Source organism: Vulpes vulpes, chromosome 13 (assembly GCF_048418805.1).
Source record: "Vulpes vulpes isolate BD-2025 chromosome 13, VulVul3, whole genome shotgun sequence".
In the NCBI taxonomy this organism is placed as follows: domain Eukaryota; kingdom Metazoa; phylum Chordata; class Mammalia; order Carnivora; family Canidae; genus Vulpes; species Vulpes vulpes.
The window spans coordinates 77,816,071-77,888,159 of record NC_132792.1 but is presented as its reverse complement, the minus strand read 5'-3'; the positions used below and the strand labels follow the sequence as shown (position 1 = coordinate 77,888,159).

The following is a 72,089-nucleotide window of genomic DNA, read 5'->3' as shown; positions in this document are numbered from 1 at the left end:
AATATGTTTTGGTGTGGGTATGTTTTTCTTGATTTTGGTGGGATATCTCTGTGCCTCCTGGATCTGGATATCTGTTTCCTTCCCAGATGAAGAAAGTTTTCAGTTAATATTTCTTAAAATAAATTTTTAGCCCCCTTTCCTCTCTTCTTCTTCTGGGACTCCTATACTATGAATGTCATTATGTTTAATGGAGTTACTGAATTCCCTAAGTCTATTTTTGTTTTGTGTAATTCTTTTTCTCTTTTTTGTTCAGCTTGATTACTTTTCATTACTCTGGCCTCTGGAGCCCTTTTTCTTTACTATGTTATTCCTTACTTCTGTGTTAATGGTCTCACTCATGTCTTTCATTCTTTTCTCAAGTCCAGTGGATATCCTCATGATCAATGCTTTAAATTCTCTATCAAGCATGGTACTTCTATCTGTTTCACTTAGATCTCTGGATGTGGCCGTGTCCTGTTCTTTCATCTGGAATAAATTTCTCTCTCTCCTCATTTTGTCTGACTTTCTGTGTCTGCTTCTCTGTATTAAGAATGTTAGTTGTGTTTTACATGTTTGAAAGTAGTGACTTTATGAAGAGGGGGTCCTAGGGTGTTCTGCAGTGCAGTATCCTCTGTTCACCAGAACCTGGCACTTCAGGAGACTATCCTATGTGTGTTGCTTTTGCGCTGCCCTTATGTCTGAGTCAGTTTTCCTTTCAATGCAGTTGTCTGCACTGATTCTGCCTGTTGTGGACTGTGCGTGCTCTTGATCAGACCCTAGAGTATTTTAAAAATTAACCAACTCCCTTATTTTTTAAATAACTAGATTCCTTGCTTAAGTACTATAAGGGATGATGTGTACAAAGAAAGGAAGTCTAAAGAAGGTTAGAGAAGAAGGCAGCCTCTGGAAACAAGTGCCATCAACAAACCTAAGAATCTCTTTCAATATCACTTTTATTTCCCTTCCTTGCTGGTAAACTTTAATTTTTAAAAGAAAATTAAAATAACAAAATAAGTTATTAACTTATGATAATGGAGAGAGTAAAATGGAGTAAACATTGCTCAAGGAGGTATTTAGAATGGAGCCAGAAAGACATTGAAAGGGTAGGGCTTGAGCACCTTGTCTCCTGCTCAAATTCTCAGAATGCTGAACTTAAGTAAAAGCCAAAGCATCTGCTACAAATTAGAATAGACAGAAATGGACTTTCTGCCCAGCATTAGCCCTAGCAACCAATCATGTATAGATAGTATAACTATAGCTAACAGCACCAATCACATTTTGTTCAAAACAAATTATATAGATTCCTTTTTCCTCTTTTAAAGCTCTAGCATCCTTTGTCTTTCCTGAGCATGCTTTTGACTTCAGTTGACTCTATGTCTCCCAGACTGCAATATCTAAAACTCTAAATAGATGTACATATTTTATTTTGCCATTTGCAGTCTTGTCTTTTGTTGGTCTACACTCAGGTGAAGTTTATTGAAATACACTGAACTAGCACTGCACTGTTCTAAATTCATTCAAAGAGCCCAGTAAAATCTCATTCTGTAACTGAATACAGAGGAATGATTTATCACTGGGAAGTAAAATAAAATTGTTGGCAAAGTGATTTGGGATTAAAAACAACCAAAGGTAATTCAGCCTTGAATAACTCTTCATAAAGCTCATGGCTCTTAATGGACACTAAAGACAAAATACTGAAAAATAGCTTTTTAAAACTAAGATATCTTTACTCCATTAATCTAAACACTTGTATAGACAGGTGACTATTTTGGCTCAAGAATAGATATAAAGATAAAATTCCTCACCTCATGTTTCATGCATGGACAGCTGGAGTTGCTGGCCAGGTTAATCACTCATACGGAGAGTATTGAAATTCAGTGAAGTTCATGGTGATTAATACTCAAGAATATTCAGTGACCTATAACTAACACAACCTAAGTTGACTTCAGAAACTTTCTAGTTAAGTGACCCTGAACAAGTCACTTGTATTTATAGTTTAGTTTTATTGAGTTTAAAAGTTGCTGAATTTGAGCACTTCTATGTGACATGCGATTTGAGAGTTAATAAAAATAAAAATATCAGGAGATGGGGCAAGACAGCAGAGGAGTAGGATCCCCAAGTCACCTGTCCCCACCAACTAACCTAGATAACTTTCAAATCATCCTGAAAACCCATGAATTCGGCCTGGGATTTAAAGAGAGAACAGCAGGAATGCTACAGTGAGAAGAATTCACGCTTCTATCAGGTAGGGAGAGGGAAAAAAAATAAACAAAAAAGCATCCAAGGGGGAGCGGCTCTCCCGAGGAGCCAGGCTAAGGGGGATGGGGAGAGCCTCCAGGAGAGGAAAGCCCAGTTCCAGAGAAGCAGGAACTTTACCAATCTTCCCAGATGGAAAGGCGCTCTCAGGGAGCTCGGGCAGGATCCCAGGAGAGCGGGGGTTCCCCCTGGGCTTCCAGGGTCACTAACAGAGGAACTGTACTCTGGGGGACAGTGCACCACACACCACAGGTCGAGCTCCCTAAAGGGGTAGAGCATGCGCTTGGCGGGTCCGGGAGCAGCTCAGGCGGTAGCTCAGGTGGCGGCTTCTTGGAGGGGGCTGCGTGGCCCTGAGACCGGGATTCCAATGATGCAGGCCCCGGAGCACAGGCACCAGGGGACACAGCCCAAGATCCAGCGCTTCCCCCAGGACAGGCGGAGTCCGGGACACAGGGCAGCAAGGACGCTCCTGCAGCTCAGCGCCCCCGGGATGTGCAGATAACTGCCCCCCGCCCCCAGAGCATCCAGGACCCGGCAGACTGGGAGACTGCGGTAGTTACTGTGGGGGCTGTCTCCAGGGTTGGAGAGCTGGCTGCTGCCACTATTGTTGTTCCTCCTGGTGTCACTTTGTGCCTGGGACTGAGTGGGGCAGCCAGGGAGCAGGAGCTTCACAGGGTAAACAGCTCCCACTGAGTTGTGCACCTGGCAGGGAGCGGGACAGCTTCCCCAGGTGCACACACCTGAGAATCAGCACAGCAGGCCCCTCCCCCAGAAAACCAGCTGGAAGGACAGGGCAAGACCAAGTTATTGACCCAGCAGCCCTGGAAAGATCCAGGGGAAGTCTAGGAACTTACAGTATATAGAATCAGAGGAAACCGTCTTTGTTTTTTGTTTGTCCCTCCCCCCTTTTTTCCCTTTTTCTCCTTTTTCCAGTACAACTTGTTTTTAGCCAGTCTGCACTGAGCAAAATGACTAAAAGGAAAAACTCACCACAAAAGAAATAATCACAGAAACAATACTCTCTTACACAGAGTTACAAAACTTGGATTACAATTCAATATCAGAAAGCCAATTCAGAAGCACAGTATAAAACTACTAGTGGCTCTGGAAAAAAGCATAAGGATTCAAGAGACTTCATGACTGCAGAATTTAGATCTAATCAGGCCAAAATTAAAACTCAATTAAATGAGATGCAATCCAAACTGGAGGTCCTAACGATGAGGGTTAACAAGATAGAAGAACAAGTGAGTGACATAGAAGACAAGTTGATGGCAAAGAAGGAGGCTGAGGAAAACAGAGAAAAACAATTAAAATATCACGAGGATAGGTTAAGGGAAATAAATGAAAGCCTCAGAAGGAAAAATCTACGTTTAATTGGGGTTCCAGAGGATGCCAAAAGGGACAGAGGACCAGAAAGTGTATTTGAACAAATCATAGCTGAGAACTTCCCTAACTTGGGAAGGGAAACAGGAATTCAGATCCAGGAGATAGAGAGATTCCCCACCCCCCAACTAAAATCAGTAAAAACCATTCAACACCCCGACATTTAATAGTGAAACTTGCAAATTCCAAAGATAAAGAGAAGATCCTTAAAGCAGCAAGAGACAAGAGATCCCTGACTTTTATGGGGAGAAGTATTAGGTTAACAGCAGACCTCTCCACAGAGACCTGGCAGGCCAGAAAGGGCTGGCAGGATATATTCAGGGTCCTAAATGAGAAGAACATGCAGCCAAGAATACTTTTTTCCAGCAAGGCTCTCATTCAGAATAGAAGGAGAGATAAAGAGCTTCCAAGACAGGCAGAAACTGAAAGTGTATGTGACCACCAAACCAGCTCTGCAAGAAATATTAAGGGGGACTTCTGTAAAGAAAGAGGAAGTCCAAGGAAACAATCCACAGAAACAGGGACTGAATAGGATTCATATCTTTCAATAGTAACTCTGAACGTGAATGGGCTTAATGATCCCATCAAAAGGTGCAGGGTTTCTGACTGGATAAAAAAGCAAGACCCATCTATTTGCTGTCTACAAGAGACTCATTTTATTTTTTTGTTTTTTTGTTTTTTAATAAATTAATGTTTTATTGATGTTCAATTTACCAACATACAGAATAACACCCAGTGCTCATCCTGCCAAGTGTCCCCCTCAGTGCCTGTCACCCATTCACCCCCACTCCCCGCCCTCTTCCCCTTCCAAGAGACTCATTTTAAATGTAAGGACACGTACAGCCTGAAAATAAAAGGTTGGAGAACCACTTACCATTCAAATGGTCCTGAAAGAAAGCAGGGGTAGCCATCCTCATATCAGATAAATTAAAGTGTATCCCAAAGACTGTAATAAGAGGTGAAGAGGGACACTATATCATACTTAAAGGATCTATTCAACAGGAGGACCTAACAATCATGAATATTTATGCCCCGAATGTGGGAGCTGCCAAGTATATCAATCAGTTCATAACCAAAGTTAAGACATACTTAGATAATAATACACTTATACTTGGAGACTTGAACACAGTGCTTTCTACAATCGATAGATATTCTAAGCACAAAATCTCCAAGAAACAAGAGCTTTAAATGATACACTGGACCAGACGGATTTCACAGATATTTACAGAACTTCACATCCAAATACAACTGAATACACATTCTTCTCAAGTGCACATGGAACTTTCTCCAGAATAGACCACATACTGGGTCACAAATCAGGTCTTAAATGATACCAAAAGATTGGGATCGTCCCCTGCATATTTTCAGACCATAATGCTTTGAAACTAGAACTAAATACAAGAAGTTTGGAAGGATTTCAAACATGTGGAGGTTAAAGACCATCCTGCTAAAAGATGAAAGGGTCAAGCAGGAAATTAGAGAAGAATTAAAAAGATTCATGGAAACTAATGAGAATGAAGATACAACCATTCAAAGTCTTTGGGATACAGCAAAAGCAGTCCTGGGGGGGAAATACATTTCAATACAAGCATCCTTCCAAAAACTGGAAAGAACTCAAATACACAAGCTAACCTTGGACCTAAAGGAGCTGGAGAAGGAACAGCGAATAAAACCTTTACCCAGCAGAAGAAGACAGATAATAAAGACTCGAGCAAACTCAATGAAATAGAGACCAGAAGAACTCTGGAACAGATCAACAAAATCAAGAGTTGGGTTTTTTTGAAAGAATTAAGACAGTTAAACCATTACCCAGCCTTATTAAAAAGAAGAGAGAAAAGACTCAAATTAATAAAATCATGAATGAGAAAGGAGAGATCACCACCAATACCAAGGAAATACAAACGATTTTAAAACTTACTATGAGCAGCTATATGTCAATAATTAGGCAATCTAGAAGAAATGGACGCATTTCTGGAAAACCACAAACTACCAAAACTGGAACTGGAAGAAATAGAAAACCTGAACAGGCCAATAACCAGGGAGGAAATTGAAGCAGTCATCAAAAACCTCCCAAGACAAAAGTCCAGGGCCAGATGGCTTCCCAGGGGAATTCTATCAAACGTTTAAAGAAGGAACCATACCTACTCTACTAAAGCTGTTTGGAAAGATAGAAAGAGATGGAGTACTTCCAAATTCGTTCTATGAGGCCAGCATCACCTAATTCCAAAACCAGACAAAAACCCCACCAAAAAGGAGAATTACAGACCAATATCCCTGATGAACATGGATGCAAAAATTCTCAGCATAATACTAGCCAATAGGATCCAACAGTACATTAAGAATATTATTCACCATGGCCAAGTGGGGTTTATCCCCGGGATACAAGGCTGATTCAACACTCATAAAGCAATCAACGTGATAGATAATATCAGCAAGAGAAAAACCAAGAACCATATGATCCTCTCAATAGATGCAGAGAAAGCATTTGACAAAATACAGCATCCATTCCTGATCAAAACTCTTCAGAGTGTAGGGATAGAGGGAACATTCCTCGACATCTTAAAAGCCATCTATGAAAAGCCCACAGCAAATCTCATTCTCAATGGGGAAGCACTCGGAGCCTTTCCCCTAAGCTCAGGAACATGACAGGGATGTCCACTCTCACCACTGCTATTCAACATAGTACTGGAAGTCCTCGCCTCAGCAATCAGGCAACAAAAAGAAATAAAAGGCATTCAAATTGGCAAAGAAGAAGTCCAACTCTCTCTCTTCACAGATGACATGATATTGTACATAAAAAACCCAAAAGACTCCATCCCAAGATTGCTAGAGCTCGTACAGTGATTTGGTAGCGTGGCAGGACACAAAATCAATGCCCAGAAATCAGTGGCATTTCTATACAGTAACAATGAGACTGAAGAAAGAGAAATTAAGGAGTCAATCCCATTTAGAATTGTACCCCAAAGCATAAGATACTTAAGAACAAACTGAACCAAAGAGGTAAAAGATGTATACCCTAAGAACTACAGAACATTTCTGAAAGAAATTGAAGAAAACACAAAGAGATGGAGAAATATTCCATGCTCATGGATTAGAAGGATTAAAATTGTGAAAATGTCAATGCTACCCAGGGCAATTTACACATTTAATGCAATCCCTACCAAAATACCACGGATTTTCTTCACAGAGTTGGAATAAATCATCTTAAGATTTGTGTGGAATCAGAAAAGACCCTGAATAGCCAGGGGAATTTTAAAAAAGAAAACCATAGCTGGGGGCATCACAATGCCAGATTTCAGGTTGTACTACAAAGCTGTGGTCATCAAGACAGTGTGGTCCTGGCACAAAAACAGACACATAGATCAATGGAACAGAACAGAGAACCCAGAAGTGGACCCTCAACTTTATGGTCAACTAATATTCGACAAGGAGGAAAGACTATCCACTGGAAGAAAGATAGTCTCTTCAATAAATGGTGCTGGGAAAACTGGACATCCACATGCAGAAGAATGAAACTAGGCCACTCTCTTGCACCAGACACAAAGATAAACTCAAAATGGATGAAAGATCTAAATGTGAGACAAGATTCCATCAAAATCCTGGAGGAGAACACAGGCAACACCCTTTTTGAACTCGGCCACAGTAACTTCCTGCAAGATACATCCACGAAGGCAAAAGAAACAAAAGCAAAAATGAACTATTGGGACTTCATCAAGATAAGAAGCTTTTGCACAGCAAAGGATACAGTCAACAAAGCTAAAAGACAACCTACAGAATGGGAGAGGATATTTGCAAATGACCTATCAGATAAAGGGCTAGTTTCCAAGATCTATAAAGAACTTATTAAACTCAACAGCAAAGAAACAAACAATCCAATCATGAAATGGGCAAAAGACATGAAGAGAAATCTCACAGAGGAAGACATGGACATGGCCAACAGGCACATGAGAAAATGCTCTGCATCACTTGCCATCAGGGAAATACAAATCAAAACCACAATGAGATCCCACCTCACACCAGTGAGAATGGGGAACATTAGCAAGGCAGGAAACCACAAATGTTGGAGAGGATGCGGAGAAAGGGGAACCCTCTTGCACTGTTGGTGGGAATGTGAACTGGTGCAGCCACTCTGGAAAACTGTGTGGGAGTTTCTCAAAGAGTTAAAAATAGATCTTCCTTATACCCAGCAATTGTACTGCTGTGGATTTACCCCAAAGATACAGATGCAGTGAAACGCCGGGACACCTGCACCCCGATGTTTCTAGCAGCAATGTCCACAATAGCCAAACTGTGGAAGGAGCCTCGGTGTCCATCGAAAGATGATGGATAAAGAAGATGTGGTCTCTGTATACAATGGAATATTCCTCAGCCATTAGAAATGACAAATACCCACCATTTGCTTCAACGTGGATGGAACTGGAGGGTATTATGCTGAGTGAAGTAAGTCAATCGGAGAAGGACAAACATTATATGGTCTCATTCATTTGGGGAATATAAAAGTTAGTGAAAGGGAATAAAGGGAAAGGAGAGAAAATGAGTGAAAATATCAGTGAGGGTGACAAAACATGAGAGACCTTAATTCTGGGAAAGGTGAGGTGGTAGTGGAAGGGGAGGTGGGGGGGGTGGGGTTACTGTGTGATGGGCACTGAGGGGGGCATTTGGCGGGATGAGCACTTGGTGTTATGCTATGTTGGAAATTGAACTCCAACAAAAAATAAATAAAAATAAATAAAAATATCCATTATTTAAAAAATTACTTATCTAAAACTAAAAAAGCCAGAGTATCAGCAAGATACTAAAGCATTGGGTACCCTCTTGAAATTTTTTCATTCACTAAACTATTTTTTAAAAAATGAATGAAATTTGGAAAATTTACAAACAAATGTTTATAACAAACTGGTAAGGTATAAATAATAATGAATCAATGGTCATATGTCCACCATCTGTGCTCCATTTGTACAGGATTTTCTCTGTACCATTCTACCAAGTAACCATTAGGTGAAATTTTGCCTATTATTTTCTTGATGTTTTCTATGCAGTTTCAAAGGAATTTAGTATTTGTGTGCCTTTATATGTAAGGTGTTATGCTACTTTAAAGGTAGCAGTATTGGTTAAATTCATGAATAACACTTTTAGGCATATCCTCTCCCTTTTTTAAAGATTTTATTTATTTATTCATGAGAGACACAGAGAAAGACAGAGACATAGGCAGAGGGAGAACCAGGCTCCTTGTGGGGAGCCTGATGCAGAGCTCGATCCCAGGACCCCGGGATCACAACCTGAACCAAAGGCAGACGCTCAACCACGAGACACCCATGCACTCCTATGGCATGTTCTCTATACAGTACATTTTATCTCATAATGCAAATCTTTGAAGACTAGAACCATTTTTGTGGATCTTCCTCTACTTCATAACGAAAGCCTCTTTTCTGCCCTATATTCATTGATTCTTAAAATTGTTTCTAGGAAAATAACTCAGGACAGCTAAACCAATTCTGGCGTTTGATAAGAGGCTGGCTATTCTTTACTAGAATTTGTCTTTTTTTTTTCACCTATACTTTACAAAAACAATTTATTAAGGTGTGTGATGTTTTTTATAATAAGAAATATGTATTTGATCTCTGTCTAGTTTCTGGCACAGAGTTCATAAAACCCTTAAAATTTCCTGAGTGAGGTGAGGGATAAAAAGTGTCTTTTGTTATGTCGATGAGGGGACCTTTGGAAAATACCTAAGTATGGGAGCAGGTTGCCAAGGGATGACCTTGAGATTAGAGGGTGGAACCTTCAGAGAGAAATACCACCCAGCCCACCTTCAGAGAGAAAAGAAAGGATGGAGGTCGAAGCAAATAACAATGGCCAATTTTTAAATGAATCATGCCCATGTAATGAAGCTTCCATAAAAACCCAATAGGATGGGGTTGGAGAGTTTCCAGATAGTGAATATGTGGAAATTAAGGAGAGCGTAGCCTTCAGATAGCGTGGAAGCTCTGTGCCCCTTGCCACATACCTTTCCCTCTGCATCTCTTCCATCTGGCTGTTCCTGAGTTTTGCCCTTTTATAATAAGCTGGATAATCTGATAATTAAAATATTTCTCTGAGTTCTGTGAGGTGATTAAGCAAATTAATTAAACCCAAGAAGGAGGCTGTTGGAGTATGTCAGGAGCATGTGTGAAAACCCCGACCTGTGATTGACATCTACACTGGGCAATGGGGGAGGTTTGTAGGACTGAGCCCCTTAACCTGTGGAACCTAATGCTATCTCCAGGTAATTCCAGAATTTAGTTGAATCCTACGACACTAAACTGGTGTTTCATAATTACTTGGTGCATGGGGCAAAGCCACATATATGATTGTGTCAAAATTGTAGTTTGTGTCAGTGAAGTGGGATTTGCAAGAATGGCCCTGGCTTATAGAAACATGTGCTTTCAGAAGAGAAAGGATGAAAAGATCAAGGATGAGGAAACTTTGATTTCTGGATGGTTATGTAGTCACCAGTGATACGGCATGATACAGCCTCTGCATTTTGTTGGTTTAATTTGTTTTATGATGACTGAATACACCCATTACTGAAGTTAGGGTAAATGCATGATTAAGGCAGCCCCTTTTGCATGGATACCCCATGTAACTTACTGCTGCAAAATCTAACATTTCTAGAAGCCTTCCAAAATTTGTTATCTCAGATTTCTCACATAGGTCTTACTGATACTCAGAACATTAAGGCAATTAGCAAGAAAATAAGGAGAGATGAAGGGGAAAGTCAAGAGACTGAGGGTGGAATTCTTTAGATAGTTCTTGAGAAATGGGACGAATAAAGCAAACATCAGTGGAGCTGAAACAAAGTGTTGATATGGCACTATCAAATATTGGGAGGGCCAATGGGACCCCCTTTGGGTCCCCGGACATTAAAGAGTCCAGAGTAATTTTTGCTATTTACTTCAGTTTGGAGCAATTTATAAGTAGGACGGCAAGGATTCCAATATGAAACCTGAACAGAAATCAACTGGTGTGATGGTTAAGCCAATGAATCAAGATAAAGACCTATGTAGAGGCCTAAAGCCATGTGCACATGTGTGGATAGAATAGCTAGGGTGGGGAGAAGAGATTTTTCTAGAGCTCTTTCACGCAGAAGCCCGATGCACTGTGATTTTTGAAGTCTCAATGGGCAAAGGTTATACTGAGAATAAATAGAGATGCAATAGTTGATGGGATTAAGGTGAATATTTGGGTTAAAATTGGGATTTTTGAACAGATTTTGTGTGAGGTGGTCATATCTTTTTTTAGCAATAATATATTATTGAGGTGGAGATGATGCCTGTCTGGGTTGCTTCTCCTACCTAATATTGTAAAACAGAAGGCATGTGAGCCCACCCTCAGGTCAGTTTTAACTGGGCACGCTAAATGGAAAACTGCTCCGAAGCCCACATACGTGGTTAACTTGAAGAATTCTAGAATACCTGGTGGGCAAAAAGAAATTGACAATTAATGGTATATTAGAAGCTGAAAATAGTGGTCTCAATGAATCTGTTGTCTTGGGTGGCCTATGGTAAAGATGATGGTTCATGGAGACTAACAACAGACTATCAGGGCTGAAATGAAATTGTACCACCCACAGCTGCAACAGCTTCGGGTGTGGTCTCAACAGTACAGAAAACGTAACTGGCTAACAGAGGCTGGTACTTAGGGACTGACCACATAAGTGCTTCCTTCTCTATCTCAGCCTCAGGAAAGGGACAGCTACAGTTTACCTTCACATGGGAAAGACCGTAGTTTACTTTTACAGTAGTCGGCCTATATCCATGGTTTTGCTTTCCACAGTTTCAGGTACCTTAGATCAACTGAGATTCAGAAGCAGATGATCCTCTTTCTGACACATCGTCAGAAGGTCAATGGTAGCCTAATGCTACATCATATGCCTATACTTCACCTTATCTCATCACATAGGCCTTTTATCCTCTTACATCATCATAAGGTGAAGAGTGAGTACAGTATAATAAGTTATTTTGGGAGATGGAGGGAAGACCACAATCACTTAAGTTTCACTATATTATTATAATTGTTTTATTTTATTACTAGTTCTTGTTAATTTCTTACTGTGCCTAATTTATAAGTTAAACTTTATCATATATATGTATGTACAAGAAGAAACTAGTATATATATATGTGTATGTATATATATATATATATATATATATATATATATATATATATAGTGTTTGGTACTATGCATGGTTTCAGGGCTCTCTTGGAGGTCTAGGATTATAGCCCCCATAATAAGGGGACACTATTGTATTGTGTGCCATAGTGTTATCTCAACTCTTAGTTTACTGTCATAAATTGGTCAAAAGGGATTTGAGTTTCATGCAGGTCTCAAGTGCAATAATATGCCATATTGGTGATAGCATGACAGTACCAGAAACTGAAGAACAAACCAGGACTGATTTGAATACAATGATGATATGCATGGTCAACTGGAACTAAGTAGTTACTGCAACCAGCAAAGGTGCAAGGACCTACCCAAATGGCAACATTCTTAGGAATAACCTGGGCAGGAGCCACCCAGGATATTCCACAAGTGACAAAAAATAAACTGCTATTAACTAACCACCCCCAGGACCAAACAGGAAGCCCAGCATTTGTTTGTTGGATTTTGGAGAACACGTTTTCGACATTTGGGAATACAAATTAACAGAATGTTAGTTCCTATCTTTAAGATTACCTGAAAGAAAGTTGTATTTCAGTGGGGGGCCTATATTTCAGGCCATGTCTGAATTACAAAAAATGGTAGTTGTCTCAAGCCATCTTGACCCCCATTCAGATATGATTTTGGAATTGTCTGCTGCATTCTCATGCAGACTAGAGCTGCTTATGGTGAAAACCCCTGAATGCTTCCCAGCAGCAGCTGTTGGGTTTTGGATGAGAAAATTCCCAGGTGCTGCTGTGTATACATCATTTGAGAAACAATAACTGGATTTAATGGAGACTGCTTTGATGACTCATAAAATAATTGTGAGACCTGAGATAACTTTAATGTCTTGTTGGGAGATGCCAGAGAAACATTCTAATACAGAAGGCATTACTCAGAAGAATTCCATAATACAATGGAAACGGTTCATACAGAAGCATGCTGCCAGGGAAATGCAAGGAGGTATCCACCACATCCAAGAGCAGGCAGCTATTTTCCCTCTAGGACCAACATTAGAGCTACTTGAGGAATTGCCAGAATTGAATGTGCTGTGAATGGCTCTCAGTTGAACAACAACGAGGCGTTTGTATACTGAAGGCAGTTCCAAGGTGAATGAGCAGTATTCTGTTTGCATTAAGATCAGCGTATGTGTGTGGGGGGGAGCACCTGGGTGGCTCAGTCAATTAAGCTTCTGCCGGTGGCTCAGGTCATGATCCTGGGATCCTGGGATTGAGCCCCACATTGCGCTCCCTGCTCAGCGGAGAGTCTTCTTCTACTTCTGTCCCTGTCCCCCACTCATATGTGCTCTCTCTCTCTCTCTTTCTTTCTCTCTCAAATAAATAATTAAAATCTTTTTTAAAAGACCAGTGGATGGAAAGACTCTGATTAAAGAGGGTAAAACTAAATTAACTCCATAAGTTGAATTGCATGTTGTTTTCCTACTAGTGATGAAAGAATTGAACAATGATAAAACCCTTATGGTTAGGTTTTTACCAACTTATGGGCAGTAGCCAATGGCCAGGCTGTATGGTCAGGTAGACAAGTAGTAGAAACCTGAACTATTAAAGAGATGCCCGTAAGGGGCTTTTGCACTGTGTGACCATAGCCATGCCACTTTTCTGGGCCTCAGGATTCTCATCTGTAAATAAGAAATTAAGACAAGATGATGACTAAGATTTTTTCTAGATCCTTTGATCTGGATCCTGGAATCCAATTTAACATACAACTTTTCAGCCTGCGTTAGAATGGATCTAAAGGCACTAAGTGGCTAGTTGTTTAGACATCGTAATGACTGATTAAATAGTAGACAGTAAATTCTCATTATTTGAAGTAGTTATGTTCTAAACACATAGTTGTGTTCTAGTCATGTTCTAATTACCACAAACACTAATTTGGTGGAGACAAAGCATTGCTTTTAGGGGGAATGCAGGGTCAGGTTCCTGCAAGACTCTAGTCACAACATCTTATCAACTGGTTGATACATTAACTTGTTTTATATGTTCCCGTCTATTTTTTATTTTCTAATTTTTAAAATCTAAATTCAGTTAATTAGCTATAATGTATTGTTAGTTTCAGAGGTAGAGATCAGTGATTCAACAGTCTTATATAATATCCAGTGCTCATTACATCACATGCCTTCCTTAATGTCCATCACCTAGTTACCCCTTTCCCCAACCCTCCTCCCCTCCAGCAACCCTCAGTTTGTTTCCTATGATTACGAGCCTCTTATGGTTTGTCGGTTTGTCTCCCTCTCTGATTTCATCTTATTTTATTTTTTTCCCTCTTTTCCCCTATGATCTTCTGTTTTGTTTCTTAAATTCTATGTATGAGTGAGATCATATGATAAGTGTCTTTCCCTGATTGACTTATTTTGCTTACCATAATGCCCTCTAGTCCCAACCACATTGTTCCAAATAGCAAGATTTCATTTTTCTTTTCTGATGGTTGAGTAGTATTCCATTGTATACATAGACCACATCTTCTTGATCCATTCATCTTTCGATGGACACCGAGGCTCCTTCCATAGTTTGGCTATTGTGGACATTGCTGCTATAGACATTGTATATAGGTGCCCCTTCAGATCACCACATTTGTATTATTGGAGTAAATACCTAGCAGTGCATTTGCTAGGTCATAGGGTATCTATCTTCAACTCTTTGAGTAACCACCAGGGTGTTTTCCAGAGTGGCTGCACCAGTTTGCATTCCCCTCAACAGTGTGAAAGAGTTCCTTTTTCTCTACATCCTCACCAACATCTGTTGTTTCCTGTCCCATTAATTTTAGCCATTCTGACCACTGTGAGATGGTGTCTCATTGTAGTTTTGATTTGTATTTCTCTGATACTGAGTGATGTGGAGCATTTTTTCATGTGGCTGTTGGACATTTGTATGTCCTCTTTGGAGAAATGTCTGTTCATGTCTTTGGCCCATTTCTTGAATGGATTATTTGTTGTTTGGGTGTTGAGTTTGATAAGGTTTTTATAGATTTTGGATACTAGCCCTTTATCTGATAAGACATTTGAAAATATCTTCTCTCGTTTTGTTGGTTGTCTTTTGGTTTTGTCCACTGTTTACTTTGCTATGCAAAAGCTTTTCATCTTGATGAAGTCCCAATAATTCATTTTTGCTTTGTTTCACTTTGGAGATGTGTCTAGTAAGAAGGTACTGTAGCTAAGGTCACAGAGATTGCTGCCTGTGTTTTCTTCCAGGATTTTGATTGATTTCTGTCTCACATTTAGGTCTTTCATCCATTTGGGTTTATTTTTGTGCATGATGTAAAGAATTGGTCCAGTTTTACCCTTCTGCATGTGGCTGTCCAATTTTCTCAACATCATTTCTTGAAGAGACTGTCTTTGTTTCAGTGGATAGTCTTTCTTGCTTTGCTGAAGGTTAGTTGACCATAGTTGAGGTTCCATTTTTGGGTTCTCTGTTCTGTTCCCTTGATCTGTGTGTCTGTTTTTGTGCCAGTACCAAACTGCTTTGATCCTTATAACTTTGTAATAGTATATATTTCTGCTTAAAGATAATTTAATGGGGTTTCTGGGTGGCTCAGTCAGTTTAGCACCTGCCTTTGGCTCATGTCCTAGGATCAAGCCCTGCATCAGGCTCCCTTCTCAGTGGGGAGTCTTCTTCTCCCTTTGCCTCTTTCCTTTTCACTTCCCTCCCTGCTCATGCTCTCTGCTTGTCTTGTAAATAAATAAATAAAATATTTTTTAAAATAAAAACTTATTTAATGTATATTGTTGATTTATTATCGTTGAAATCACAGCCAACAGCACCATAACTCATGCCTAAACAAAGCTTATATATCACATATATTTTCTTCCTAAGCATACCACAGCCTTGTCCTGAGGGACACTAGAAAACACTTCAGCACTATGCACAGGGAATATTTTAAACAGGAAAATTAAAAGCACAAAAATGCAAAACAAACAAAACAGAACATTTTAATAGACCATGAAGAAGACACTTATTTGGAGTATGAAATTTGAAACAAGAAGGCAGAGAGTCACCTTGTTTGACCTCATTAGGAAGGCACACATCAGGTAACTCAAATGATTTGCACCTCTACACACATTCACAAATGACCATAAAAGCGCCATGACTATTGGTTTGGGTGTTGCAGATAAATTTAGTGAATAAATGCATTCAAAAATATGGATTCTACTAATGAATATAATTGGCTTAGCATAATGCCCTATAGACATATCCATGTTGTGGCAAATGGCAAGATCTCATTTTTTTAACAGCTAAGTAATATTCCTGTGTGTGTGCATGTGTGTGTGTGTGCGTGTGTGTGTGTGTGTGTGTGATATCTTATTTAGCTATTCATTTATCAAAAGACACTTAGGTTACTTCCATATTCTGGCTATTGTAAATATTACCACAATAAACATCGGGGTTTGGGGGGGACAGTAAACACTCTTGTTTTGAAGCCATGGACTCATCCCAGAGTTCATAACCCCAGAAGATCCCAAGTCCCAAGCTATCATTGATCAATAGATAGCATATATTGAAACCCTAAGAACCTATGTCTAAGGGGGACCCTGTTGCAGACCAGTTTCTATCCTCAGACCAGCAGTAGAAAATTTGGTGTAATTACTCCCCAAATGGACACGTGGCATTTGGCTGGCCCTACGTCTCTTCTTTACTTCTACTAAACATTCTTTCTGGAAATCAGTTGTTGTATAAAGAGGGCATAGTGCCTTTTACCTTAGATTATTAGCTAAGTGGGTAAAAAAACAAGAGGTTGTTTGCAGAAACCCATACTCTATTAACCCAGGACATTCAGGGAGGTGAGTTTGATTTTACATCTGATTTTGCATCACAGCTTAGTCTATTTTAAATAGTTTTGTAAAGGGAAGTTATTTCTGAAGATTTGGGCCTCAATCATGTGGAACAGGTTGTTAGGTTCTAGGAAAATTGTGATTAGGTCTAAGGTCATGTTTAAATGCTCCTCCCCTTCCCTCTCTCTAATTAATGAAGCTGCTAGTTATAGATGACTTTTACTCATAAAGTGCAAGATTATTAAAATTTTAACCTGAAAATTACTTAAGAAAACTATATATGTTTACATGTGTATGTACTGTGTGCATGACAATCCAGGTGAATGCATTATTTGTGTCATTTTTAGCTCCTTAGTCTTGGTGAGAACTAATGTTGAACCAGCTTTCAGCAGTTTCGAAACCACTTATTTTGAAATAGTGCATGATCCGCTCTTTAGACCTGTCTTTTTGAAGCTAGCACCCTGGTATCATGCCCAGTGATCTAAGAATGAGGAAGTCTGAAGCACCAATAGTTCCAATGTAGGGAAGTAAGTTCAATGACCAGCTTCTAGGATGCACTGAAAATGCAGAGGAGGGATGAGTAACGCAGCTGGCCCATTAGAGGTGGATACCTGGACAGCTGAAGTCTGAGCTGAGGCTGAAAGTCTAAGTAGGAGCTATCAGACTGGATCACACAAAAAGTCATTTTTATAGGTCAAAAGTGACCAAATAGCGGTGATTTGTATAGTTCAAACTAATCACGAAGGTAATAATACTCAGACAGTGGACACCCCACACCCCACATTCATAAAACCTAGAGGAGAAACAGGACATGTGCATGTCACCACTGTCTCTACTCCCATTGTGTGAGTCTGGCCGGCAGGCCCATGGAGACACAGTCTCTGCAGTCCCAACAGCCTTACATTATCTTTCTCACCACATCATGTGACCCAGAAAGCCACTTGTCCTGTGTTTTCTATACTGGGAATGCTTTTGCTCTTCACTGAGCTGTGATGGCAATGAGCCTTTCTTTGCAGTTACGGGTCTGGGCCATAGGAAAGGTAGAAATGGGAGGAGGAAGTTGAAAGGGTCTCGCCCTCAACAGTTTCCTTCTGGGCAGTGGGCTGAGTATTTAGTCATAAGATATATTTTCTAAATTTAGCATTCCTGAGACCTCATAGAAGATTCAGAATGTACCAAATAGCAAGAAGCAGGTGCTGGTGAACTCAAATGTGAAGCACTAGGTAAACATGTATCTATACCCAGAAGGCAGGTAAGCACGTGTAAACATTTTTTTCCCAGGGGGTCTATAATACTAAATTAATCTTCTCGCCAAAGGCATGATTATATGCCTTAGGTTGTGATTGGAATTTGAATAATTCTAATTTCCAACTCTTATGTAACTGACCTTTTACTGATTTTTGTTTTATAAGCTCAATTGTTGTGTTCTCTTTCCTTAGGAATTGCAGCTTTCCTTCATCCCAGGGGCTGCTATATTTCCTTGCATCTGCACCTTCTAAGAAAGGAGAATAGGAAATAAAGGTTCATACCAGCATTGAGTAGGTAATTTATATGCCTTAATCTTTAAATTCTTATAAAGATCTTTGGAAGTCAGTATGTTATAGTTGCAGATAGCTGGGATTCAAGAGATAAAGCATTGCGCTTATCATCGCAAGTGGTAGAACCAGGATTCAAATCCCGTTCTGACACCAATGCTGCTGCTCTGCTGTCTCTCCCACACTGTCTCTAGTACAAATCCTCCTGTACAGAAGATGCTCATTAGTTTGCTTGCCATGCGATTCCAAATTTCCTTTTATTTGCTTCTTGGATAATGATATTTGAACCTTGCCATGTGCACAGATTATCTTGAAAGCAAAGGCATAGCAAAATGCACCATAACTCTATGCTTAGTCCATGATAAATATAAGGCTCTAGCGCTTATAGTCAAGTGAATAAACACTGTGCTGGCTTAGACAGAAAGAACAGGAGAAATTCCAGCTCTGAGAGCTACATTATCAGAAGCTTTTCTTGGCTTATTAACTTTTCGAATATGATGAAGTACTCCCAGTGCATCTGTATAAAGTAAAAGTTGTTGATATTATCAATAGGAGTATGCTTTCTCCACAAGTCCACCAGCAGCCCTCTATAATGAGGACCTCAACCAGGGGGAAATTTGTGGGGGAAACTTTGGGCTTTCAAAATGGCTCAGCAGATGGGCTTCATTTAGAATAACCAGCAGCCTTTTTGGTTTGACAAGGTAAACCTGCTTTCCTTCTGAGCCTGATGGAATGGACGTCATGCTTTTATGTCAGTGCTTTGCTAATACCCAGAGGAGAGTGACTCCCTCAGAACTCCATAAGAAGCAGACCTAGGAAAACCCAGGAAAGGACCCAAACCTGACCGGTGTGAAAAGGTGGTGCCTGTTGAAAACAGGTTTTGAAAATCATCTTTGAAAAAGATGGCTGTGTTTGAAAGGTGTATTCAAACTGACCCCTATAATTCTTAGATTCAAAGAGAAACAAACCAAACTCCATCCTTCCCCACACAAAGAAAGTCCTGAAGAAGATTCTAAAGTAGCCTGGTAAGTAAACTGTGCCCTAATATCCTCCAGCCCCCTCTAAATGGGGTGGAAGATAAAGTACGTGAAGAAACCTGAACAGTTTCCCACTAGAGACCATTTCATCTGTCACACTTACATCACCTGTGTCAACACAAGTATCTTAGCACTGAACTAATGTGCAACGTTTTCTTTCTATGCTTCCATGTCTACCTGTTAGCAACATTCATATCACAACCTTTTCTATCTTCTCTTAAATATATCCTCTCTTATTTGTAAGTATATCTTCTTTTAATAGGCTGAAACATATTTCCATTACATAATAGGGTATTTTTGCCCTAGGAAACCCAGGTATTTTTTAAACTAAAAGTTTCTAGTCTTTTAAGAGTGTTTTTGTAGTTGGAATACTTTTTTGGCTTGTCAACATCTCTAAATTTGGAACTGCATTGTGAATTTCCAAATACATCCCCATGTACATCTCATTTACATAAGTATGAATAAGTGAGGCCACTTGGAAAGAGAGCTAGATATTTGGGGATAAAAAAGCCACCTTTCCACTATGTTTTTCAATTTGATCATGATGGATGAGCCATTCAGCTGCCTTAGTATCTGGCTAAATTTGGATTATGGTCAGAGAAAAAACATAATAATCATAGCTATCATCCTTCCAGTGGCTGAGATAAAGCCACCTGGATATGGGATGTGGCTGGATGCAGAGTTCCCTAGGGTTCTTTCTCATCATTCATGCATAGGAGTGTGTACGTGTTTCTGTGTGCATGTGAATACATGTGAGTATCTCAGTTTAAATGACAAGACTAGTGACAAAAATATATTTCTATTATATACTGTAGTATATAACTGTCTAGCTAGGGCATTCAATGACTTAGCCACCAAGCAATCTCATCCAAGCATCTAAAATGATAAGAAATAGAAAAGAAAAATTGTTTTAGAATCTATATCCTATTTGACTTATGATATTGAGAGATGATAAGTTTCATGTCTTCTGGCCATAAGATATTAGGTCAATCATCATTGTTCAGTTGGATGAGTATCACTTCGTGAATTGGGATTTTAGTAATGGGTTGCTTTAGCAGAATGTAGTCCACCTAATAGTGGTTGTAAAATCTATAATGATGCTCTTCTGAGCTACTCATTTTAGGAGAATTATAGTGGTACAAGATGATAAGCCCAAGGCAAGTATTTTTAAGCAGAGTGATCAACACTGAGACAGAGACAGAGACACTGGCCTACAGGTTACTATCACCTGTTGGTTAGGAACTCCCTCCAAGCAGCCCCTTGCTTGCACAGGTTATGCAGGAAGGTGGGCACTCACTGCCATCCCTCATGATGGTGCCAGAAAGTAATAGGATGATGGAGCTCATGTGGGTGCTCTTACTTTATTCCTGGGGTTCTCAACCCAAGAGAGTTGTTGTGTTCTCCAGGGGACATTTGCAGTATGTGGAGACATGGTCAGCCCTCGTGATGGGAGGGGGTACTAATGGCTTTCAGTGAATGGAGGCCAAGGATGTTGCTAAACATCCTGCAACGAGAAGACCGACCTTCCACCCTCAACACAGAATTATCTGGCCCCTATGTGCATAGGGCCCTTTTTCGAGAGAATATTTCAAAGAACCTATAGCTCTGAATTGGGAAAGCCTATACTGAGATGAAATGTTTACCTTCAGATATGAGAGACTGAGAAGTTGAGAGAGTGATAGTGGGCAAGAAACAAAGAGTGTGTGAGGAACCCAGGGGCAGTCGGCCTTCACCAGGAGACTTCTGACCAGATAAGAGTGATTGTTAGACCCTTCAGTTTGAGTTTAATGAGGAGGAGCTAAAGTTTTATGAGAAATCACTATGTGGTATTCATGGTTATTGTATATGATTTATTCTCACTTAAAATAGAAATATTTAGCTAACCTGTGTGAGTCCTGAGGCAGAAGCCACCACAGGTATGGTCATTGAAAACCTGTACCAGGTAAGTTGGTGTGAGCAATTACAGCAATTCTGTGTCACCAGGATTTTATCTTTTAAGGTAATTAGGCCTTGAATGACTGTTCCAGCCAATAATCCTATCTCACTATTTTAAGGAATTATAATTGAAGGAAGTATTTAATATATTTGAAGGGATGAAGCATAATCACGTTGAATTAGAAGTGTTTTAGAAGTATAACTTTACTAATCTTTTTCTATTTGAATTAACACAACAAATTCAGTAAATTGTATATTGAAGTGATTTGACAATGGCACATGCTCTGGGGGTTTCTCATCTTCCTCATTGAAAAATCAATTTGAGAGGTAAAATTCATCCTGCTGACATTATTTCCCCTGCAAAGCTCTTTACTCTCCTCATTTCCATCACAAGTTGGGCTTCTCTGTGCCGGAAGAGGATTCACAGATGTTGCAAAAGCAGAAATTTTGAGACTGGGATTAGCAGCCGGGGCTTGGATAGGGGGTGCAGAAAGCCAGGGAAAGAGGACCAGGCCAGCAGGTTTGGAAGGAGAGAGCTAATACCCTATTTCTAGAGATATGTATATGGGCAGGCTATCCTTTGAGTCCCAGGAAGTTTGCTGGCCACAATCACAACCTGTGTACCTGGTGACATTGGTCCTCCAGTGCCCTTTCTACAGGTGTTGACAAAAATTTCTGGGGCAGACAAATCCTAAGGAAAGGAAAGGAAGACACTTTCCTGTTTGGGTTAGGATAGCAGTCAGGGCAAATGGAAGTGCTAGTTCTTGGCATAGTCTCCTCAGGCTGAGCACCTATAGAACCATGCATGCATCATGATAGGAAGACCATATTTAAAAGTAGAGAAAAATTAAAAGTGCAATTTTGCTGCAATCATCCAGAATATGCTGAAAATTCTGGGTGCTACTGGTTCTGCAGCAGTGGACAGAGACAGTGCCTTCATTTTCAGTCACTGATAGCCTTGGAGCCAAGGAGTAAGCATCCGGAGTCCCTGAGTCTTGGCAGCAGGAGAGGACACTTGGACAGAGTAGCTCTTCTTTTACTTCAGGAGCAACAAGTGTGGTCATGTGGATCCACTAGATTAGGAAAAACAGAAATTTGGCAGGCATTGTGTGGTTGTCAAGAGAATCAGATGTAGTGCCCTGGGGCGTAGCCTGGTGCCCTTTGCCTGCTCACAGTTTCTCTCTGCACCCTAGTGTGGGCAAGCCATTCGTATCAGGCCAGAGCAAGTAGGAGGATTGACTTCTGGCCTCATGTTTGCTTGAGACAGACATGTAGGTACAGAGGTGGATAGATGATAGATGATGATAGATGATAGATAGATAGATAGATAGATAGATAGATGATAGATAGATGATAGATAGATGATAGATAGATGATAGACAGAATTTAGTAGAAAACTAGCACCAAGTTAATATGTATAAAATTAGGTAGACAGCAGGAAAAAGCCATTGTTTTAATTGTGCATATGCAGACCAATGTCAAATTGACAGATATTTGCTCAATATACAGGGTATTTAGAAATAAGTATAATAGGGATCCCTGGGTGGCGCAGCGGTTTAGCGCCTGCCTTTGGCCCAGGGCGCGATCCTGGACCCGGGATCGAATCCCACGTCGGGCTCCTGGTACATGGAGCCTGCTTCTCCCTCTGCCTGTGTCTCTGCCTCTCTCTCTTTCTCTCTGTATGACTATCATAAATAAATAAAAAAAAAAAGAAAGAAATAAGTATAATAAAACTGGCACAATTTATTAACCACGACTATGGGGAGCATATTGCAAAATGACTATGGTCAGACCACTTAAATTTGTCATTTTCTTATTTTAATTTAGAGAAATAGTATTTTCCATTATAGAGTATAGTAATATAAAATAGACTTCCTCTCACTTTTCAATGTTAGAAATCATTACCTTTTGAAAAGTTAGTATAAAAGTAATTTGAAGTCCTGGTTATGTTTCCATTACGGTGTAAAATAACAAGAATTGGTCTGTATATTGTTTTATATATTTCAGATCATCAAATGGTTTCCTCTGAATTCTGGTATTGAATTTGTATTTCCTCAGACATTGTAAACAGATTCAAAGAAAGAGCCCTTAAAGATACAATTATTAAATACTAATTATTATTTATATATATTCATGTGCTCTTCTGAAAACCTTGAAGTACTTTGCTCATATTATTGTTGCTACAATTTTTGATGAGTGCTAATGTGAAACACGGGTTCCTTTTTTTTTTTTTTAGTTTTAGAGACAGCGCAATATTTTCTAATTGAGTCACATCTCAGTTTACAAGGTAACTAGTCAAACTGGTAGGATTAGAAACGTGTCTGCTTCTAAGGGAGATCATATTTCCAACCCAAAATTGCACACTTAGTCATAAACATCACCTGCTTATAAGACATTTAAAAATTTAACCACTGAAAAAAACCCAGAATATATGAAAACACATTTGTTTAATATTACTACTTAATATAAAATAATTTTAGATGGATAATACATAAAACATGGAATTTAAAAGCATAAAACATCTACATAAAATTATCTTTGCAAACTTGGGATAGGCAAAAATTTCTTTAGTGAAAATTCCAAAGACACTACACATGATATTTATTTATTTATTTATTTATTTATTTATTTTTAAATATTTTATTTATTTATTCATGAGAGACACACACACACACACACACACACACAGAGGATAGTGGCAGAAGAAGCAGGCTCCATGCAGGGAGCCCTATGTAGAACTTGATCCCAGGGCTTCAGGATCATGCCCTGGGCCAAAGGCAGGCGCTAAACCACTGAGCCACCCAGGGATCCCATACACATAATTTTTAAAATTTTTGATTAATTATCCTTCGACAAAATTAAAAACTTTAGTCCATCAGAAGACATCATGAAGAAAATGAAAAGGGAGTACACATGTAGTAAAAAAATATTCACATAGAAGATACGTATTTAGAATAAAGAGCTCCTACAATAATTAAGGACAATAATTAATCAATAATTAAAGACAAATATTTTTTTCTAAAATGGGCAAAAACTTAAATACATCACAAAAGAAAATATTTGAATGGCCAAGTGACACATAAAAAGGTGCCCAACATCATCAATTATTATGGAAATACAAGTTAAAAGAATAATTAGATACTACTTCATATCCAACAGAATGGATAACAATAAAACCCTGACAATCAATACCAGGGTAGATAGGAGACATATACTATCCCATGACCTAGTAATTCTATCCCTAAGTATCTACCCAAGAGAAATGAAAACACTTGTCTACATAAAGACTTGGTTGTTGTTTTTTTTTTTTTAAGATTTTACTTATTTATTCATAAGAGACACACAGAGAGAGGCAGAGAGCCAAGCAGAGGGAGGAGAAGTAGGCTCCTCTGCAGGGAGCCTGATGCGGGACTCAATCTCAGGACTGGAATCATGATCTGAGCCAAAGGCAGATGCTCAACCACTGAGCCACCCAGGTGCCCCTACAGAAAGACTTGTAAATGAATGTTCATAGCAACTTTACAAGGCTAAAAAACAAAAACGGCCCAAAGGTCTGTCAACAAAAGAATGGATAAATAAGTTGATTAACTCATATAAGGGAATATCTACTCAGCAATAAAAAGCAAAAAAACTATACATGCAACAACATGGACTATATATCTATGTGTGTGAGTGTATGCATGTATATGTGTATATATAGTGAGTGATAAAAACATTCACAAAAGAATGCTTTATGTATATTTCCACTTATATGAAATTCAAAACAGGCATAACTAATGGTGATGTAATTCAGAGCAATGGCCATTTGGGGAGTGCAGGGGGTGATGAGGTGTTATATGCCTTGCCGGGAATGGTGCTTACACAGGTGTATACATTTATCAAAACCCATCCAGTTATACACTTAAGACATGTGTCTTCCACTTTATGTACATTTTAACTCAATAAAAAGTAGTGAAAATATAAATAATAAAAACAACATGTTATTTCAACTTTCCCCCAACGAAAACTATTGAAATTTTAAAATAAGTTTGAAAACATAATTATAGGGGATCCCTGGGTGCCTCAGTGGTTTAGTGCCTACCTTTGGCCCAGGGTGTGATCCCGGGATGGAATCCCACGTCGGGCTCCCTGCAGGGAGCCTGCTTCTCCCTCTGCCTGTGTCTCTGCCTCTCTCTCCCTTTCTCTGTGTCTCTCATGAATAAATAAAATCTTAAAAAAAAAGAAAACATAATTATGTTCTTGAAGCTTAGATTTAATAGAAGTAAGTGAATGTTCTTCAAAATACCCTCCTAGGGACAGGAAGTGAATTAGTACTTCTTAAGCATTTGTGCACCAACTACTATGGTAGAACTGTCATCTACATTGTCGGAAGTAAAATTTACAGGAACCTAGTGAAGTTTAATGATCCTCACTCCACAGATAAGGAGAGCGAGTCAATTGCCAATGACTCTACCAGAGGGAAAATCAGAATTCAACCTCAGATGAGTTTTTCAGGATCTATCTCCTTTCCACTACATCGAGCTTATAGTTCCTTCATGCTCCAATAACCAGTATTTGTTGGAATTCTGTGTTCGAAAAGAAACAGATTTTTGAGAAGAAGGTATATATTAATACCCTTCTAGAAGTCCTGCCTTTTCTTTCTCTTTTTATCACAGCGGAAGGAACTATAGATCAATCTACCTGTTCTTCAGGCACATATTTGGAGCCAGAATGAAGAGGTTTGGGAAAGACTAAGATAAGGGAACTTAAAATAACTTATCACCATTCAAGAAGCATATATCACATACAAGTCAATTAATTCTCTCAGCCTTCTTCTTTCTGATTTTCTAGGGCAGGCTCATTTTGTCCAATACAATCTTGCAACATTGGCGTTGGTGTTCCTTAAAGTTCTATTTTTTTGTGTATATCTTTTAACCCTGGCTTGAGGCCGTTTTCAAGTTTCTTCACAGCTCCATGTATGCTTCAATATAAATTGAACCTCAGTATAAATATGTTTAAAACTAAACATATAAAATTTTCCTGAAATGAGATTCCTTGTGTTTTTTTTCTTTGTTTGTTTAGGGAATAGCACTGTGGTCTCATTCTGCAAATCATCCTTGACTCTATGGTCAATTGGCTTCTGAGTTCTATTTTATAAATCACCTTCATGTTATTTCCTTCCTGTCCATCCTCATTGCTATTCTGTGGTTTCGGTTACTGAAAGCTCTCATCATATTTCACCTAGATAGTCTGTCAGAGTTATCAGTGGCTTCCATATTGCAAATTAATGGATTCTGTTTTGAAGTAATTGACAGAGCTTACTCCTCACCACCTTGATCTTACTTTACTCCTCAGAGGCCAAATTTGTAAAATCTTCTGTACTTTTTACTCAGACTCCATTTCTTGTGCTGGCTCCTGCTCTTCTGCTTGATTTCTAAGTATCGGTTTAGCCTGTCATGGGCTCGGCCCTCCACGTTCCCTTCATGTCTCTGTATACCGTATCACTAGATCATCTCTTGCAGGCTCTTGGTGTTAACTACCATGTTACATTAGTAATACCCAGGATTGGAACACCCAGAATTGCAACCCCAGTCCTGGACTCTATTCTGAATTCCAGATAACTGTGTTCATCTCCACTTGATTGTCAAACAGGCATTTTGAATTTATCAAATAAGAGCCTTTAGTCTCTATGCCCTGACACACAAGACATCAGACTCAACTTGTAATCTACTCTATTTTAGTCAATGACATCATCAGGTGTTCAGTTGCTAAGACCTTGAAGTTGTTTTTGTTTTGTTTTTAATCATTTATTCCTATGATAATAAGCATATTTTTATCAGTTCCACCATTAAAATATGAAATCTGAGCTCCAACACAATCATTTTTGTTTGTCCAAACTCATATTTTCTTTCTCTTAGACATTTGCAATAACTTCCTAACTTACTACTTTCTTCTACTTTGACAACTTACATCTTTATTACATAGAACGACTTTTTAGATGCAAAAATCAGATATATCATGCTTCTATTGAAAACCTATAAATAACTCCCCATCGTGTTCACAAAAACAAAATCAATGTTCTTGTAAGTCCACATGTGACCTGGTCTCCACTCACCTCTCTGACTGCATTTCCTATTACTTCCCTTCCTTTTCTCCATCTCATTCATCCAATTAAATCCACAATGGTTTTTCTTTCTGTTTCTGAGATCTGCCTTTCCTCAGAGCATTTGTACCTGTTCTTGTTGTCTGGAATTTTGCTCAAACTGATGTAAAGTATGAGTTTGCTTCTTCATTTAGAGTTCACCTGAAGGAACCCTCCTCAGAGAGGCTGTTTCTCATGACCATATCTAAATCGGTTTTCCCCCAACACTCTTTATTTGATTTGTGGCATGTTTTCCTATTGGAGATTATATCACTAATTTGTGTACTAACTAGAGTCTAGGAGATCAAGGACCTTGTCTTATTAACTTTAGGTATCTGAATGATAATAGGTCTTGGTATATAGTATACACTCAAAAAATACCTTTAAATGAATGAATGGATTGATGATCATTAGTATCTGTGTGGTAAGGAACTCAAATATTCAGTGGGTATTGAGAATTTACAGGTAGAATATTGGCTTTCACCATGTTTGTAGAACAAGGTCCATGAAGCAAAACAAAAGCAAACAAACAAATGACTAATGCCCATGAATGGTAAATAGCAGATGTCTATTTCAAAATGCTCTTAGGATTTCAATCCTTACCTTCCTATTCTATTGTAGATAGGGATATGACATTCCATTAAATGCTGATATTCTTAGTCTACAGGATTATTAGAGATAAAAATAGCAGCATAATGCCTGCCACATAGCAACCGCTCTATAAATAACTATTACATTAAACTACATGTTGGAAAATTTGTTCTAATCTTAGTCTGTCATCTAATGATGCATAGATCCATGATTTCTAGATTATATACTAGTTCACTACTACTGTTTCAGGATATGGTAGTTATTGTCTTTAAACTCATTATGAGAACTTTGTCTTTTTCCCTCAACTTTTTTGAAAGATTTTGACAAAATGTGGGAGCTATGAAGCCATTAGTACTATTTCTAAAATGATAATCGTATCTCAAGCACTGTTGATCCTCAGTAGACATTTGTAATGTATATTCTGAAGGAATAAAACAAAAACAAAAAACTAATGCTTGCCTACATATGCATGGTTTTAATTCATGGATGTTTTTTATTGTGGCTCTTGAAAGAATTACAAAATGGTTCATTTTGTGATCTTGGTTTTTGATGAAATATCCATAAACTCTTTTATGAGTCTGAATGAAGACTTGTGAATTTTGGACAATGAACTTTCATAAATATTCATTGAAAAATCATAAACACTCCATCCCTTGTCTGGAAAATTTAATTAATTAAAAGTTAAAACAAACTCTTTCAGAGTATTCTTATTAGGTATGAAAGAGTGGATTCTGTTATATTTACTCTAAACCCATTCCAGATTTTATTTTAAAATAATATCAGTGAATTTGAAGTCATTATGATATGTTGATAGCATAAACACCGTGGAAGATATGCTAATTCTGTTAATTCTAGATCAAATCTCAAATTTCAGTGTAGGATGCTTCACAAAAGGGCTACATTCACCAAGAAAAGCTGCTACAAAGGCAAACTGTATTTTAATGATCAAGGGAAGTTAGTTTTAATGAAGTGCACTGAAGGAAGCCATTCATGTCCTGTAATATAATTATAAACTCTGGTAACCCAACTCCAGGAGATATATCCCTCTGGGGATTTGCTAAAAGAGGCTGCAAATAGTTCATGATCTTTCACAGATGTCTAATGTACAAGTAGAGATTAATTTAAAAGTAAAAAGAGAACACTAATTGGGTTAAATTGGTAACAAGTGGTATAATGTGTCATGCTTTCTAAATGCAGACAATAATTTAAAGATTCCTATATATAATACTTTGAAAGATATTTAAATTTTAATAGCTCTATTTTCACAAGAAGAAATAAAGACACAGGGTAGTTATTTGCTGTCTTGCTCACCCCAGCACATTTAGACAAAATCCAGACCAAATGGATTGGTTTCTGAATTTCATTAGCCCTCTTTACCAATAGGTATAAATGAAAATTATATATTGTGGGGATTAAATACAATGATATTTGTCTTGCTTTATCTGATTAACTTAAAGTTCAACCTGGAACAGGAGATTGCCCGGGTAGAGAATTCCTATGGGCAAGAGCGCCGCTGCTGGCTCATGTGAGCCCTCAGGCTTTGGGTAGCTGCCTTGATTCTGCCTCTGGCGCTTGCCAGGCTCCAGCGGGTGTAGGCCCTTAGGGCTTCACGGGTATGGTTGCCAGCTGTGTCCCCAGTCCTCTGGTCGCACAGTGTGGTACCTTCATGTTTGCACACTTTTCCAGGCTCCAGTGGCCTGGTTGTCAATGTTTACAATGGGGCAAGGATGTCTCATGGGCACTGGCTTCTAGTCCTCTGTTTTTGCTAAATGAATTGTTATAACCTTCAAGATTGGCATTTGAGTCCTAAGCATTGTTTATTTAGGGCTCAGTCTTCTGTGCAGGTTTTGGGTGTTGGCTGGATGAAGGGAGCTGGGGACTCCTGAAGTGCAGCTGGCTCCCTAGTGTGACAATGTATATATGCAAATAAACTGAGAAATCTTAAAAAAAAAAAAAAAGAACCCCTTTCAATCCTGAAATCTGAATTATATTTTTTCCTAATTCTGTGAAAGGTAGTCTTACTGAAAAGATTATCAATTTATAATTAAATAGTATATTATACATCATTTATTACAATTTGTGATTCTATGATGTGTTACTCAAACTCTGTGTTTAGACATTCTTCTGTTGCTTGAGGGTCCTCATTTGGAATATGTGAGAGATGAAAACAGTGAAAGCATTCCAAGTGCCATCTTAGAAACCAAAAAGTAAAAAGATCAGCTTGCTCAAGGTAAATAATCAATCTTACTCAGCATATTAAATATGCAAAGAAAAATGTGTTTTAATTACAGCTTAAAGGCAGTCTGAATACTAATAAGACGAAGATTGAAGCACTTTCCCTTAGATCCATATTTTACAGCTAGTGCATTGCTTGCAATGAGATATCTAAAAAATTACTTTAGCTACAAAGATTTCTTGTTTCGCCTTAAGAAAACAGAACCAGAAAAAATGATTGGTTTATTTATTTGTTTATTTATTTATTTATTTATTTATTTATTTATTTATTTATTTTGATGATTGGTTTATTTATGTAATCAAGAGCCTCAAAGAAATTTTAATCTTAGAAATGTAACTCCAGGAAATGTACTAGGTCAGCTCCATGCCGAGACTCTCCCCCTGCCTCTCCCTCAGCACCAGAATGTTACCTCCACCTCTTACAAGTTCTTTTCTAAAGGATCCTCTTTCTGGGTGACTGTGTGTAAAATGATCTCCACTGATTGGACTGTAACAATATAATATCAGGGATGTTTCTTTTGTTTCCAGACTATGTTTGAGAAATACTGTAGAGTCAAAATAATGATGTGGACTGAACAACTGCTCTTATGGCGCCATTAGAAATGGACACATTTGCTGGGTCATAGGGCAGGTCTATTTTTAACTCTTTGAGGTACCTCCACACAGTTTTCCAGAGTGGCTGCACCAGTTCACATTCCCACCAACAGTGTAAGAGGGTTCCCTTTTCTCCACATCCTCTCCAACATTTGTGGTTTCCTGCCTTGTTAATTTTCCCCATTCTCACTGGGGTGAGGTGGGATCTCATTGTGGTTTTGATTTGTATTTCCCTGATGGCCAGTGATGCGGAGCATTTTCTCATGTGCGTGTTGGCCATGTCCATGTCTTCCTCTGTGAGATTTCTCTTCATGTCTTTTGTCCATTTCATGATTGGATTGTTTGTTTCTTTGCTGTTGAGTTTAATAAGTTCTTTATAGATCTTGGACACTAGCCCTTTATCTGATACGTCATTTGCAAATATCTTCTCCCATTCTGTAGGTTGTCTTTTAGTTTTGTTGACTGTATCCTTTGCTGTGCAAAAGCTTCTTATCTTGATGAAGTCCCAATAGTTCATTTTTGCTTTTGTTTCTTTTGCCTTCGTGGATGTATCTTGCAAGAAGTTACTGTGGCTGAGTTCAAAAGGGTGTTGCCTGTGTTCTCCTCTAGGATTTTGATGGAATCTTGTCTCACATTTAGATCTTTCATCCATTTTGAGTTTATCTTTGTGTCTGGTGCAAGAGAGTGGTCTAGTTTCATTCTTCTGCATGTGGATGTCCAATTTTCCCAGCACTATTTATTGAAGAGACTGTCTTTTTTTCAGTGGATAGTCTTTCCTCCTTTATCGAATATTAGTTGACCTTAAAGTTGAGGGTCCACTTCTGGGTTCTCTATTCTGTTCCATTGATCTATGGGTCTGTTTTTGTGCCAGTACCACACTGTCTTGATGACCACAGCTTTGTAGTACAACCTGAAGTCTGGCATTGTGATGCCCCCAGGTCTGTTTTTCTTTTTTAATATTCCCCTGGCTATTCGGGGTCTTTTCTGATTCCACACAAATCTTAAAATAATTTGTTCTAACTCTCTGAAGAAAGTCCATGGTATTTTGATAGGGATCGCATTAAACGTGTAGATTGCCCTGGGTAACATTGACATTTTCACAATATTAATTCTGCCTGCCCTACGACCCAGCAATTGCACTGTTGGGGATTTACCCCAAAGATTCAGATGCAATGAAACGTCGGGACACCTGCACCGTGATGTTTCTAGCAGCAATGTCCACAATAGCCAAACTGTGGAAGGAGCCTCGGTGTCCATTGAAAGATGAATGGATAAAGAAGATGTGGTCTCTGTATACAATGGAATATTACTCAGCCCTTAGAAATGACAAATACCCACCATTTGCTTCAACATGGGTGGAACTGGAGGGTATTATGCTGAGTGAAATGAGTCAATCTGAGAGTCCACTGACTCTCAAACATTATATGTTCTCATTCATTTGGGGAATATAAATAATAGTGAAAGGGAATAGAAGGGAAGGGAGAAGAAGTGTGTGGGAAATATCAGGAAGGGAGACAGAACATAAAGACTCCTAACTCTGGGAAACGAACTAGGGGTGGTGGAAGGGGAGGAGGGCGGGGGGTGGGGGTGAATGGGTGACGGCCACTGAGGGGGGCACTTGACAGGATGAGCACTGGGTGTTATTCTGTATGTTGGCAAGTTGAACACCAATAAAAAATAAATTTATCATAAAAAAATATACCTTGAAGTACATCTTCAAAAAAAAAAAAAAAAGGAAATGGACACATTTCGCAAGATTAGAGTCTCCATCTCTCTGTACTTTAACTTGAAAGAAAATACTGCAGACAAGTAGGCTATAGTTTCTGTCTCACTCTTTTACTTTTACACCAACCCCATTTAAAGTTTTTATTTCAGATAAATAATGTACAATCTAATGCTTACAACATATTGGGTTGAATTGGGCTTTTTGATAATTACAAGAGGTTATTAAAAATGCATCTTCTATCTCTATCTCTAAAGCTCATTTTTTTCTGATTTTAATTCAGAAAAGAAATTGCTTTGTGTAAGTTAGTTGAAAGATCAGTGAAAAGATGACAGCAGTGTGTGAAATTTTATGCAGAAACTATGTATATTACATTCCAGCAATAGCAAAGCTTATATTTATGAGTAAAGATAGATAAAAATTGATATAATTTAGGACATTCAATTAGATGGATGGTTCATGTCCAAAATCAAAATTTTTACCTTTTATTTACAATTGGTATTTTAGATCTTACTTCTATTTAATAAGTTGTCTGGGTGATATTATAATGTAATCGATGAAGAGCTAGATAGTTTGCACAGATGATGCTTAAGGCTTCCCTCTGGCATGCCCCATAAGCCTCCCCAAATGCATCTCAGAGTCTGCTTTCCAGGGAACCCAGCCAAAGGTGGTATGACAGCAGAGCTGAGATTTTGGAGCTGGATCACCCTTCAGCTATCAATGTGGACCCTGTCCTTGGTGATAGATGGCGTGCTAATGGTTCATGCTCTCAGTAGATTGTTACAGGATGGACTGTATTTCCCCCAAATTGGAGTTCTAATCCCTAGTACCTGCTAGTTCCTGGAGATAGGCTTTTTAAAGAGGTAACCAAGTTCAAATGTGGTCATTAGCATGGGCCCCTAATATAATATGATTGGATTCATATAAGAGAGATGATCAGAACACAGACACATACAGAAGTACATATATGAGGACACAGAGAGAAGACAGCTGTCAAGAAGACAGGCCTCAGAAGAAGCCAAGTAACTAGACACCTTGGTCTTAGACTTCTAACTCTACAGTTGTGAGAAGGTAATTTTTTATTGTTTAAGCCACCCAGTCTCTAATGCTTTGTTACAGTAGCCCTAGCAAAAGAATACACAGGACAACTGTTAAAATGTTTACCAATGGTGAACTGGGATAGGATAATGGTAGAAGGGAATGCACTAGCATTTACAACATCTCAGGTGTTGAGAGGGTCAGAGGAAGTAGCAGTTTATAGGGGCATAGGATGAGCTGTCTGTAGCTGGATATTGCTGATACAGTGCAGAAAATCTGTGAAAGGAGGAGAGTGATTATTAACTGATATAAGGGAGACAGAGAGAGAGAGAACTTGTGTGCAAGTGGGGCAGAGGGAAAAAATCTCAAGCAGATTCCCCACTGAGTACAGGGCCTGATGAGGGACTCCTTGCAGGGCTGCATCTCATGACCCTGAGATCATGACCTGAGCCAAAACCAAGAGTCTGATGTTCAACCAACTGAGCCACCCAGATGCCCCTAACTGAAGTAAGGTAAATGATGAAAGTCAAAGGGCTCCTTGGCAGCATATAAAAGGACTATCATCTCCTACAACTAAAAGATACAAAAAACGGAGGGTTAGTCTCAGACTTAATTAGAAGGGGGTTGGAGTTCAAAGAAAGTTGAATTCTCAACCCTGGCAAGTCTGCTTCTCCAAGCTCAGGGATCCAGTTGGAATGAAACTAAACACTGAGAGTTGTTATAGGGATAGCTGGACCAATGCACTAAAAAATGTTGACTGCCAAGATATCCCAAATTCTGTGTCTATGGAAATGGCCAACACTTCTTTGTTAAAATCAGAGTCACTCTTTTTTGTGAAGGTGATACATAGGCCTCTGGCTGGCAAGATACTACATACCCCATCAAGATCTCCCCCTACCTCTTATTCTAGTAATTGGATAAATAACTATGGTCAGTTATGTTAGCTAGATGAGGCAGTTGGACCAGCTAAGGTGAAAAGTAAGTACAGAGGAGCTGCAGGATTTTCTAACATGTACATGGGCGAATACAAATGTAACTAGGTCTTTATGGTGCTGGGTCAGGGAAAACCAATTATGAATTTGGCTAATGGGAAAGTTTATTAATAAAGGTGACATTTCCAATGATACAGGATATAACACCCTGGCAAGGCCACCATGCAATGCTAATATATTGTCAGGATGATTCTTGGAAGCAACAATGGCCCCTACAAAGTAAAAGAGAAATTCAAGAATTGCTGTGGAAGATGGTTGAGATAGATGGCTATCCAACTTAAGGCCAGAAGACCCAACTGAGGGGATCCCTGGGTGGTGCAGCGGTTTAGCGCCTGCCTTTGGCCCAGGGCATGATCCTGGAGACCCGGGACTGAATCCCACGTCGGGCTCCCTGCATGCAGCCTGCTTCTCCCTCTGCCTATGTCTCTGCCTCTCTCTCACTGTGTGGCTATCATAATAAAAAAAAAAAAAAAAAGAAAAAAAAGAAAAAAAAAGACCCAACTGACTACATTTCCCAGGAGATAATCTGTCTTCACAAAATGAGAAGGAATGCATGGGAGAGAGGATCACCAGCTTCACTAAGAAGTGCAGTGAGGGCTTTTCTCTATAGTTCAAGACTCAGAATAAAAGGTGTTCTTATATAATTGTCTTCCTAATTGCAACGGTGGTAACTAGATCCCCAAAAGGAGACCAGGTGATAGCACTTGACCATTCGAAGCTCAGTGAATACAACAGCAAATTCTATTCCCGGAATACAATCAGAATACAGTGTATACAATCACAATAGGTGGTAAGGTCAGAGTAGCCACAAGGGGAGTCTTATCTACAGTGAGATGGCTTGTAGAACATGGTGGTCCTAGGGCCAATATGGGTAAGCAGTATCAAGAACATTGCTTAATTTATACAATTAAGGCAAAATCAATGATCGTAACAGCAGCTCGTCAATAAATACTCCTGATTCCTATGGATCCTAGAAAGTTATCATACCTGGAATTCATTGATCTAAGGAGGGCTGGGTTCCCATGAGTTAGGATTCTGTAACATCATGGAGTGTATATTTGAAAATAATCTTCCAGGTCTTCCCCAAAGGGACTTAAGGGGCTTTCATACATGGATGGAAACACATAGGCATTTTGAAGACTTCTAAGCAAAGGACTATATTAAAATTGATTCCCAGGAATCAGAAACATCATTCATGACATCCTTATTAGAGTGAAAGCTATAGAACTCAGGTCATGAATGTAGCCCTGACCCAGGTCTGGATCACATTCCTCTGTTCCCTGGACCTAATGGCCATTTCCTTGGTTGACAGAAACACCATATTGGTCATTATCCTGTGGTATAGGATTGACTAGTAGGAAAAGCCAAGTGGAAGCCTCCAAAACTGGCTCCCCACACACCATGCCTAAGAGAGCAAAATTTTAAAACAGTATCTTGGGAGGAATGGTTGATATTAATTCTACTTCTAAAGCTATGAAGAATGTATAAGTGATGGTCACCATCATATACCTATTTAGTCTAATTGCCAGATCTCTATAGATACCAGCTAGAGGGATCCCTGGGTGGCGCAGCGGTTTGGTGCCTGCCTTTGGCCCAGGGCGCGATCCTGGAGACCCGGGATCGAGTCCCACGTCGGGCTCCCGGTGCATGGAGCCTGCTTCTCCCTCTGCCTGTGTCTCTGCCTCTCTCTCTCTGTGACAAATAAATAAAAATTAAAAAAAAAAAAGAAACCAGCTAGATCCTGTAGGTAATGATGGACTTCCAAAAATTCCCCTGGTTGGGATAAGTCTGGAGAAACCAGGCATAAGCTTCTAGGTGTTCCTTCTCATAGTTTCACTTGGTACATACTAAATCCTCAGGAAAGATGTGACAACATGTGTGAAATATTATCAATTAGGAAAGCTCATCTCAGCTTTGGAGTCCAGGGTTTTTATTGAGAGCCAGTCACATATAGTCCCTGCATGACTTACTTCAGTTACTGAAACCCCAGACCCTCATAAATCACATTATTAGAATAAATCCTCCAAACAACTGGTGCAGTTTGGCTCAAGGCCAAAGAAATGCAAAAACACTCTTATGAGACAGAACGTTCCAGGAGCTCAGTTCTCAGGAGCCAGCCAAGAAGGGCCAGTCACAAAAATAGGTCTTTCTGGGGAATGTGCCATCCCCACACAAACTTCCTCAGCTTAAGAAGGGCATAATGAAGAGTGGCTCATTAATCTCCAAGATGAAGATCTGGATCAGTCTTCCAGGCAGATCACTTGGACTAGCGGAGGCGCGAGCCAAGAGTAAGGGAAACACAGGATGCACAGTAAAGGATGGGAGCATAGCTCCCTGATGTGACGTAAGTCTAGCTTCCCTGGTGGGAATTACAATTCATTCCACTCACCTTTCTCTTGTAAGTTTTCACAGTAAAAGAAGCCCCAAACAGGTGAACTTAAACTGGAAAGCACTTGATTCAAGCAATGTTAGGGGTGGCCTCTGGGGACCTGGCTGTGCTGCCCAGATTCCCTTTAGGAGAAAGGTGCTCATCCCCAACAATGCTGACTTCTTGCTGGCTGGCAGGCTGCAGCTGTTCTCCAAGGATCTCTGTCAGCTGAATGTACTCACCCCTCCCCTGGCACGCCCATGCAAAGACTCACTTGATATATAGGGGCGAAGACCTGGTGCCTTACCTCAGTTAGGAACAGCGTAGATGCACTACCCTATTTTCTTCATGAAATCAGCCTGCAAGGTCACAGGTCACCTCTTCTCACTACTCCCCTTCCGTTCTTTTGTTTTCTGGGGAGGAGAGAAGTCTCCAGAAAACTGTGTGCAGATGTATCTGTTTTCCTAAGAACAGAGCCTAAAACACCTCCGTCAGATCAAAAGGTTCTCCAAGCATTCAGATTAGGATCTTTTTTGCATATCAAAATAAGCAGACTCATATTTAGATTTGGAATTTGTGGGAAATGAAAGTAATTAGATTAAGGCAAAGAAAAGCGATGCTTAGGATTTTGATCTGATATCTAACAGCAATTTAAAATTAAAAAAAAATAATAATCCCATGATTTTTTTTCCCATCTTACAGATGCTGTGGGAGACATGAAAGAGAAAGTGTGCTCATGTCTCCAAACTGTTTCACTCGGCTCCAAGAAGTTGTTATACTGATCATTGCCGACAGCCAACTACCTAACTCAGCAGGCATAGGATTCACAAGGCAGAAACACTGACTTAGATAATTATGAATATTTATCTATGTCTCAAATCATAAAAATAAGAGAAAATTGAAGTGAAATCCTTTTGGCTCTAGCATATTTATTACTTCCAGGGTATTTGCTTACCTAAGTATCTCCATTTAGGAAGACAAAGCAATTGTCCTGAATCTCCTCATAAGTTCTCCATATTGGGCCATGCCAGGCCTGATGAATGTAGGGTGCTGAGCCTTGGGGAGTTCTGTCAGTTATCATGTTCCTTTAGATGCCTTGTCACAAAAAAGAAAATGCTGACAGCAGTTTGGAAGCTAGCAACTAAGAATCCTGAAGACATTGCCCACCGAGAGATGGTCTTTGCACCAAGAAAGACATCCATCTTCTCCTGTCTCTGAGTTAGCACCTTGGAAGGAACTGGTTGCTGCCCTCACAGATCTGCTACCACTCACCTGCCCAGTGGCTTTGCAGATGGTAGGAACCTCAAGAATCAAGATCAGTGTTTATTAATAAGTGATCAGTGTTTTTGCACTGTGACTAATGTCTGGAGCCTGATTAGGGAGAATGTGGCCCAAAGGTGAGGAGGATAAAGACTGGGACTTTTTTTTTTTTTTTTTTATGTTTGACTATTTGAATGACTGGCAACTGACTCATTATTCCACCCGGCAGTTACCCAGACATAAAGAAGTCACTGAACTTAATTCTCCTTTGCTTCAAAGGATCAGGGAAAAGAGTAGAAAGACTTGTAGGTCAGGTAAACATGTAATAAGAGCAGGTGGTGGGGTGAGATTGCCATAGTGGAAGAAAGTGCCTAAAACTGTTCAATACCAGTTGCATGTTAGGAATAGGGACAATGGCAGTCCATTGGATACCTGGCAGTCCAGTATCTGAGGACACATCTTATTTTGGGGGATCTGGCACTCTGTACCACTCACTACAGAAGTCAGAGTGCTTTTAATGGTCAGGATGTAGTGTTAAGTCGAATAATAGTAACAGGATACAATGACCAAAAAGAGAATTTTATTTCATTCTGATGTAAGAACAGTTGCACCAGGCTTTGAGTTACGACCTTTACCTCCGTGCAAGAAGTCCAGGGCAAGCGGATTGATCTTTAAAGAGATGACCCTGAGGATGAACCACTCAATTCTCACATTTCACTGGCCCACACTGATTCCTAGCCGCAAGAGAGGTTGATAAATGCAGTTCCCAGTTGGGTGGACTATGCCCAATAAATATTAAAAAGGAAAGAAAGAATAGTTCCTGAAGTATGGTTAGCAGCAGTTTTTGCTGCAAGGATATGTTGTCACTATATGGAGCCTGATGTGAGCACATGACCTGGACTTAACCAACAAGGTCAGTTCCACTGGGTGCTTTGGATCGGAGGGTTGGTCATAGCTGACAGAAGGCCTCTCCTATTCTGCCTAGGTGTGACCTGAGCAGGTGCTTCCCTGCTCAAGTTTAATTAGTTCCTGCCACCTTCTAAGCCTGATGCCTTCTGCGTGGCTTCCCAGAAGTCCAATAGCTCTCAGGACAGTGCGTACATATTGCAAGGTTATGGATTGAGAAATAGGATTTGTTGGGAAAGTTTGTGAGCAAAGGGTCAACGAGAGAAAGCATTCCTGGCCCAGACTCTCACTATTCCTATAAGAGGCAAACAGGGTGAGGGTTTTCGTGGTGAACATGTATTTCGTTCTAGCGGCTCTCCCTTCTCAGGGAATGGGAACAACTTCCTCAGTGCAGAACTAAACCAACTGCTTGTTGGAAGGCAGACTGGATTTGGGTTCCCACTTTTTGGAGGAATTGTCTGGGAAAGTCAGCAGCTATTGGGATGTATGCCTTGGCAGTGTTAGCCCTTGTGCCCTGGAAAGCTCAATTTGGTCACAAACTGAGTTTCAAATACACAGAAAGCTATTTTCAAAAACTATCTCAAAGAATGAATAAAAATGAAACATTATCTCTTGACACTACAGTGGGCTTAGAAATAAACTAAAATATATTTTTTAAATGTATATATTTGGAAAAAGAAAGGCACTTTTAAATCAAACACTCAAAAAATGTCATAATTGGAGTTAACAAAAATATTTTGAAATAAATGACAATAAGAATAACCCTAAAAAGTGAGTAAAAGGAAGAAGAATAAAAGCAAGACAGAAAATAATGAAATATAAAATCAAGAAACAGAAGAGTAGTTCTTTGACAGATCTCGTGTAATAGGGAAACCCCTAGCAAAACTAATCAAGACAAAAAGAAAAAATATAAGTGAACATTACTTGCAACTTACAGGAGCCATAATCAGGTAGACTAGATGGTCAAAAAGAACCATGATGGCATACAAAAATCAATGTTTTGAACATAGATGACGCGAATAATTTTGTGTTTTAAGCTGGTAAAACCAATAGCCACTAAATAAATTGAAACAATAAATTGAGAATCCTCCCACCCCCTCAATAAGGTGAGCCACAATTTGATTCATGACAAACTGCAGGAAATGGCAAACAGCTCACAGAAGGGATGTTACTAAAATGAGAATATGAGTCTAGCTTTTGACTCAATAAGTGATATCGATACAATGTCACGCGGTCACTAATTTGCCCTCATCACCCGTGATTGCCATCTGTCCTTTATCATTCTCCCTGGGAATCCTCATTCTCCGCCCATAAATTCCTGTAGCCCATGTCCTCCCCCCAGGACTCCTAATTCACTGAGCTCCTCCTTGTGAGCTCTTCCTGTGGCTCCGCTTTGTACCACTGTGTCTGGGGCCTGAGCAGTCCTGTGAGGGGCCTGCAGTGAGCCCTCGCCCAGGGAGCCTAGCACGGTGCGACCCCAGAGTGGGAGAACATAGAGAACATAGAGTGGGCGTCCCCCTCCACCCTGCAGAAACCAGAGTCCAAGCCCTGACCTGACAGTCTGCCCCTGCTGCCGCAGCCCTGCTTGGCATCTGGCCCAGGGAAGGGCAGACAGGCAGAGCCTTCACCTCCCTCGGTGCTGTGCCCACCGCTCAGGTTTCAGCCTTCTAAACACGAGGTGTGCTCAGGGGTCCCAGAGCAAGCCCACGTTCCCCGCAGAGTGCTCCTGGCCTGCCTGCTGTCCCTGCTGGGTCACGTCCCCCTTCCAGGGCTGCTTTCTCAGGAAACCTTAGAACATGTTTATTTTAAAAGAACAGATTGGAGAAAGCAAAAAGGTGAGTGACTATATCATGGCTGTGTTAACACCATTTTGACTGAACTTTAGATTTGTTTCAGATGGAACAAGTTGTGGGCATTGTCTGTACTTGGATAGTCACACACACACACACACACACACATACGTATGTATATACACACACACACCCGTATATATTCGTACATATACATATAAGTATACATATATATGTTTTTTCTTGCTTTTCCAAACAAAAACCACATTAATTGCATTTTTTTTCTGGTTTATTGTAGAATATTTGATCACAATTTTGTGTAAGCTTTTCAATTTTTTTTTATCAGATATTTAATACATGGAAGACTATGTTGCTTTGCCAAAAAAAAAAGAGGTATGGGAAAAAGAAAAGGACAGTCCATGTGATCAACAGCATCTGTTTCGGGTCAGTGTTTCTAGATTGCTGTTCATAGTCGGGCGCTTGTTCACAGGGAAATCCATGGCATCAGCACCTTCCATTGGTTGCCTGCTAGCCAAAAATCAGTATTATCGAAGTAAGTTATAACATCACTGGAGGATATTCCTAGAGAATGTGACTTGAGGTGATGCTGGTGGGATATTATTGACATACCTATCACGTCCTGGTCAGAGCTTAAGGGAGGAAAGTTGACAATTGTTTGCAACAGTGAAGAAAATAGGACTAGAGATCATTCAGACCTCTCTGAATCAATATTGTCAGGGCTCATCTCTTTGTTTTAAGTATGCCATATTATATCATATTAATGAGGCCATCAACACTTGTAAATAAGTGAAAATAATCTTATGTTTCATAATTATGTTTTAATTTCATGTATCTTGCATTTAATAGGATGTATTAAAAGCTGACAATTTTACATGAAGAAAAGACTGTTTCTTAGAAAAGAAAGGATGATATGACTGCTTCAAGGATTATTTCATTTCCATTTTCTGCTATGGATAATAGGTCCGCTTCCATTTGGCCAGTTTTATTTTTATTTATTTATCCACTTGTGAGTATTCATAGCTGAATAGAAAATTATTGATTCTTAAGGAAAATTTGGAAATTTCATAGAATGAAACAATGATTTCAGAAACAAATTATCGTTTATTGAAAATATGCCCACATATAGAAAATTCTAACTTCAGGGATTGTTTGTAGGTAAAAGTTGGAAGTGTCTATTAACTTATTATTTTTATAAAATAGTCAAACTATTTGCATTTACTTAGTGTTATATCCATAGAAGTTATTTTTATATTTTGATCATTTAAAAGACTTATAGGTTTAAAATACACGTATGATAAAACAAATAAAATGTTTATTATTTAAAAATAATTCCTTTCCTTCTAAACTTGTAGCTTTTGTAGAACATTTAAGCATATGCACATGTAATATTTCTAATGCAGTACAATAAAATTTATTCTTGATTTTGTACTTACTAAGATTTTGAATTTGGTGACATTTATATTTTAAGTTCTCCATCTATCTATGGAGAGAGAGAGAAAGAGTTGTCCCCCATGAAAAGAAATATATCTTTTTAATAGAAAATGTAAGAGTGTGCTAGGCGACCGTTGCTCTTCCAAGTATCTCTCTTCCAGGCATGGTCTAGTGGTCAGTAAGGCCTGCAGAAATCAGCAAGAACTTGCCTGCCACAAAACATGAAGAAATCCTAGGAAATTAGGAAGAGAAAAATAAAAGGGGATAGCTCAACTACCTCTTAGAGAAAACTAAGGACTCCGAGATAATGCGGCAAAAACAGAAGACAGCCAATGAGAAGAAGTCTATGCAGACAAAAGAAAAATGATGACTATTTGGAATACCTGGGCGCTACTGCCAACAGGTGTATCATAAGCAGCGTCTGCCTTCGGCTCAGGGTGTGATCCCAGGTCTGGGGACCGAGTCCCGCATCGGGCTCCCTGTGGGGAGCCTGCTTCTCCCTCTATGTCTCTGCCTCTCTCTGTGTGTCTTTCATGAATAAATAAATAACAGCTTAAAAAAAAACTATCTTAAACTTAAAAAAAGTAACATGGAATATGCCTTTTTCCAGAAGATTTTTTAATTGACAGTTTAATCCATTTTTTGATTCATGAAGTCATGATCCAGGAGTAAATAATTTCAAACCATGCTACTTTGCCACTTGGAAGTTTATGCATAAATAATATGTCTGTGTTTGTTTGCCAATTATTTATTTGTTTATTGATTATCATTTGTTTCCTTCAGAGACCAGTATATCTTCAGTTAGCTCTTTAACAGATTCTGTTAATGTCATACCTGATGACAAATCCCAACAAGGTATTTGGTTTATTTCTTATCAGCATCCCTCCTATTATTTTCTTTGTTTCTAGTCTTCCAAATGTGTTTGAGAAGGGAGTAATATGACTTTTATTTGATAGGGTTACTAAATGTGGCAGAATCTAGCTGGTGGTTTAAATCCTTTTTCCATTCTGAACCTGTGCCTTCAGATGTAAGAAGAAAAGATCTGTCTGCTGGTGGGTATGTTTTAGTTTTTCTCTGATAAAGATATTTCCAAAAAAAGAAAGATATTTCCTTACCAGAATGAAACAATATAGGTAGTAATTACTATGTTAACCATTAGGGATAAAAAATAGTTATTTCTTGAGGGTGATGAAGGCTTTAATATAAAGCATACTTAAGGGATTGAGATGGAGAAGATATTTGCTCACCCGTTTTGTTAACCATCAGTCAGTTTGTGAACACTTCTTCTAATTCTGCCACTGAAGAGAAACTGAAAAGTCACATGGTAATTTTTGTCATTGTTTAGTGATAAAACAGACTGAGAGTCAGAGGCAAGGTTCTAAATTTGTTTTTATGGTACTTTCAGGAAACAACAATATCTACTCTAATAAAAGGAAACATGGCTCCTTGGAGAAATAGCTGACTCCAGAACAGGGAAGGAAAAGAAAAAAAAAAAAAAAAGAAAAAAGAAAAGAACTTGGACCATCTTATGGTGTGAAAGAGAAAGAAAGAAAGAAATACTCAAAAAGTGAGGAAATATGTCAAAATGACATACGACCCAGTTGGCCAAATCTGGGACAATTTCAGCAACAAATAATGATAGTAACAGATAATTGCCCATCGGAGCAAATAAAACCTGTTAATCATTAGTGATATAAATAAGTAAATGAACAAACAAATGAGAGAGAAGGGAAAGCTCTTTACTGTAGTGTTCTAATTAATAAATGTAGAAGGAATGATGGAAAAAGAGAATTACTACTTGACATAAATTACAGTAATAATTGTTTCAGGCAAGGATTATCATTGGGTGCTAAAATAAATGGGGACAAGTATGAGAAATTAGTTCTTCTCAGAGTGTCTCCCCCCCAAATACTTATTCATTACAAGGGAAAATAGTAATTTTCCAATGGACAAAACTATCAGATACCACCTTAACAAAAATAAACAGAAAACAATTATTTAGTCCCTGTCCTGGACAACTTATTTCAGTCCCACTGCTGACTTTGACTGGCTTCTGTATGGTGCCAATTACTAGACAGAAGATTGAACTGGTGGGTTTGCATACAAGTGTTTCTAGATATTTTGATTCCTAACACACTGAATAGTACAGTTGTTATTCTAATGGTTTCTAAAATACTTATTTTAGTTTTTCAGACACTACTAATGACCAAATGGAATAAAAAGAGTAAATAATAATGGATTTCATAGATCCTAATGAAACATAAGGGCTTTTATGAATTTTTTACATATAATAAATTTGAAATAGAATTAAATATTGATATTTTTAAAAATCAAAGAGAAAAAATCAAAGTGGAGTTAATTGTTGAAAACATGTATCCTATATGCTATCAACTATATTAATTTGAATTATCTAGGTAACCATTTCACTCATTTTTCCACTTTACTCTGACTATAAAGACAACTTACCTTATAGCTAAGTATTTCTCAGCTGTGTATGGAAATTCAATGAATATTGTTGTGATAGCTGACTATTTTATACAGTGTTAATAGCTGACTCTGATAATCAAGAAGATTCCACCTGCCGAGGTGCTATATTTGTGAACCACACCTTTCAGTACTAAGCTATTCCAGATGACTTTTCTTCATTATAAGAAGACAGAAACCTGCTGGAGATCCTATTTATGAGATAGTATCTCTGCAGCCACCCATACAGCAAAAGATTAGCCATTTTCCTCATTATACAGACTATTGCTGTGAGGGTATCAGCAACGTGGAGAATATTGGAAAAGTATGCCTTTGAAAACATGTACCTTTTTAAAGTAATGAGTCTTCAAATGTAATGATTTGTATGAAGTAGCTTTTTTCCTATCCACATTATTTTTCAAAAAGTTTTCAAAAGTCTTTATATTTTCAAAAAAATTTAGATTCTCTAAATGTCTGTTGAATAATTTATTATGCCTTAGAAAGGAAAAATTGATGCCTAACAATGGTTTAAAGGGAATTGAATTCAGAAATGTAGACAACAGTGGCAAAAATTGTATTTTTAATCATGAACATTGGAAATACAAAACACCCCCATAAACATATTGCTTGTTAAAAATATATTGCTGTACGTGCAATTAATTTGTTATTGTGTACACTTTACAATGCACGATTTTAAATAATATTTAACAATGTGGAATGATCTATATATGGTGTGATTTTAGTTGTGTTATATATATATATATATGTTCACAATAATAGATTGAGAAGAAATATTTCAAAATGGCAATAGTAACTATTTCTGGAGATGGAATTATAGGTGATTTTCATTTTCTTCTTTATATTTTTTCTGTATCTTTTCAAATTTTCTAATATGATGTTTTTGTGTATAATTAGAGAATAATAAACATTATGACAAAAAGAGAAGCCCCGCTGGCTCAGCAGTTTAGCGCTGCCTTCAGCCCAAGGCCTGATCTTGGAGACCCGGGATCGATTCCCACCTCGGGCTCCCTACCTGGAGCCTGCTTCTCCCTCTGCCTGTGTCTCTACCTCTCTCTTTCTGTGTCTCTCATGAATAAATAAATAAAATCTGTTTTAAAAAAAAGAAGCACTGGACACATTTTGTGAATGTGAATATTCCCTACCTTGGCTAGAATATTCCCTACTTTCCTCAATACGGGGTAGATAATATTAAATGAGTTTCAGTTAAAACTTTTCTGTATACTACTAGCAAATATTTTTCAATGTGAGATGTGAGGCGTTAGAAATTAGGGATGGTGAATTCTCGCAGATCAATGTCACTAGTCTTATGTGACTATTGTTGCATTAAACATCCAGGATAGCACACATAGTTGTTAGTAAGACTGTATTCTAACCCAACTGCATAACCGTAAGAAAATATTAGGAATGACCATTTACAATGATGAGCACAACTGACTATTTACTACTGTTTCCAAATGAGACATACACATTTGTGTTTCTCTAACACTTTGCTGTCAATGAAGGGACTCATATATCATGTTGGCCCACCCAATAGCACATCATTATTTCATGTTACTACTTGGTGGTTGCTTGCATTTATATTTTTTATAATTTATAGAGGCTGATTGAATTTTTGGACTATCTCATTTGGCTTCAGTATAAAGATTAAATTACAGTGATAGAAGACTCATTTTTTTTCTAAAGTAAGAAAAAAAATATGACAAAATAAATATGGTAAGTTGTGGGAGGTTTTGGTTTTTCTTTAAGATTATAAACAAATTCCTTTTTTCTTAGCCACTAGGTATATGTGTAAGCATATTGCTTGTTTAGGTTATTTGATGACTTTTCCCAAATAGGTTATCAAGTTGATATTCACTTTGTTTACTCAGAAAGATAGCATTTATTAAATTATATCATTTGCCTATGTATTTGTATATTTTTAATGTGTCAAAAATACTGCTTTTATAGTAGTTTAGTGTTACTGTTGCAAACAGTTATTATTTTTTAAAGTACTTGGATTTTACATGAGATTTTTAGTCAAACATATTATAATGAGTATATATAGATATTAAGCATTTTAGAGTGGCTAATATACAATACAGATGTGAGAATAGATGGAAGGAAAGGAAGGATGGTTGGAAGATTAGAAAGATGATAGATGGATAGATAGATAGATAGATAGATAGGGATTCTGAAAAAAATATGTAAGGAATCTTTCAGAAAACTAGTAGTAAAGTGAATTTTTTAAAGATTGAAAGGATTCCTGTGTGCTATCTCAGAGTTTGTATAGAATGAGGATGATAGAACAAAATGCCTTCCAGATAAATTCTAGTTAATTGCATTTAACATAATTTTCCTACAGTTTAGTTTGGGGCTGTGTTTAAAAAGTACTTCGCACATAGATAGTAGCATAAGTATGTTATTTTAGTTCAAACATCCCTTACCCGTCTTTGTTGCCTACTGGTTAGATAACAAATAGTGGAGGCTGAATGTATCACAGGAGTGTCACAACTCCATATGACTTGAGATGTGCTATAGTTATTCTAATTTGAAATTATGAAATATTATTTGACTTGGTTGGATGTCTGTATTAAATGCAACTAGGTTTTTAATATTTCTGCTCAAGTTCTATGAAATTATATGTTAAGGTTCCAATGATTTTTTGATGTATGATTTTGATAGCAGGTTCCAAGTTATTAACTCACATTTTTTACAGATAAAAAAAACCAACAACCAGTTCATCAATTCTCACTAGAGTTAAAGTCCTCTAGCTTGATTTTAGGACTACTTGGTGCTTCATACTTTATGTAGAAGTTTGGGTTGTAGGAAATAAAACTCAGGAATACCATTTGCCTATTAAAAAATGATGGAAAATAATTATTTAAGTTGAATAGAGTAGCTAAACTTCTCACTCATAGAAATTCAAAAAATGTAGTCATAATTTATCCATCTTCCCAATGACATCCTCCAAATGAACATGCCAAAGCCCAGCTCATGGTCAAATAGCTCACAATATTTCCTTGTTGCTTCTGCTTTCTCAGAGAATGGCAACCCATTCATCCGTTCAAACAAGTTCATTATCCATGATAATTATAACCAAGACAACACCGAGTCCTTTTGATTTCATTCTTTTTATTTTTTGCATCCACCTACTTATTTTCTTTCCCACCAGCACTTACCTGAGCTCAGGCTTTTGTCATTTCTCCTGAGAAAAATGGCCATGACATCCTACGTGGTCTACCTGCACCCTTTTTTAGATCTCTCCAATTGAATGTCCTCTACAGATCAATCACAATCATCCTAACAAAACATGATCTGATTATACTCTCCTGTGAACACACATACTCCATACACTAGCACATGCACAATATTCAATAGTTCCATCATGCTCAGATTATAGTCACGATTCATACAAATCCCCACATATTCTAGCCCATGCAGATCTCCATAATCTATTCTTGTATATCACTATCCAAAGCTCCCGGTGTTCCAGCTATGTCAGCTCTCCTTCAGTTTCTCATATGTGTCAGCTTCTTTCCTGCCACATAGTCTTTCCACAGTCTGTTCCCTCAGCTTGTACTGTCTTCACTTAATTAACGTCTACTCATCTTTAAAATCTTGGCTCAAAAGTCTCTTCCTCAGAGAAAACTTACTCGATCTACTTAATACATTAAATTTTTCATTATAGGCTCTCATAGCTCCTATTTATCTCCTTTCTAGCTCTTATTACACTCATAATTTTACATTTGTTTGTCTAAGTATTAGTTTTCTCTGCTTTTCCAACTGCAGCATAAACTACAAGAGGGCAAGGATTATGTCTGCTCTACTCAACATTTTATACCCAGCTTCTGACATATCAACAAATATTTGTCGAAAGAATGACAATGGTTCTCTAGCTGGAGCTGGCCCCTCTCTCAAGAAGTGTTAAGCTTTGGCAAAGAAGAGTAAACACTAAATCAACAAAGACAACCTTTTCCAACAGCGGTGAGCACTGTAAAGGAAATGACGTACTTTTGTTGGAGAGTGATGGAGGTGGGACAGAGGTGAGGGAGGGCTTCTTTAATTGGTATACTCAAGGAAAGCCTTACCAAAAAGTGGATTTGGGACTGAATCCTAAAAAGGGGAAGCAGCCAGTTTTGTGAAAAGCACTCTAGGCAGAAAAAATAGGCAGTACAATTTACCACACTCTGTGCGGTATATCTAGTTTCCTGTTGCACTATTTTCAAGAGAAGAATCTGATATATTCTATATAGGGGTCGGATTATCTGCTGTGTTTCTTTCCAACTAAAGTGGGGATGAGAGATGGTCTGGTCAGTTTTGGGGCTGTGTACTTTTTTCTTAAAGTTGCTCAGGGTGACCTACGAATTGTCCAAAATCACACTGCATAGCAGCATGCATGTCAAGTTGCTGGACATCTCCCACAGCTCTTGTGAATGCCTGGAGTTCTGTAGGGCACAGCCTCATGAGCATCTCCTGTCTCTGATATAATTTTCTGAATACAAGGTCAGTTTTATCACATCATTTCTACCCTACTTCTTACACCAAATGGATAAACAAATGGCTATTATTTTAAAGATTCTTTTTGAGTTTCACTTAAAAAATCCTATAACTATTTCATAAAAAACAAAACAAAAACTAGTGAAAGAGAGTGCTGCATAGTTACTCTCCTTCCTCAATAGTTTAGAAGGAATGCATTTCAGCTTGGGTGTCTAAAAAATGTTCTCCCATTTCAGTGTAAGTATCTGGCTTCCAAAAAGCAGAGAGGGAGAAAAGTATGTGATTCTAATACTGTGCTTCAAACAAATTTCATTCAACATTTTAGTACATTTTAATTAAATTCATTCTAACCAAGTATGTATTGCAGCTATTCGGGAAAAATGACTTGTATTTTTTTGTTATAGCTTTATATAAGTAGGTCAGATATAAAGGTTTTGCTTTATCATTTTTAACTAGATAGATTGAAATTTATTTGGGTCCAGGTTGTAAACCCAAAATATGTTAAATCTTTTGCATTATAGTAATTATTTGGTTAACGGCCAGCTGGAATGTGAGCTTCATAAATGTTTTATCCTTTTATCATTCCTAGCAGAGTTTTTCTAATCAATGAATGAACAGTTAATGGAAATGAGATTTATATGTTAAATGACTACAAACATTAGAATTTTGAAATTCCTCTGTAAGGAAGAATGACCAACATTTTATTTTTCAGATAAACTACCTTTGAAAATATGTATACAGTCTTAAAAAGCCCTAAAGAGAGCTATCTTCAAATTTCAAGATGAATTTTTACCATGAAGAGAGAAGACAGACAAAGCTCATAAACTGATTCATGTTGCTTTTTCTTAATCATCTTAGATGGATTTCACATATCCATTTATTTCCTGTTACTGCTATTACTGCTTAATATTCTGGAAGGACACAATATTATTCTTTCTATTGTGCAGAAAGCATCCTTTTAGCTTCCTCCCATCTGGCTGACATTCTCTGAGGTCCCTAAGATAGAAGTACATCTGAGTGTACTTGATGGCAAATATAGGAGCTCAATCTGCTCAGCATCCTGGACTCCAGAAGCAGGATCCCAAACTGAAAGCAAAGCAGGCTTCATTCAAAGCAGCAGAGTAGGATTGAAACAGAAATTTGGGGTAATGTGGAGGTTAATTAATTTTGCTTACACATATCTTAAACAGTGTAACCAATCCGTAACTGACCAATTAATTCCAATTGAACCGACAAATATTTTCCTTTTGTAAACTACCTTTTAACAATATTCCGTAGTCCTTGTTCTTTCAAAATTCCAGAAAATATTAAACTTCAAGAAAAATCTCTCTCCAGCTAATTATTGTAATTCATTATTTACAGTGCTTAGGTGAAGCACTTTGTGTTTCCTCTAACGGCAATAGTAACTTCTCTAGTGCTAAGTAATGAAAATGACGGATACAGGGAGAATGCTTGGAGGTGTATTACAATAGTGCAACCTCTGTGACAGCCTTGATTGTTGCCTAGAGAAGAAGATACTTGTTTTAGCAAAGCTGAAGCCCTGCAATTCTGAAAACTCAGTGTTCTTAGGATCTTGGGATCTCCACATGGTTCTTAGGTTCTCCAGATGAATCTCCAGATGGATCCCCAGAAGTCCTAAATCAGTGGTCCTGAGCTGAGGCTTAGAAATCTCATTCTTTAATAAGGGCTCCTGGTAAATTGTATATGATATCTAGAGTAATTCTTTATTGCACCCGCAAAAGCTGCAACTGTCCCTCTCCCCAAACTCGGGAAATAAGCCTATGGTTTGCTGCGGTTGTAATTTTAGATATGAAAAGGTCAATTGGCCTGAGAGAGTATGTGCGTAATTCTTGAACCAAAATAATATGATATAAAGAAGTAATTTCAAGTGACAAGGAGTTAGAGGTGAACATGCATAATCAATCAGCTTCAAAGATTGAAGAAAGAGCTGGAATTTGGAAGGATTTTCTACTTTTATAGATAGTTTTCTTCTGCATCCTCAAAGGTTAATGACAGAAATATGTTAATTTTTGTGCTCTTTCTTAATTTTTATTTTTTTCAATAACTGCTATTTTTTTATTACATGCACTTCTTGCAATTCTTGTGTTTCAATTCTTAAGTCACTTATTGCCTCTGTTAGAGATAAGTACAATCCAGAAGAATGATAATTTTTCTTTATCTGCATTGCACTTCTGTCACATAAAATGCCTATTGTACTTATCTGATCTTAATTTTTTTCTGTGATTCTGTGATAGTACTATGGCTGTCAAAATACATACAGAAAACTGGCTTATAAAATCACTTAATTTTCAAAAATCGCAGGACACGGACATGAATTATATCATTGTAGATTAAGAAGATTACACACAATGGAGATGTGTGTTGACTTTGCTAAACACATTCCAGTGGAAATATTTGTTTTATTTATTCAATAGTTGTTTACTGTCTGTTCACCGTATGACAGGTACTCAACTAGACTTCAGTCTTCCAAATTTTTATTTCACATGAGTTCAGAACATTCTATCCATGACTCTTGCGCAGACTGGAAATCACACTCGTTCTCCTGCAGAGCTGAGGGAGTGAGTCCATAAATGCCTGCTAATGAAGTTTCTGGATTGTGGAATGGTAGAGGGAAGAATAAGTAGTATGTTGAAGTTAAAAATAACCACTAAGACTTTAAACTTTAAGAAAGTAGACAACAGTGATATTTAAAGTAGCTTTAAAGGAGGAAAAAATGAAAACATACACTTACAAGTTTTATTATTGAATTCGTTTTTATCACTTATTTTTGCACAAGGATTTATGTGATGTATTTTATAATTTAATAATGATCTTCTTTTAAAAACTCTAATTGTTTTGCATTCTTCCCAAAAGTATAATTCCTAAAATATACCATGCTCACCTTTGGGTTCCCAAAAATGGAATAAACTTTTACAGAAATTACAGGAAATTAATATGTAAAGCATTTACTTTTTATGTTGGAAAGTGTTCATACAAAGTTTTAAAATTTCTAGGTTAGTAAGTAACCAATAACTTATTTCCATCTCTATAATTTTGTCATTGAGAGAATTATAGATAAATGGAATCATATAGTGTATACGCAATATGAACTTTTGAGATTGGGTGTTATTTTTTCACTCATCATTATTGCTTTGACATTCATCTAAGTTGCTGCATGTGTCAATAGCTCATTTCTTTTATTGATGAAGCTTAAAACCTCAGCTACAAATCTATCAGTTTGTCTAGCCATTCACTCACTGAAGGGCACCTTTCCAGGTAGAGGTATTATAAATAAATCTGCAAAAAAACATTGGTGTACATATTTTTGTGTGTGTGAGCATGACTTTTCATTTCTTTAGAATAAGTGCTCAGGTGAAATTGCTGGGTCATATGGTAGTTATTTGGTTTTATGAGAAACTAAAAATCTGTTTTCCAGACTGGCTATACCATTTTACATTTCCACAGGTAATACATGAGTGATTCAGTTTTTGTATCCTCTCCAAAATTTAACATTATTACGTTTTTGTTATTTTAGTTGTTTTGATAGGTGTGTGGTACTAGTTTTTGCTTTAATTATCAATCATCATTCAGAAAACTCAGGAGAAGGAAAGCCTATTGAATCCTCCTTCTCCTTGCAAATAAGCCAAATCTAGACCTTTTGTTATAGTCCAACAGATTCTTGAGACTATATCCACTTTTTTTCATCTATTTTCTCTCTGTTGTTCATGAAAGATAGTTTCTATTGTTCTATGTTCAAGTTTACTGATGCTTTCCTCTGCCCCCCTCATCCTACTGCTGAACTCACATCTGAGCTTTTGATTTTGCTTATTGTAACTTCTAGTTCTAAAATTTTCATTTGATACTACTTTATATCTTCTATCTTTGTTGCGAGTATGTTTTTTAAAAACTTGTTTGAAGCATGTTGTAAATTGCTCACTGAAGCATTTTTATAATGACTGCTTAGAAATCCTTGTCAGATAATTTCAACATCTGCTTCATCTCAGTGTTGACATTTGTTGACTTTTTAAAATTTTCTCATTCAGTTTAGGATTTTTCTGGTTCTTGGTATTACAAGTGATTTTTGATCAAACCCTGGGCATTTTGAGTATTACATCATGAAATACTGGTTCTTATTTAGATTTTTTTTTTTTTTAGCAGACTCCTCTAATACCATTCCAAGAGGTGGTGATGGAGGGCTTCTTCATCACTGCCAGGTGTATGTGGGAATCCAGGCTGTCTATTAGACTTTTTTTGACACATGGGAGGAGAGAAGCTCCCTGTTACTGCACAGTGGGCCCACAGCCCTGATTCACCATCTGGCCTCAACTGGCAGCACCCAGTGGGGAGCAAGAGAGCCCCCTTGATACTGTTGATTAATGTTGGAAGTATGGGCCCCCTCATGACCTTCACTGACAAGAGTGAGGAGATTTATCAAAAGCTGGTAGGGATGACAGTCTATAGGGAAGTCATTGATGGGACGTGACTGCTGGTTGACCTATGAGGTGGACCCTGGGCAATTTGGACACTCCCTACCCTTCCACCATCCTTGTAATTTGCATTCTACTTGCCTTCCCACCCCAGAAACTGCCCCAAGGACACAGCCCTGAGACAATGATGTGGTATGGAGGCTATCTGAACAGTATACCTCACTAAGCCCAGTTAAAGCCATGTAGACTTTAAAGGGTTGGGCAGCTGGTGCAGACATCCACTCATCGAAGTAAGTCAATCGGAGAAGGACAAACATTATATGTTCTCATTCATTTGGGGAATATAAATAATAGTGAAAGGGAATATAAGGGAAGGGAGAAGAAATGTGTGGGAAATATCAGAAAGGGAGACAGAACATAAAGACTCCTAACTCTGGGAAATGAACTAGGGGTGGCGGAAGGGGAGGAGGGCGGGGGGTGGGGGGTGAATGGGTGACGGGCACTGAGGGGGGCACTTGACGGGGTGAGCACTGGGTGTTATTCTGTATGTTGGCAAATTGAACACCAATAAAAAATAAATTTATTATAAAAAAAAAAGACATCCACTCATCTCGCAGCTGTCCAAGACAAGCCTCATATGTAAGTTCCCTTTGCTCATTAAAACTGGCTCCTACCAACTGGAGTGGGCTGCTTCTTTCTTCGTCTATCCCTGCCCTGAATACTAGGACTAGTTTCAGATTACACCTGGGAAATTCCTGAGGAGCTGGTGAATCAGTACTTGCTAAGCCAGCCAGGAAACAGAAGAAATAGGTCTTGGGAAAGAGGAACTCATGGGGAATTCAATTCTTGAGTTGGCAGTGACCTTTATGTGGGGAGGGATGACTCCTATGTGGATGATTGTGAACTGCTATGTGAATACAGGGATGCCCTGAAAATGTTAGATGACCTAATGCACTTGTTGGAGGAGCTGCACATAGCTCCCATGGCAAAGAGGGGAAGCACATGTCTGACGCAATGAGCTGTCTTCTCCTGTGGGCCGTTCCCACTGGCCACTGATGCTAAACTAGAAGCTGAAGCTCAGGTTACAAAGTTGGAGGAGCTGAGGTTAATAAAGTGTGTCTACGACTCTGGTAGTACCGGGGCTCTGGGAGAGGTAAAGACCTTAGCATGCTATTTTGTAAAGCTGAGAAAGTACAACCTGCCTCAGATTAAGGTCTGAGTCCTTATAACAAAGCCTGATTGGGAGGTTAAGCAGTGGAGTCTCCAGAAAAATGAGAACAAAGTGAATGAGGTGATGAAGAAAGACCAACTGTTTCATGCTGTCACACACTTAATACAAAAGAGAATTTTAAATTGCAAATACTTCAAAGTTCCTAGGAGAAAACTTGACTTTCTCTGTCCTTTAAAGTTGTGAATCTTGTCATATGTGAAATACTCCAACAGATAACGAAAACACTGTCCACAGAGTTAAAAAGAAAAAAGAATTTTAATACCAAAAGTATACTGGGGCAAGTTTAGAACTTGGTTTTCTCTCTGTTAAAAGAACAAAGTTGCCTTAGATTACTGGCCTGCTACTTAATAATAAAAACAACAACAACAACAAAGCTTTTGTTTTGTTTTGTTTTTACCTTTGATGTAATCTGCCTAGAAAACAAAGCTTCTGCACCTTGTTTTTATCAGGTCTTTAATTACTCAAGGAACTGAATCTTGAATAAAAGAGGAGTTTTATACAACTGTGTAATTTTTTAATGTAATTTTTGTATATGTTAAATTTCATGGGAAACATTGACAAATAAAAAATGATGATAATTTTTTTTTTTAGTTTTTATGTAAAATTCCAGAAAAATCTGATATATCTTGGTATAATGTTACCATTTATAAATTTAAAGTGTATATCACAGCCATAAATTCTGTGCTTTATAATAAGCTTTATAATAAACTCTCATCATAATTTTAACCATAACCATTTTTAAGACCTTTGCCATTTGATGACACTTACTGTTTTACTCCAATGCTTTGACAGAAAGCATTCCCACAGAAGTGCTTTATTTTTAAGGAAAAGACTGACAAGTTTTTGATACAGCTAAGATCAAGTTTGTGTGTGTGTGGGGGAAAGGCAATAATAAATCTTTCAAGTGCTTCCCCAAAGCTACCTGTGCATCCCCGCAATATATCCCCTTGCTTGCTCCCCACATCAGTAAAATGGGTTCACCACATTAATAATATATTATCAACATGTGAAGACATCCCCCTGTTGCAAGACATTCTGCAGACTTTGCTGAAACATCTGTGAAGGAGAGGATGAGCGGTAAAACCACAGAAAATCCAAGGCTCATGCACCACCACAAGATTTTGGGAGTCTCTCGGTTGGATAAAACTCGTGCAGTCCCAGAAATTGGGCTTGATAAGATACAAGCCTATCCAAGCCCTAAAATTGCAAAGGAGATACAAGCCTTTGTAGGAATGTTGGGGTTTGGAGACCTTTTATTTCTTATGCTTCCTGGTGCTCCCATTCCTTATACCATTTTGTAAAGAAAGTAGGGATGTGGGAGTAGAGATAGAGCAACAAACTACCTTTGAGGAAGCAAAAAATACCAGGGAAGCAGGTGAAAGCCCTGGACATTCACCCTGGGGCTACCATTTGAATTAGATGCATCTGTGACTCTGGGAGTTGTGGGTCAGGCACTGCAGCTGAGGCAACAAAAGGGAGAGTGCCCTTAGAGTTTCGGTCCTAGCTTTGGAAGGTGGCAGGAACCTGATAGACCCCCACAGAGTGACAGCTCCTAGCAGTGTGCACAGTGCCACTTGGGGGTGGGGGGGTGGCGCTCAGGAAGGAAGAAGATACAGCAACCAGTGGACTGAACTCAGAGTGGTTTGCACTGAGAGTTGGGCTGTTCTAAAAAGATTCACTACTGACTTGGACAATAAAAAGCCAAGGGGTAGATGATTCTATATAAGCTCTTAAAGGGTCGAGATATATGAAAAAGCATTTGAGTCCATCTTCAAGAGCCTGAGGCAGTCCTCACTGTTTTGCACACCCTAGCTCATAAGCCACTGACACTCCCTGGCAAGCAAACATCTGATGCCCTAGTTCCGGTACAAACCTTAGCAACTGACCCTGCAGTAGATACAGCAGATTGGGTGCTAGAAAGAGTGGCCAGTGCAGTGCCCAAGTGAGATGGTGTGTTGCTAAGCATGATGATGCACCCTTGAAGTATAGTGATTTGGTTAATGCAATAACACCGTGTTCTGCGTGTTTTAGACAATGCCCAAGGCAACTGCCAAAGGAGATTGGGACTATCCACTGCAGTTCCTAACTGGTAAGGGAGTTACAAATTCATTATTTTGGCCCCCTGCCTCTGAATGAGGGTTCTAAATGTGCATTGGTTTGTGTGGACACTGCGTCTGGCCTGACCCAAGCTTTCTCCCCCTGTGGATGTGCAAACCAGGCTATCACCATGAGGGGATTAGAGAAGCGGAGTTTAGTGTGGGAACCCACATGGAATAGACAGTGATTGGGGGGTCACATTTCAGAGGCCATGATCTGTAAGATGAGGCAAAAGAACATGGCATTGAATGAGTTTCCATCTCTGCTACATCTATAAGCAACAGAGCTTGTAAAAGTGAAACATGAGTATTAAAGCAGCACATTAAATTGCTAACATGTAAAACCACCTTAGCTGGGTGGACTAAAGTACTGTCCCAGGCTTTAATACATTTGAATGGTCAAGCGGAGGGCCTGTTGCTCCCTGTGACAGTCTGGGGACCTCTGCTGAGACGCTTAACATCATAAGTGTGTAGCAGTCACAGTGAACAATTGCCCTGAGTTTCATGGATTCACAGGCTATGCTCCTGAAAATACCGAGCCCCATTACACTGGGAAAGGACTTACCTACTAGAATTTGCAGTGGCTTCATTACTTTGCACTGCTGGATGAGGGGCAACATCTCAGTCTCTCCTGGGATCCCACTGCCCTGCTACAAACTGGACCTGTTGAAATGCACTATCCCTGGAATGGAACCTGCACAACTGAAAGAGAAGATGGGGGCCCTGGTATGGAATATCCATTCCCAGGCCATCTCCTCATACCTAATTGTTCTACCTCCCCAGTATATATGGTGTGCATAGCCTGGTCACATTCCAAAATCTGCCAGCCTCCCCCTCCTCAAGGCCGGGTGGGTACACTCTGTTTTCTACTGGTTTATCCCATGGTCACCATCATTTTTCCCTCCATTGGTCTGGAGAATATTACAAATACATGGAAGCCCTTAATAAATTTACCTAGTAAGCCTTGAATGCTAGTAACAAAACCTATCCTTTCTGAACACTGGGGCCACAGATGAAAAGGGCCTTCTCCAATATAGGGAGGCCGTGGACGTTACAACTGTCTCACAAGGAGGTACCTGTACTATTATTTGAACAGAATGCTACGTGTTCATATCCACTGGTCTGCGAATATATCGTTTGATAAAACCACGTGAGTACATGGGTGAATGCCCTAGGGTAGGAGACTCAGTAAATCAGTGGTTCAGATCATGGAGCTCTTGGAAAAAGTTGTCACTCATTTTGAGAATCATTGTCTTAATCTGTGTTTCTCTTGCATGAGCCTGTTTTGCTGCTAAAGGGCCACTGCCATGCTCATGAGACTCCTGCTGACAGCTTAGGGCACAATGCAGAGGGCTTTGGGGGCAGAAGTTGCATATGAAATTGTAAGAGTGGGTCACTGGGGGGTGAAGTGGTGGGGAGCTCATCAAGAGGACACGACTGCTATCTGATTTGGGAGCTGGGAACAGAGAGTGAGAGGCTTCCCACTCCTCCTGTCTTCAGAATGTGTATCCTACTTGCCTTTCCGTTCCCAGAGGCTGCTGCAAACACACAGACTTGAGATGGTGACATGGTGCTGAGGTCTGAAAGGTTCGCGGCCGAGCCCAGTCAAGGGCTCTGTATAAACTCACAAAGTGGCAGGCGGTGCAGAGACCTTGTTCTGCACAGCCCAAGGCAAGCCCTGTGCATGAGCTCCCTTGCGTACTGGGCCTGCCCCCTCCCCATCTTCCTCTTTCTTTTTTTTTTTTTTTTTGAAAGAGAACCTTTTATTACTTTTATGTACAGAAAGTTCAACAGCGTCCACTCAGCCCAGCTTGGTGGCCAGTTCTTTAGCCTTTGCTTTTTCCAGCTTGGTGATGCGAGCCACTGACTTCGGACCCAGGACGTTGCCTCCCCAGTGGCGGCGGATCTCATCATATCTGTCATTGTAATTGGTCCTGATGGCTTCTACCAGCTTAGCCAGAGCTCCCTTGTCTTCCGAGTTAACCTGTGTGAAGGCGACAGTGGTGCAAGTCTTCCTGTGGACCAGACGCCCCAGCCTGGCCTTCCCCTTGATAATGCAGTAAGGAACCCCCATCTTACGACACAGAGCAGGCAGGAAGACAACCAGCTCAATGGGATCCACATCATGGGCTATCACTACCAGCTGAGCCTTCTTGTTTTCCACCAAGGTGGTGACAGTGTTAACCCCTAGGACACAGAACCCATTAGCCTGAGCAGTCCGTGAGGGCTGCTCTGTTCACAAAAGCCATCCTACTACTCTGGGCCCGGCTGTGACTCAGGGTTAAAAAGCTCGATTTTACTCTTCACAGAGATTCCAGGTGAAGAAATTCCTGCATCATTGTCCCATCTTCCTCTTTCTTCCTCTCTCCCCCTGTGAATCAGGAGGCCAGTGTCAGCTCACATCCAGGAAGCTCCCGGGAGCTTGGCGACCATCCCCTCCTGGCTTCACACCGGAGCACCCTTTCCCACACCAGTGCTGGGGACTCGGGTGCCCGTGACTGCCTGACAAGGGTGGGAGGGAGGTGGGGGCCACAGGTTTCCTGGGGGCTGGCTGCAGCAGGATGGTTATTATCAAAAGAATTCTGCTCTTTTGGATCTGACTCTGCAGACTTTCCTTCGGCTTTTTTTTTTTTTTTTGTCTGCTGTTTTGTTTTGTTTTGTTTTGTTTTGTTGCCCATTAGTATTTCCCGGTTGTTGGCTTCTCCAAGTATTCAGTTTGAGATATATGTAGGAAAAATAAAATCCGGGATCTCACCACCACCACCACCACCACCACCACCACCACCACCACCACCACATATTTCTTTGGATCTAAGGCCCTTAGATAATATAAGAAGACATGGCTTATACTTGCTTTGTATGTAATGTCCGGGGTTGTTAGTTTTAATTAGTGGGAAGAATGTGTCTATTCCATCTCCTCAGAATCACTTTTCCCTCCATGTATTTTTCTTCAGAAATGTCATTTTTGCTTTGCTTTCCTTTTCCCTACATAAGGTTTAAAAACCTTTGCCCTTTCCCCTCTTCTTTTTCCAAAATGCTGCCATTATTTCATTGTGACTGCATTAACTTTCGAAACTTCGGGAGAATTTTCGTTTTTATTGAATTATTTCCCCCCAAGGTCAGGTGTGTCCATCCACAGCTAATGGCCTCATCTGTGTCCCTCGCTAGTGTTTCCAACTTGTACTCACAATGATCTGGATTCGAGGGGTGGTCTAGTCATAGAGGTTTTATATCACACATCCTCCCATCTCCTCTGCTAACTGTGTTTGTGGACTGCAGACTAGTGATTCCTTCACTGTAATTTTCTACCTAGATGTGTTATGAACTCTCATGTCATACAAGTTTTTCATTGATCTTTTTGTGATTACAAAATAAATATATTATCCGTAGACAAAGTATTATTTTACCATCTACTTTCTGATTTTTATATCTTATTTCTTCTTCTTGCCTAATTGTACTGGGCAATTCATTCAGAGCAATGTCAAATATGAAATGTCCAGTTAAACTGAGTTGCACAAAGTGGGGAGAAGACATCACTCACATTGTATTCCTTGAAAACATTCCTCTGCTTGCAGCGCAGTGACCTTATAGCAGTGATTGAAAACCCTTGTCTTGTGTTTGCCTACAACTGGAATATTTCCAATGCTTTCCATTAAGCATTTTGCTTTGGAATTCATCATGATAAAGCTTTTTTAAAAAGCATATATCTATTCCTATATTTAAGAGCTTAGGGCAGCCCCGGTGGCGCAGCAGTTTGGGGTGTGATCCTGGAGACCCAAGATCTCGTCCCACGTTGGGCTCCCTGCATGGGGCCTGCTTCTCCCTCTGCCTGTGTCTCTGCCTCTCTCTCTCTCTCTCTCTCTCTGTGTCTCTATGAATAAATAAAAAATAAATAAATAAAATCTTAAAAAAAAAAGAGCTTCTGGGAAATGAACTAGAGATGGTGGAAGGGGAGGGGGGTAGGGGGTGGGGGTGACTGGGTGACGGGCACTGAGGGGGGCACTTGATGGGATGAGCACTGGGTGTTATTCTGTATGTTGGCAAATTGAACACCAATAAAAAATAAATTTATTATTAAAAAAAGAGCTTAACAAAGCTCTCTTTAAAAAAAGAGAATGGATGCTGATGCTTTAAGTGCATTTTAAATATCTACAGAGTGGAGCATGGGACCCAATTGTAAACTGGTTCATAATTTTCTTCCCTTGTGAGATCATGTTGGAGTCTTGCTTTAATGTTGGCCCATGTTGTAAAGGAATTTGCAATATTCTTTTTCTAAGTTCTGGAAAATATTAACAGCACTAGTATTATCTGTTCCTTAACTGTTTGGCATAATTACCTAGTAAATCCACCTGGAAGCACAGCTTTTTAGAAACAGCATGAGGTTGCAAGAGGGCAGCTCTTTGAATGGCTTTTCTCTCAGATATTATCATCATTACTCATTTTATACAGGTTATTACATTTATTTGCATATAATTGATCCAAATAATCACTTGGAATTCTTTTAATCTGCTATGTTTTCATGATATCTCCATTATTTTATTTCTTGATTTTCAATATTTTATTATTTTTTTATTCACTGGGTATTAAACATTTATGTATTTCATTGTTTATCAGAAAAATAACTCAATCTTTAAAAAACTTCTCTTTTTATTTTTTTTTTAAAGATTTTATTTATTTAGTCAGAGAGAGAGAGAGAGAGAGAGAGGCAGAGACACAGGCAGAGGGAGAAGCAGGCTCCCTGCAGGGATCCCAACGTGGGATTTGATCAGCCTGATGTGGGACTTGATGCCAGGTCTCCAGATCACACCCCAGGATGCAGGCGGCGCCAAACTGCTGCGCCACCGGAGCTGCCCACTTCTACTCTTTTTAAAAGTGATTTTGAATTTATAAATTTTGTACTTATCTATCAATTTACTTTCCTTAGATTTATTTAATTGCTGAATTTTTTTTTTAATTCTTCAGTTGGAGCTTAAATTATTTTCATTCCATTTGAAAATCGTTACTAACATGAGTGTTTCAGGTCGTTTTTCTGTCACTTCAACTTTAGTTCTAGATCCAAAGCCCTGGTACTGTACTGGGTGCACAGGAGAGCACGAGCACCTGCCTCTGACCAGGCTCAGCCACATGCCACTGACAAAATCCAAAGACAGAGAAACAAGCTGTGGACAAACAAGAAAGTTTATTTCAGTGACCCCAACACCTGGAAGACTGACACCTCAAAGACTGTTCCCTAAGTGCGGAAGACACTCCCAGGTTTATATAACAAGGAAAATGTGGGACATAGGTTGATGGGTCTGTGCAGGTAGGCATCGAAGGTCCGGCCAGTCCATCAATGTCTAGGGCTGGGTCACAGTCAGGGTCTTCCTGGCTCAGGGCAGTTCCTATTGAAGGGGAAGTTTGGGTTCCCATCAGGGGATGCTTTGCCCACAGGATCTTCTGCCTGAATAAGACATAAGCTAGAAAGAAGAACTTAATTACAAAATTTGAGGTCAAAATGGAGGTAGCTGAGTCTCCTTTCAATACAGAGTATTTCAATTTTGGTTACTTTCAATATTGTCTATAACTTTTGTTTGATTTTCCTTCTGACTCAAGAAATATTTAAGAGATTTTTAACTATTTAGTTAAAATAATACTTGCTGTTTTTGTTTTGTTTTCCAGTTATGTCATCAATTTCCAGTTACATCCCATTATTACCAGATAATGCTGTGGATTAATATGTCATCACTTTTTGTGAACACCTTTATGGATGCTTGCGGGGAAAAACATGGTTTAACCTTGGTTTTCAAGAGCTGTGACTTAATGCATTTATTTCTATGATGTTGCATGAAACTTACCACAAGTTTGCCAGCAATACAGTCTTGTGGCCTCACAATTTTCATGGGTCATCTTAGCTGGGTCCTGCACCCAGGAAATCACAGGCCCCAAGCCATGGGTAGATTGGCGTCTCTTCTCTTCTGGACTCTGTGGCCCTTTCCAAGCTGATTCAGACTGTTGGCAGATTCAGTTTGTATGGCTGCAGGTCTGAGGGCTTCTCTCTTTTCTGACACCCCACACTTAGGCAAACTGCGATGAGATCCTGGTACCATCCCCTTGTGGCACTGGCAGGAGATTCAAACCACCCAAGCCCCTGCCCAGTGAAGTATCCACATCTCAACCCCACCCCTAATCACAAGAAAAACCCCGAGTCTATCTAGTCTGTCTCTTTCCCCTGCTGTCTCCAGCCATTTTCCGACCAGCTGGGGCAGTTCATTTGTCGGGAAAGACTCCATTATAGAGGCAATAAATCTTTTGTGTCACTTTGTGACATACAAGACAAATTTTGGATGGGGGCCTCCATTCTCCTCTTCCAGGTGGTAACAATAATCAGTGCTGTTAGCAGGATGCCGAGTCCATGACCACTGCTGCCAGGGTCTTCTTGCTCTTGCGGCCGCTAGCTAATTGGTCCTGCTGGCCTATGGCAAGCTTGGGATTGGGCTGTGCTGTGCTACATTTGCAGAGACCCACCAAGCCTCTGTCACAGATTTGGTCCACTTATACCAGAGGTTTCAGGAGTTAATTGGTATTTAGGGACAGGAGTATGGAACTGGGGCCTCCTTAAGTGGCCCTGAGTCACGTATCTTAGTTTGGACTTATCTGTGCATCTGTGATGGTTAATCTTATATGCAACTTGACTGAACCATAGGGTATTTTATGCTTAAACATTATGTGGTTAAACACTATTCTGAAAAAAAATATTTTGGAAGTGTCTGTGAAGGTGTTTCTGGATAACATTAACATTTTGATCTGTAGGCTGAGTAAAGCAGAGAGTCTCCCAAGTGACTGTGCCTCATTCAATTCCTCGAGGGCTTAAATAGAACAAAAGGACTGAGTAAGAAGGAATTTAACCTTAGTCAGTAGTGTTTTCCTGCCTCTGGTGGCAAACTTAGACTAGAACTTACATCATCAATTCCCTTGGATTTCCAGCTTGCCAATTCATGCTGCAGATCTTGGGGCCTCTCAGCCTCCATAACCACATGAGCCAATTCCTTATTATAAAGAAATTCTATGTATTTTTATTTTAAGACTTTATTTATTTATTCATAGAGACACGCATAGAGAGAGAGAGGGAGGCAGAGACACAGGCAGAGGAAGAAGCAGGCTCCATGCAGAGAGCCTGATGTGGGACTTGATCCAGGGTCTCCAGGATCTCGCCCTGGGCTGCAGGTGGCACTAAACCGATGCACCACCAGGGCTGCCCAGGAAATTCTATGTATAGATAGGGAGACCTCCTAGTGATTCTGGTCCCCTGGAGAGACTGACTAATGCGGTATCTCAGAATGTAACTTTGACTAACACTAGGCTTAGGGGAGAGACCCTTAACCAGTGACAACTGGCTGTGTGTCTTAGCCAGGTGTTGGCCCCAATGTTCATAGTGACCAGGGAAATGTCTTCACCCTGTGTGAGATATGGGCCTATCCACTGGTGGTTGCTCGTGAAAATGCAGTCATTAGGTGGTGTGCTGAGGTCCAAACTCCTGACTTACCCAGACCCTACGTATTTTGACTACTGCTGCTGCCCACGTCTGGATCCCGATCCTTAGGGTTATAAAGGGAAATACCCATGGCATCCTATGACATAACAAAGGGATTAATGAAAACCTGACTTAAGTCCAGGGTCCTTCAACCCTGTAAAGTAGCTATTGTCATGGGGGACACCCATAACCCTTATGATACTCATTTGAGGATGAAGAAACTCATTCATAGAGTAGAGAAAAACACTCTGAAGTATTTCCAACCCAACATTTATTAAAATAATCTACTAAAAGAATAAAGACGTAAAAGGTCTTTTACTGGCTCCTGCACCTCTATGACATAGATTCTAAATTAACTTTAAAATGCGTCAGTTGGCAAACCTGTATGACCTTAATTAGTATCCACACCCATTCCCCTAAAATACCCCATAGTGGGCATGGATGCTCTCACCTAATGAGTAATAAGGTAAAATTAAGTGTTTGACACAGATTGGCATGGGAAAATGAGACGCTATGGACCTTCCTCCAGTAAAACAGTGAGTATGGTGTGATATACATTACAGAGGGTCTTCAAGAATTGAAACCCATTAGATAAGACCTCTGGTAAAAAGTCGCTGTGCCTATGGCTTCTCTAACAGCTCAGCTGGCCTGGTCTTAAACCTGGGAAGAATAAACAGTGCCTGATAGTGCAAGGCACTAATGCAGTATCTAACTTGGTTAAATTCCTAAAAATTATTAGGTAAATCAAGAGCTACTCAATCTCTGAGATTGTCAAGAAATTAGCAGTTGACCATCTCGGCATTCACAACTTCTTTTTAGGCATTTGGGTTCTGAGGGGAACATATTCTTCATTTACAAATTTTGCTTAAACCCATTTATGTTGTTATCTGCAAATCAGCCCACATTAAACGAAGGCCCCTCCAACAAAAATTCTTGACCATGTCTAAATTGCAATACAACAGATATTCCCATAATCCTCCCCCCGCCCAAAAAAAATACTTCTTCATAATAGAGGCTTTTGCAAACTTCTCTCATGCCTCTGGGTTTTTTACACATCCTGTGCTGACCACAAGTTGCCCAAAGGCATCTGATGCAAGAAACTGCAGCCCTGAGTCCCTTGCTACATATGATTAAGGTGTAATTGCTGCAAACATTCTGGTTTCTCTTAGAAATACAGGTTCCCATAGACTTTGAGCCTGTGAGCTTCTGTGTCCAGCTGCCCATACACCTTGAATTATAGAAGAAGTATCCCATGAGCTCAGTCAATAAGGCCTCTTTAATACAGGATGGAGCCACACCTGGGATGTCTGACACAATCCACCTGCAGGAGGAGGTGGCTTCCTCTGTCATCAGTCCCTTGCCAGTTGCCATAGTTCAGGAGGTTGTTACTCATCATCTCCCAGAATCCTTGTGTTCCTGGGAAGACCCTTAGGATCAGTAGAGTGAACACCACTAGGCGTTCACACACTTTATTACACAGGAGGGGCCTCACTGGAAAGCTCTTGCTTTTCATCCCTTAACTGAGATGTCCCTGATAAAGGATAAATACCAAAGATTAGCTCAAAGAACCTGAACATCTTTTGCCTTATAGATAACCAAAGGTTCCCACATGTCTCTATACTTACTAAAGCCACAAAACAAGGCCTCAACAGGACACTCCTTTTGCCTTCTGGAGTTACAGACATTACTCAGATCAAGGTGTTTGTATCACTTCTAAGAACATACCATATTGGGCTTTTAGAGTATTCAACAGATCCTGCACCTTCCTTCCTCACCTCAGGGTATAGGCCCCATAGAGCACTGTGATGACCTACTTAACTAAGTTCATTAGTCACGTAGTGAACATAGTACTAGCATGTTTCAATCATCTGTCAAATATCACAGGTGAATTTTAATAAGTCTGACTCCAGTTTTTTGAGGTTTGCTGACAGCTTTTATGCCTCATGCCCACATCATCCCTCGCTACCCCAAACCTGAGAAAGCCGAAAGAAAAGCCTGCATGTTCCATCTCCTGCCACCAGTGGGAGAGTCAAACCATGCCAGGCCCTTCTCACAAGTGGGAAGCCTCTCACTGCCCTCATCCCAACCACATTAAAAAACTCTCAAGCCAGCCAGGCTCCTTTCCTTACTTTCTCCAGCCATATTTGGACCAGCGTGGGAGGCCCATATTTTTTTCACCATAAAGCCTCAATTTTGTAAGTAATAAAACTTTTCATACTCTCTTGGTATGTGTGTGGTGTTACCAGTCTTAATATTGGAACCAAATTTTGAGCGGGGGTTTATTCAGTTGATTCAGGGTGGCTAAAATATTAATCTCTTATGGGAAGTTCATAGCATGCCTGTTTGCCTTTTCAAAGCCAGAGGTAGAGCATCTTTGTGCCTTCTCTGTTCTCTGACCTCTAAACTCTTTGAAGGAGCTTGCCTGATTAGGCCAGGCCCACCTAAGGGAATCTGTCTTTTGATTAACTTGAAGTCAATTGATTTGTGACCTTATTCACACTGGCAAAACAATTTCACCTTAGCTGTATAAGGTAACAAATCACAGGAGTCATACTCATCACATTAGTCATGTATTATCATTAAGTTACGTTACCATCCACATTCAAGGGGGTGCTATTATACAGTGGTGTGGGCCACGGGGGGTTTTGTTTGCATTTGCTTACTGTGTTGATTAAAGTTATTAGATTACTAATTATTTTTTGGTTTTCTATGACCTTATTTATGATCACTTATATCTGCCAAAATTGAGAGGTAAATTTGTCTCCTCCAATTAACATTTTTTTTGTTTTGTTTTTCCTTGTGTCCCGATGGTTGTTGCTTGTATAATATTGGTGCTATGCTCTTCGCACGTAGACAGTAATGACTTTTGGATCTGCACTGTGAATGCAAAGTTTATCATTATAAAGTGCCCACCTTTGTAATAACTATGGGTCTCCCTATGTATAGTCCTGAATTCGATCACACATCTTAGTGAGGCTATAATGCTTATGTTTTTGTTTGTTTTCATTTGTCTGGAATGTTCTTTGTACAAACTTTTTGAGTTTATTTGTTTCGTGGATATGACTTTTCTACAACCTTAAGTTATGTTTACTTTAAATTCAATTTTTCATTGTTTACCATATGAGTTTAGTTAATTTATATCTATTTATATATAATAGATACATTTGATATTATTTCTTTGCTCAGATGTTCTTTGCTCAGTGGCTCCCTTTTTATGGCTTTAAAAATATGCTTTACAAATGTTTGGCTTTCTGGATTTCCTTCCTTAAAATTTTGTTATTTGTTACTACTTACTCCAGGAAATGTCTAAGCTAATCACAACTTAAAAAAAATATCTTTAAGCCTCTTTAATTAATATCTATTTTTTTCTATTCTATATGATGATGGAATTAACATAAGTCTTTCTCAGGCAAAACCTTTGGAGCCAAATGTCCAGAATTCAACATTTTTAGAATTTTAGAGGGGTGCCTGGTGGCTTAGTTGGTAAATGACTGACTCTTGATTTTGGCTCAGGTCGTGATCTCAGGGTTTTGAGATTGAGCCCCAATGTGAGGCTCCATGTTCAGTGAAGAGTCTGCTTGTCCTTCTGTCCCTCCTCTCTCTCTCACTCACTCTCTCTCTTTCTTTCTCTCTCAAATAAATAAAATCTTAAAAAAAAGATTTTTAGAAATTTAACATGGTGCTTATAATACATGCATTACATACTAACATATAATTGAGCACGCTAATATCACTTTAGTATATCACTGATCATTCTGTGGTCATTCACACAGTGTAGAAAAAGGTTATAAGTAGTCTCATATTCAGATTAAGTCTTAAACTAAATGATTATTGAAGTGTTGCTGTCTTCAGAATTTCTAGGATTTAAGGTTTTCAGAAAAAGACCATTGTATAAGGTCAGCTGACAGCTTTTTCTCCATCAACATACTTAACCAATTATATTGTTTTCTCTTTTTTCTCCATCAACATACTTAACCAATTATATTGTTTTTCTTTGGTTATTAACCTTTATAATTTCAAATATATCTATACATCTAACATATAGCTTAATAGCTTTTAATTATATTGGTCAATCAGGTATTTCTTTAAAAAAATTGAAAAAACTAGAGATATACAGAAAGTCCTACTTTCTTTCCCCTTCCAATTTAAAAAAAAATTACATCTTTTTTATATTGTCAGGATTTACAATTTTTCCATTTTTTGGTAACCATAATTACCATATTTATTTTAGGTTTTAGTCATACAGTTCATTTACTCAATACTTAAAGCTGGAATTTTGTCACACTAATTAATTCATTAATTTTGGCTGAGGTTCATTTTCCAGTAGTTTCCTCAAGAATGGCTTATAAGAGCAATGCTCCCTGGGCATTCATATGCCTATGTGTGTGTGGTTGTTTTTTTAATTTTGATTTTGTGCTTGCAGTATTTGGCTAGACAGGAAATTCTTTGATAAGTCTTCCTTTCTCTGAAGATTTTGTGGACGTTGCTCTAAGGTAGTCTAGCCTTGAGAATATATGGTGGCTATGTCCTGACTTTGTCTTTCTGTACAGAAAGTATTAAAGTAAATTCATGAAGCTATTTTAGTGTTGCTTTTTTGGTGTCATTTCCTCCTCCTTATATACATGGTGTTTCTTTTAAATATCGAGATTTAAATAATTATATCTGGAAATTTTCCTTTAATGGCATATGTAAGTAGTGTTTTCCTGTTTCATTGTTCTAGGTCTTTCAACAGACACGCTCGGCTTCCATTTTTCCTATTTTCATATTTTCTCACAATACACTTTAAAAATTGAAATGTAATTCATATACAACAAAACCTACTCTTTAAACACTACAATTCAATGAATTTTAGTGTATTCACAAAGCTCTGCATGAATCCCTTATCTAATTCTCGTCGTTTCATCACCCATACACATTTACATTCATCTCTCCTTGCTAGACCCTGGCAACTCAAACCTACTTTGTTTCTATGGATTTGCTTAGTTTGGATATTTCATGTGGGAAGTCATACAATACATGAAATTTTGTGTGTAGCTTCTTTTACTCATAATGCTTTAAAGTTTCATCAGTATTGTTAAACATATCTGTACTTTCTTACTTCTTATGACTGAATATTATTCTGTTCAGGAATATGCCACAGTTTGTTTATTCATTCATCAGTTGATGCACATTCCTAGGTATATATACCTAGGGATAGAATTACTGAGACATATGGTAACTCTATATAATTTTTTGAGAAATTGACTATTTCCAAAGTACTGAATCATTTTGTATTCCTGGTGAAATTTTATGAGGTTCCAATTTTTTCACATTCTTTCCCAACACTTGTTATTGTCCATCTTTTTGTTTATAGCCATCCTAGTGGATGTGAAATGGCATTCATCTCTTTGTAATTCTGATTTGCAATTCCCTAAAGACTAATGATGTTGAACATCTTTTCTAATGCCATTATTGTATCTTTTTCTAAGAAATGTCTATTCAAATTCTTATACCTTTTAAAACTGAATTGTTGTGTCTTTTTATTGTTGAGTTGTCAGGGCTTTTTTTTTTTTTTTTTTTTTGGTCAGTGCTCTTTGTATATGTCCATTACGAGATCCTATGCTGTGGGTTGTCCTTTTACTTTATTGATGATGCCCTCTGAAGCACAAAGTTTTTATTTTTATTGAAGTACAATTTATCTTTTAAGAAATGTCGGTGTCTTATGGTTTTGGTTTCACAGCTAAGAAACCATTGATTGATGAAGATTTATACCTGTGCTTTTTCTATAAATTTGTATCTTCTCAGGTCTTGCCTGGCCATGTGCATATCCCTAATATATACATGACCTTCTAGTAAGTTATTTCTAAGCAAGTTTGTTTTTCTTTTTTTTCTAAAAGATTTGGATGTGGAATAAGTCAGAGTTGTGTGCTGTGGGCAAATAGTAATTCTCCTTCACTCACAGGGCTTAGTATATGTCTGTGAATTCTTAACACCATATTGTTCCAATGCAACTTTAAATTGTCACTGCAGCATCGTTTGCAACAAAAAATTTTCTCCACCCATGTTTTATATATATTGCTCTTTCAAAATATGGCTTTTCCATATGACTTTTCATTCCTCTATTTTCTCTGCTTTTTGAGACTCTGTTTAATTGGGAATCAAAGATATGTTCCTTGTGAGCCTCACACAGATTATGCAAACTTAAACTGGACCATTTCCTATTCATAGAGGTGATCCATTGACTCTTTCTGAAATCCACAACCACAAGCATATTCTCAGAGAGCCTCCAGGCGCTTCTATTTCATCTTCATTCTTTTTATTTTTTACTTTTCCTTTTTTCATATTTTGTGGTCCATGTTTTAAAAATTCTCTTAACTTCACTGGAGGTTGATTATTCAGTTCTTTTTTTGTTCTCTCTCTCTCTCTCTCTCTCAGTTATCTTAGATGAATTCTAGAAGAAATGTAAAAGCATAACTTGATGTTGCCATATTAAAGCTGGCATTTCCAGTCCTAATTTGTGCTAACTTCATATACAACTAGAGAAATAATAATTTATTTTAGTATTTGCAATAAACATATGCAATATCACCATACTAGAATGGGTACTTTGAACTTTATTCACCATAGGATTAATTAATTCAAATTATTTGCCTAAAATATCTTGCAAGGGCCCTTGAGAGCAAGTAATAATTATTTACCTATCATCTTTTCTGGATAGAGCTTAATGTTGTAATTAAATAGGTGGTTTGCATGAAGATAAAACATAAATCTTCGCCCATTGTTACAGTGTGGCTTTGGAGCTGTAAACAAGACTGCATGTGTTGAAAACTCATCTTTAACAGTATCTGTATGACTTAGAGTGATTTACTGAACTTAAATCTCACTTTTTTGATCTTCAAGATAGGAATAATTGAAGACAAAATCCCAAAATATCATTTAGGTGTATTGTAATTATGTAAAAATAACATACATAAAACTTTTATCATAGTGGCTGGCATATAATAAATGGTTAATGCATATTAGCTATTTATTTTATAGTTAGCTATTTTAATACATGTGGAACATATATAATAAGCATATATTCTAACCAAGTGGATTAATCAGGTAAAGAGATTTTTATCTATGGAGGTTTCTAATTTTAGAAAATTTTCCACTTTTTAAAATGCCATAGAGTAACATGAATGTCTGAAGGAAAATAATATTGTTTTATGACTTGCACATGCATTTCCCATCACCTTTGAAAGTCACAGCAACCCAGTGAGGTATCCATAGCAGGCCGGAAGAGAAATAGTAGGAAGAACAATACGTTTCTCCATTTCTCTATGTAAAACATCATATAATTATAAATTTTTACTAACACTGTCATGAAGTTGGAGTCAGTGTGGTGAAGTGGCTGGCATTCTATTTTTGGAGGCAGATAGATCTAGATCTATCCTTGTGAATTACTAGCTGTGTGATCATTAGCAAGTTATCCAACACCTCTAAATTCCTTTTATTATATATCAGTGTTGACCACTATCTCATTCCAAAAGGTTGTTTTGGAGATTGAGAAAACCAGTAGTTACTTTCTCTCACTTCTATATGTTTTGCACTATTGATGGTTTCAAAGCAAACATTCTTAAGTAACTATTTTCTTTACTGATCCTAAGGCTAGAGAAGCCATAGTTGAAAGGATTTAGCGTTAAATGAATAGTGTCAGAGAATGGGAGAGTCACTAAATGCT

The 72,089-nt window shown here is 38.7% G+C and overlaps 1 protein-coding gene and 1 non-coding gene across 3 annotated transcripts; one reads left to right on the top strand and one right to left on the bottom strand.

Moving 5' to 3' along the window:
* The first annotated feature begins 40,367 nt into the window (after positions 1-40,367).
* On the top strand, positions 40,368-45,735 carry PPDPFL (pancreatic progenitor cell differentiation and proliferation factor like). Of its 2 annotated transcripts, none has more exons than XR_011996672.1 (5): positions 40,368-40,756; positions 41,058-41,155; positions 41,579-43,018; positions 43,120-43,219; positions 43,569-45,735. XR_011996672.1 is itself a non-coding variant. In XM_072734770.1 (5 exons), the coding sequence occupies exons 2-5, from the start codon at positions 41,069-41,071 to the stop codon at positions 43,619-43,621; spliced, it is 417 nt and encodes a 138-aa protein (XP_072590871.1). In that variant the 5' UTR covers positions 40,368-40,756; positions 41,058-41,068; the 3' UTR covers positions 43,622-45,735. The 2 variants fall into 2 exon arrangements, 1 of the variants encoding a protein (XP_072590871.1); XM_072734770.1 differs by having other exon boundaries at positions 41,058-41,264; positions 42,947-43,018; positions 43,120-43,215.
* A 13,412-nt stretch (positions 45,736-59,147) lies between these two features.
* Positions 59,148-59,221, bottom strand: LOC112932695 (small nucleolar RNA SNORD36). The gene has a single exon (XR_003237531.1). It is a non-coding gene; the product is annotated as a small nucleolar RNA SNORD36 (small nucleolar RNA).
* Positions 59,222-72,089: the final 12,868 nt, after the last annotated feature.

Coding starts and splice junctions, on each gene's coding strand:
- PPDPFL (XM_072734770.1), top strand. CDS start 41,069: ATGGAAGACTATGTTGCTTTGCCAAAAAAAAAAGAGGTATGGGAAAAA. Junction 43,019..43,119: donor TGATGACAAATCCCAACAAG/GTATTTGGTTTA, acceptor TTTATTTGATAG/GGTTACTAAATGTGGCAGAA. Junction 43,216..43,568: donor AAGAAAAGATCTGTCTGCTG/GTGGGTATGTTT, acceptor TGGTACTTTCAG/GAAACAACAATATCTACTCT.